The 61,061-nt window shown below is 38.1% G+C and overlaps 3 protein-coding genes and 1 non-coding gene across 12 annotated transcripts; 2 read left to right on the top strand and 2 right to left on the bottom strand.

Moving 5' to 3' along the window:
- The first annotated feature begins 1,743 nt into the window (after positions 1–1,743).
- Positions 1,744–11,077, top strand: LOC105057230 (putative zinc transporter At3g08650). Of its 9 annotated transcripts, none has more exons than XM_019854890.3 (7): positions 1,744–1,954; positions 2,760–2,867; positions 2,964–3,511; positions 6,848–7,132; positions 9,286–9,414; positions 9,628–9,725; positions 9,886–11,077. In XM_019854890.3, the coding sequence occupies exons 3-7, from the start codon at positions 3,044–3,046 to the stop codon at positions 10,694–10,696; spliced, it is 1,791 nt and encodes a 596-aa protein (XP_019710449.1). In that variant the 5' UTR covers positions 1,744–1,954; positions 2,760–2,867; positions 2,964–3,043; the 3' UTR covers positions 10,697–11,077. The 9 variants fall into 9 exon arrangements, with proteins under 9 accessions (XP_019710449.1, XP_073104479.1, XP_029123995.1 ...); XM_073248378.1 differs by having other exon boundaries at positions 2,575–2,867; XM_029268162.2 differs by having other exon boundaries at positions 1,745–1,954; positions 3,117–3,511.
- A 4,350-nt stretch (positions 11,078–15,427) lies between these two features.
- LOC105057233 (uncharacterized) lies at positions 15,428–31,959 on the top strand. Its single transcript, XM_010939760.4, has 8 exons — positions 15,428–16,449; positions 17,746–17,822; positions 20,448–20,616; positions 25,079–25,167; positions 27,387–27,551; positions 27,730–27,807; positions 30,191–30,294; positions 31,466–31,959. Exons 1-8 carry the CDS (start codon positions 15,765–15,767, stop codon positions 31,569–31,571), a joined length of 1,473 nt encoding a protein of 490 aa, XP_010938062.1. The 5' UTR covers positions 15,428–15,764; the 3' UTR covers positions 31,572–31,959.
- A 981-nt stretch (positions 31,960–32,940) lies between these two features.
- LOC105057373 (uncharacterized) lies at positions 32,941–40,068 on the bottom strand. Its single transcript, XR_012136905.1, has 5 exons — positions 39,583–40,068; positions 38,907–39,083; positions 38,070–38,248; positions 37,344–37,508; positions 32,941–33,622 (listed from the first exon to the last, which is right to left on the bottom strand). It is a non-coding gene; the product is annotated as an uncharacterized protein (transcript).
- Positions 40,069–45,666: 5,598 nt separating this feature from the next.
- Positions 45,667–54,004, bottom strand: LOC105057234 (uncharacterized). Its single transcript, XM_010939762.4, has 6 exons — positions 53,549–54,004; positions 53,208–53,316; positions 51,721–51,812; positions 51,361–51,619; positions 50,923–51,066; positions 45,667–46,036 (listed from the first exon to the last, which is right to left on the bottom strand). The coding sequence occupies exons 1-6, from the start codon at positions 53,893–53,895 to the stop codon at positions 45,941–45,943; spliced, it is 1,047 nt and encodes a 348-aa protein (XP_010938064.1). The 5' UTR covers positions 53,896–54,004; the 3' UTR covers positions 45,667–45,940.
- Between the last annotated feature and the right edge of the window lie 7,057 nt (positions 54,005–61,061).

The following is a 61,061-nucleotide window of genomic DNA, read 5'->3' as shown; positions in this document are numbered from 1 at the left end:
CTTTTCTCACCACCTTTCTCCTTTTGTGACCCCCTCTCTTCCTAACAATTAAAGGCCAAATGGGCCTAGGCCCGCTTGTCATAGATCTTTTATCTCCTGAGCTTTCGGCTACAGTACGTTGGCTAAATTGATCCCATGTCCAGCTCAAATTGGCATTGCCAACCACCTGGTAGATCTCATTATGTTCAAACTTGAGCATTGTCTGTGTGTGGATTGCGTTAGAACTCAAATCAGACCTAACCTTCACTAACTACCATCTCATATATAAAGGTACAAACGAGTTGAGCCACTGATGAGCTACTCGAGCTCAACTTAACTCGATTATCATCGAGTTCGAATAGCTCAAATAATTTTTTGAGTCAAACTCAAATAGCAAGATACTTAACTCGAAAATTCATAAACCTACTCAAATTTATAAATATTTTTAATAATATTATTTTTATTTATAATATATATTATTATTATTATTATTATTATTAGATTAAGATTTGATTTCGGATTCGAGTATGGCTTGGTTGATATTCGAGTCGATATTGAATTTTACTTATTTTTCATCAAGTCGAGCTTGAGTCTAAGATATTAAGACTTGATCAATCTCGAGTCGAATTTCGAGTCTGAATATTTTGAGTCGAGTTGAGCTCGAATTTTTTTCGATTTGACTCGACTAGACTCGATTGTATCTTTAATCTTAAATGATATAAATCATATTATCATATCATTTGAGATAGTAACTCTCTATTTAGTATAGAGGATAAATTGAAGGAAGGATGAATGGAAAAGGAAGGATGGATGAGGAAGAGAATGGATGGAAGATTTATTCATTATTTTATATATTTGGTGAAACATAGAAGGATGGATAGAAATAATTTTTTCCTCTTTTTGATATAAAAAGAATGAAAAAGAGGATGCATGATATTTATATAATATGTTTACTAAACTATCTTTTGATAAAAATATTACTATTATAAATTTATAATACTTATTTATACTAAAGAAGTAAACAATATATAAACGTATAATTATTATAATCTATAATTATATAAAAATTATATAAATATTTAATTTTATAAATTAATTATTAATAAATTAATTATATAAGTAACTAATTAATTTTAAATTTATTTAAAATAGTTCATTAATAATATAAAATAGCTAATTAAAAATAATAAATAAAAATAGAGAAATATAAGATAATTTTAATTATTTAATTATAATTATTGATATTATGTATTAAAATTAAAATAATTAGTAATAAAATTTAATAATATATGATTAATAATGTATATAAAAATATATGAATGAAAAAATAAAAAAATATTATAATTTTATCAAAAAAAATTAATGAGAGATAATTTTTTTAATGTAAAAATTTATCTATCAATATTTTATCTATTTTTTTATATTATTTTAATTCAAGAAGATGCAAATCGATAAATCAAGATGGATGGATTTTTTTTTTTTTTTTTTCATTCATCTTCTCATTCCAGCCAAATACAAGACAACAGTTAATATTCCGCATAGCACATTGATGAGTGGCCGAAATAGATATAATACCATATAATGATGTTATATCGTATTATAAACATATCGTGTTATAACACGCTATAACACGATATATTGGACGAGATCTCGGATGAAGATGATAACCACCTCTTCTAATGCACGAACCGAACTGCTTACCGCTATTCCGTTGAAAACCGCGTGCCGCCGTAAGTATTTTATAGTTTAAATTGACATTTTCCCTTCTTTCCAACGAATTAGGGTTTATTCATCTCCAATATTTCTCTTCCTCCCCTTGTACGTGAAGTCGTCTCCTGGGTCCCGGCTTTCTTCGCTATCTTATTTGTTTTCCGAACGATTTGGGGGGATCGCGTCGGTGGTTCTATCTGCAGCCCTAATTCCGCCAATGGGTTGGATGTCATTGGATTTTTGGGAATCTGGGAGCCACTTGGAGGTAATTTGCCAGATTAGGGTTCTGGAATGAAATTTATCTTTTTTTCACGGTTAAATAGTTGGATAGTAGCTTTTGACAGATCTTTCTTTGGGTAGAAAAAGTAATAGAGGGTTTTTCCCTTCCTTTCTTTTCTTTTTGTTGTCGAATGTGTGATCAGAATCCCTTTGTTGGCATTCTGTTAGGCAGCTTGAATTTGAATGGGTAAGGCATGTTAATGAATGGTGTACAGGGAGAAAAAGGGATTTTAATGAGATTTTTTTTTAAAAAAATATTTTAATCAATATATCACGCATTCAACAAACCCTCATTTGCTATTCCTGATAATTATCAAGTGTGGGAGTTTTATTAGGTAAAATCTACAGATCTATATATAGTTGCATTTCAATCCTTCATTAGATTGGAACTTTGGTCTTATGCCACTTAATTTAGCTGTGGCAATGTTTTCGACTTTCCTGGTTCTGAATATCTGTTATTCTGTTCATAGTAGTTGCTAATCTTTTAAATAGATTTTTTTCCCATGTAATTCTATTAAGTTCTTAATTTTGCTTCATTTTATCTTAAATATATTGTAATTCAATGAGTCCATGGAAGGATAATCTGATCTCTGTATATTTTGATAGTGTAGTGTTGATTCATCTGAGATGCTACACTTGATGTGACACTAAAATATGTCGCTGGACATGGTCTGTCCTTTTGAATGGAAGGATCAGTTGCACCACATTGGACAAGTTCTTATGGACCATTGTTTTAGAATATCTGATTTTGTGTATATCGATGTATAATCTGTTGTTAATATGGGAAACAGTCAATCAGAGGAGGGACTTGCTGATGCCAACACTACATCTTTGATTTGCAACGTTACCAAGTTAAAGACTTCTTAATGATTCATATCCAACCTGGTGCATTCCTAAAGGTTAGTTGCTAAAAAATTTTGTTTGTTTGATTTCTTTCTTTTTAGCATTATGTGAATCAGAGTTGGATACTAGAACAAGCATTTTCTGTTTTCTAGCTGCATATGGACTGGTAGATCTAACCTGTTTCAGGCAAAAGCAGGATTGGATGCATTGATGTTGAAAATTATTTGAATATATGGCCTCAGGGTTGAGAATTCTCCTACCATTCTTGCTAGTATTTGTTTTACTGCATGGTTTTACCATTGCAGAATCTGAGAAAGAATTCATCCGGAGGTCTCTGAAACCTCCTCATAGGAACTTGGAAAGTGCAGCTATAGATGGAACTGGTAGAGAAGCTGGATTTGGTACCTCCGAGGATAGTTTTCATGGGTTTGGTGAGAAGAATGCTGCTAATACGAGAGTTTCAGCTTCTACGGTTGCATGGCTTACTCTTGCCATGGCTGCAGCAACAGCCTTGGGCGCAATTCCCTTTTTCTTTGTGGAGTTAGGGCAACAATGGGCAGGTATATGCAATGGTTTGGCTGCTGGAGTGATGTTGGCTGCAAGCTTTGACCTAGTGCAAGAAGGACAGATCCATGGCAGTGGAAACTGGGTTGTTATTGGAATTTTGAGTGGTGGGATTTTCATTTGGCTTTGTAAGAAGGTATATGATCTTTCTCTTCCTTCATGCCTTTCGTCCTGCATAATAAATGATGTTGCATAATGTTCCTCATTTGAACAAATGTACATGCATTAGTTTTTCTTTTTTTGCTTACAAAATCTTTCCAGAGCATGTTACTTGTGCGTTTTTATTGCTTTTGACTGGTTTGACTTCCCCACATCTTAGCATCCATGTTTTCCTTGTGCCATTTTTGATATGGTCACTTGTACTTTTCCGAATCTGGTCAGTATCTTTATTCCTCTTCTGTCTTATCTTAGTCAATTCACAAGTTTCTTTCCTTATTAGTTAACCTAGATCATCGTAAGCTGCGCACTTAGCTCAACCAGCTTTTATGTATATTGTTTCAAATCTATTTTAAAGACTTCCATGTTATTTTTTAGAATCATTGACTTTAATTTTTCCCTTAATCACCTTTTTGTGCTCAATTTTCCATCACCAGCCTTCTTTATTTGTGTGTTGCTTTTATCTAGATTTCTCAGGAATTCAAATTGAAGCAATTTTAATGCTACCCAACTTCGAAATAATGTCATGCTTCCCCTTCTAACCTTCTACCTTATCCTTAGGCATCTCAATCTCATCTGTTTTTCCATCTCGCCCCTTTTGCAGGTATCACTTTACAATCTTTGCATTGTAGCTCTCTTTGCTTAGTAGAAGTAATATTTTGGTGACAGATTAAATCCACTCTTCTAAGTCAATGAATGTGTTCCTTTCTGCTTTGCTATTATGAGATCATGTATTGCTGCAAACTCAAAGGTTGAATTCCCATTTTCTTCTGTCATTCATACATTTGTCCACCATGTATCTGCGCACATCTTTTACTGTTACTTTCTTTACCATATTCACCTCACTAAGCATCTAATTTACTTTATTGTATATTTGATTTAGTACATCTATTTTCTTTGAATGGCGTTATCATTTTGCTCCTGCCTCATGTGGTTTATCCATGTTGTAGTGTTTATTATCTCTTTTCTTCTTCAACTTGATAGTAACTAGCCTATGATTTGTACATGTCATATGAATCTTCACCTTGCAAACTTCATTTCTAAAATTATCCTTCTTGCTCACACATTCTTTTTCCATTGGATGTGGCAAGCATTGTTTTTCATGCCCTACAATTTGGTGTTGCCATGTAACATCATTTCGAGGGTACAGTGAGTTATTTCTTGCATATTTTCAACCTTCTTTAGGCTAAGTCATGCATGTCAATTAAATGGAAACAACATAAGTTACCCTTGCCCACTAACAGCGAGTCTTTAGGCAAACCTTGCTCTCATGACAATGGAATCATGCAATATGGCAATTCCTCCATAGAATGCCTTGATTTTAGCCAAAATTAAATGCAACAATTAAGATTTATACATTGTCTGAGAGGCTTCTTCGTGATTGGGTTTTAGCATGAAATTAAACCTTTCAATTTTTCTTGTTCAAGCTTGACATCAGCATGGTAATATGGAATATAATATGCATGAATGGATAAAATTGATAAATAAACAAAAAAGATTTTAAGAATATCTGCTCATCATTATCAAAAGGCCTGATTATAATTATCCATATTAAGGATTGTCAAATTGTACTGAACCAATCAGTTTGGAGCCTACCGACTCGATCGTTTTGGGGTGTGCTGACCTGGCCAATTTGAAGTGTACCGAATCGAACCAATCAATTATCGACATGGTTCAGGACCTCTTTTTGAAACAATAAGTGCCCCCTTGTGGATCCTTTGAAACCCTCACCTTTCCTCTCGCCTCCTCCCCCTCCCTACCTCCCTTTCTCTCCAATCTCCCACCATTCTCTTCCCGAAATGCGATCTCTTCCCTCTCTTATTCAATCGCCTCCCAATTTGAGCCTTAATTGCTCATTCCAATGGGATTCTAGGGTTTCTGGGGTGCCAGTGCTGGATGACGGCCTTGATCCTCCCTCGATGATGATTCTACAGTGGGGAGACAATGATGGGCAGCGACAATGGCAATGCCGAATCAGACCTCTCTTTGGCCTTTCTCCCTTGTCAAGAAGCCCGGCCAAGGGAGTCCTCCCTCTCCTTCCTTTCTGGCCCTATCTTTCTCCCTCCCCATGGTTCCGGTACGCCATGGTTTGGTACAATATGGACCAATACTATACCATACCAGTCATTGGCTGGCACACCTATTGGTACCAGATTTGCGTGCCTTGATCATGTTATTGGATTAGATGGTCTCCACATTCACTTCCGCTAAGAAATGTGTTTGCTACTCAATTTTGATAACTATTAAGTTTGATCTTCTTTATCTCATGGTCATTAGTTGCCTTGCATCTTGTTAACAAGACTTGACAACCTTCATGTTAAATATGCCTCGTGAAACTCCTGACTAGTATGGGAATTATGATCTCTTCAAGTAAAGAAAACCGTGTTACTGCATTTTGCCTGTGTTAAGCAAACAGAAATTCTTTGTGGACTGATGGATTAGCTATTCCCCTTCATCTATGCAACCCTCTTTTTTTATTTGTTGTGACACAAGGATGTATGCCTATTTTCTTGTTAGAAGATGAAGGAGAAGTATATGTTTTTGCTACTTCCACGTTATGTGACCTTTCAAGTCTCAACCAGTGAAGTGTGGGTTTAAAATTTTTCCCAGCATGCTCCATGGTGATATTTTGCTCAGAAGATTCAGAAATGACAGATGCCAAAGAAGGATTAACTGGTTGTGGAGACTATATATCATTTAAGTACATAAATAGAGGGACGGGTATAAGAATAATTTGCTCTCTTTCCATTTAAAAGGATTTCCATCAAGTTCATCATTAAGTGGAGAACAAACTCATAAATTCAGAAGGGTTACATCAACTCTTAAATCTATTATGTAATTGAGGACTGTATCACTTGTAAAAGACTCTATGGTGACATGACTACCCATGGAAGGCACACTTAATGGAAAGAGCATGGTTAATCTATACTAGGACTCTGATATCACAAATTCAACTGATTTAAAAAATTACATACATTCTTGGTAAGCACTAGTGTTTGTAAGGGGCATGGAATGTGAAATAAAATTCTACATCTTTAGGGCACCTTTAGCAAGCATCGTTAAGCTTCTACCTTAGTAAGTTGTCTGTTATCTTTGCTGTACGATTTAGATAGAGTTGTATTTAAATTTTCTTTTTCAAAGTGCCTGTTTTTGGTGATCATGTTTCCAAGACAATATTACCTGCATTATGTTTGTTAGTATGTGATCCTCTTTTCATTATATTACAACAGTTTCTAAATTCAAACTTTCTTCTGTCATTATTTTTGGATTGTTTATCAATATATGTGCTAAAACAATGATTTTCCTTTCCGTACAGTTTCTTGAGCAGTATGGTGAAGTAAGCATGCTGGACATAAAAGGTGCTGATGCAAATAAAGTTATACTTGTAGTCGGAATAATGACTCTTCATTCCTTTGGGGAGGGTTCGGGTGTCGGGGTATCTTTTGCTGGCTCAAAAGGGCTTTCTCAAGGTCTTCTGGTTACTCTGGCAATAGCTGTGCACAACATACCTGAAGGTTTAGCTGTGAGCATGGTTCTATCATCACGCGGGGTCTCTCCTCAGAATGCAATGCTGTGGAGCTTCATTACATCGTTGCCCCAGGTAAATTGTTTACATAATTTTGCTTATAACTGGACCTCCATCAATGCATAATGAGATGTATTGATTGGAAATCTGACATATGGTGTTTATGCTATTGTAGTTTTCATTTGTTTTCTCAGATAAAGGGGAATGTGATTTTTATAATTTTTTCAATTTGACATTTACATTGTCACTCACCAAATTTTTTCCTTCATTGTCTTCTCAAGTGTTGGACAGGTCTTCTGTGCTTTCTGTGATGATCGTTACATCTTCATTCTTTTTATTTATTCTTCACTTGTCTTATAATAAGCCTTTTGCTGTATGTTAGTGCTTGCCCCTGAAAATGGAATTAAATTTGCATGAAGAATTCCAAAATCAGAAAAGCCTAGGCATCATATATTTGTCATCATAGCCAAGTAAACCTGAAAGCCTCATCCTCTTTGTCAACACCCTGTTATTCACAAAATGACCATTCCCCAAGGTGTTATGGAGACGTATAACAGTCAGAAAGGATGACTATGAAGTGATAAAAGAATTTAAAATAATGTTATTTTGTGGAATTTAAAGTATTACCTTGTTTTAATGGACATTCTTAGCGATTATTAACAGATATATTGGCATCATATCTGCATAATAAATAGTTTCTACTCATGAGAATATCCACATTTTTATTATATATGCATGTGAGTATATGTTATGGATATTTGAGAAAATAAGTTGGGGATGCCACCTCCTGGGTTCAATCCGAACACTTCTACAAGAGGCTGCTATGGAAAGGAATGCCAAATGGCCGAAGTATGTCTGGTTATAAAACAGCTGCAATGCCAGATAACAGCCAATCCCAATATGACCATGACAACATAGTTATGACAGTAACATATAAGTCAGGGTTGTTACTGATAATGATGTTACAAAAATAAGATGCCTTGAAACCATTACGAAGGCCATTAATTAAAACCATAATTTGGGGTTAAAGTAAATAATTCCTTCTGTACTATTTATTGCTTTGGAAAAATATATTTAATGTATATCTCTTCATCTTGGTAGATTGTTATCCTTGACATAACTTCTTTATTGTTGACCTCATGTCTAGCTTTCACTGCCCATAAAAAAGCAAGCTCAATCAGTTTTGGCTATGTTTTATTCTATCATAGTCCAAATTCTTAGCTGAGAGAAAGTTAAAAGTAGTTTCATGTACATTTTAACGGTTCATTGTCATACAATAATAATTCCTTGTCCTTCAAGATCTCAAATCATTCATATTACAGTTAGCAATACAGACCCTATCAGAAGGAAAACCTTTAAAAAAAAAAAAAAGACACTTCTCTAGATCCAGGTTGCTCCTCTTTTCTAACATCAGTATCCATATCTAGTTTTGTTTTGTTATGATATCATTGTGAGCTTTTATTGCAGAAGACATAACCGTATTATTGGTTGTGCATGTCTCTTACTTTTTATCTCTTACTTTTGTTTTGATTTTCTCATTTATCTCTTTTTTTTGTTGCGCCACAAGTTCATCTCGGCTCCTTCATCCTCCTCCTATATTTTTGTGATTACTGAATATTAGCCAATGCTCCACTTCACAACATTTTGGAAAATAACAAAATCTTACATGCTTCTAGGATAAAAATCTCCATTAATTGCAGAATTTATGATCTTTTCCATCTGCTATCTGTGAACCACCTATCTATATGCCTGGCGAGCAACTATTTTGCTTATGTCAATTAGAATTTTGCTTTTTTTTAGTTGTCAGAAAATCCTGTTACACCTGCCTCTTTTGTTGCTTTAGATATATATATTTCTTTCTGATTCGCAATCCTGCTGGCATATTTGAGGAACTCTATCAACATATGACAAAGGCCTCCAAATTGTAATTATCACTCTTATAGATGATAGCTTATTCACTAAATTTACAACTTTTTTAATTAAATCATATTTTTTTCCTGGGTATTGAATATTGTCTGGGCTATTTTTTCAATTTTGAATTATTAATATATTTGAAGATGTGTTTAATATTCCAACTTGCATTACATCTATTCTGCTTCCTAGTGGAAGGAAAAATAGATGTGTGGACGTGCAATGACTAAAGATTTGAAACTCTTTTTTGTGTTTTTGTTTCTATGGTTTTTGCAATATTCTTGTTAATGGCCATTGGACTTCTTGCTCTATTTTAGCCCATTGTAGCTGTCCCTTCGTTCCTTTGTGCTGATGCATTCCACAAGGTACTTCCTTTTTGTACGGGCTTTGCTGCTGGGTGCATGATCTGGATGGTGATAGCAGAGGTTCTTCCCGATGCTTTTAAGGTAATTATTTAACTGATCAGTACATTTATTGTTATGCGCAGTGTAAAGAGTAAATAGATGTGCATGTAAAATTTTGTTCAAAGTTGCAGGAACAGCTGTGTTTCATGATCATTGATAACTATTATGTGCTACTTATCTTGCTATGAATTCCTTGTTCATTATTCTTCATCACTTGGTTACATGTGTCATGATGGTTTGCCTTCTCTTTTTCAGGGAGCAACACCTCCTCAAGTTGCTTCTGCAGGCACGCTATCTGTAGCATTTATGGAAACCCTGAGCACAATGCTCCAAAGTTTTAACGATGGCTACAAGTAAGTTCCTATTATTTTTCTATGCCATTTTTTTTAAAGATTGCCGCTAAATCCAAATTAGAGAAACTTGAAAACTTATCCTTTTTTGAATATATGTTAGTGTTTTCTTGCACAAGCCTTTGATTAGTTCTATCCAAAATTTGTTTGATTTGTGTTGCAGCTCAGAGGATGCCTCTGGATTTTTGGTATCACTACTTTTTGGTCTTGGCCCATTGCTTGGTGGAATTATTCTCGTCACTTTTTCTCTCACCTTTTTTCTACAACATTCTTTTCTCACGGGCATGGCCTCTGGCATTGCATTTCTTCTTGCTGCATGGAGGCCCCTCCAGCTTCTTTTGTCTGCAAAGATGGGGTTCTTTACCCTAACAATTTTGCTTATCGCTGGTTCTGCCTTATACCACATGTTCACATCTAGCATGTTAAGGGTTGCTCCTCGCAGGAAGACTTCTGTCGATAACCTTGCATCTTCTGGTCTTTCTGTGAGTGCCCTTACTCTCCAATCATTCTTTGCATGTATGGCCATCATTCTTCATGCCCTAGCCGAGGGGCTTGCTCTAGGTGTGGCGGCCCCAAAGGCTTATGGGCTTGGCAGACACATGGTTCTACCAGTTTCACTACACGGGCTGCCACGAGGTGCAGCTGTTGCAGGCTGCATCTTTGGTGCCACCGACAGCTGGCGGGGAGCCTTAGCAGCTGCTGCCTTGACTGGATTTGCGGGCCCTATCTCTGCCATTGGAGCTATACTTGCAGGCATCGACTACAATGGACTTGATTATTGGATGGTTCTTGCATGTGGAACGTTGCTTCCTAGCTTTAGCACTGTTTTCCAGCGAGCGCTGAAGTTGGACATAAGGAAGAGCACCTGTGGGCTTTTGATGGGTCTTGGATTTGCCTGTGTGTGTTTAATATCCACCAGGTTGGTTTGCCTGCATACACCTTACTGCAATTCAGCGCCGGAGGCTGTCACATAGATGTCGACTGAATTCTTTTTGTCCTTGTACTATGGGTGCACTTGTGCACAGCTTTGTATCGGCCACCTGATTGCTTTGGAAGCCTACAGTCTGGAGGGTGGAACAAAGGCCTAGAAAGGCTGAAAATATTAAGAAGAGAGAGCCATCATTAAGTTGATCATGAAGGTAAATATAGTAGTTACAGCAGTGGCCATTAATCTCTGTAGTTTCTTGGATCAATATAATGGAAATTTAGGATGGATTTGGATGGAGTGCAGCATATACTGAGGCTTGTGTAATGATAGTGACAGGACATCAAACACAAAACAAGCTAGTTTGATCCTATTGTCTTCAGTAAATTTAATTGAATGTAAAGAGTGAATTTCTCTTGTTTGGTGGAAATCGCATTCTGGCGTGTTATGCTTGTTGTGCTTATGGCGAGATTGTGGCAATGATCTTAGTCTGACAGGCTGTGCATCTTTTGTTTGGTTGTGGAATAATAAAACACAAAACAATGAGTTGGGATTATACTACCCTTGCCCTTTAAATGGAATAGCCTTATTCCGCACTGTTTAATTGGAATAAGGGGCTGCCAGCCTGAAAAAAACTTGTCTGCAAATATAAACTTGATGGAATGGTTATAGAACCGAGTTATTCTGTTTCCCTGGCTTATGTGGTTTATATACCAAGGAAACAAGCTATGAACTTTGTCTCCTTTGATTGGGAGGTCCTCCAGCAAATCTTTTAATTTTTTGGGATCAAGATTCTTTGGACAACTTCAGCTGGAGAAGAGAGTTACAAATGTGGTCTTTGTGACATGAAACATCGGCTTCCTGACCTTAGTTTCCAGGTCCCACATAGCAATACTACAGTAAAGATCGCTCAAAAAAATCACTCAGCTGCCTTGCACCATTCCATGTGCTTCATTGTGTCGTGCACTTCATGATGCCAATTCAAAAGGAACAATGAGGATGCTGGAAGACTTTTAGTTACTAAAGCATCTTTTAGTTACTAAAGCATCTTTAAAGTAAAATGAGAAGACGAAAAGGAAATAGGGTTCGGGAAATCTCCACAAACATGTGGACGCAATTGGCTGCCTTCCCCACCAAAAAAAAAAAAAGAAAAAAAAAAAAAAAGGGATTCTCTGACCATGCCAGGTGATCTCTTAATTACTGTAACTCCATTACACTAAGTTCAACTTGTCAAAATTATCAAATCATGTTGGTTGACTTTATATATTTTAATTCATTGATCATCTTAAATAAAGAATGCTTCAACATACATAAATTTATATTTAGGTATATTTTATAGTTTGATATGTTTTTTATTTGTTTAATATCAATATTCTAACTTTTCATTGTGTCTCATGAAAGTGCTTGCAATATGCGCACGAAAAGTCTATCAAAATCATGATTACGAAATTAGAAACTTTATAACCAATTTATCTTTGCATTTGCCAATAAATCTCATAAGGTTATGCCAATACATCTCTTCCACTTTCCTTCTTTGCCTATAACTCGCCACCAATGGGGACAAACAAAGCCTCCAAAACCAATCCCACAAAGCCTCCTATCACTGCTCCGATAAATCTTTTTAGGGAATTTCAGTAAATAAGACAATTGAATAATTCGAATCTTACAAATTGGAAGTAAGTCTCACGTACTCCATATATACCGCCGCCCAGTAGAATTTCAAAACTTCTTTACTGGGGAAGGAGAGGGGTAAAAAAAAAAAAAAAATCAAGGAAAACAGTTTAGAGCTCAAAATTCTTGCTTGTTCCAAGAGGAAAATAGGACCATCCACCCTTCTTCCATGCGTAAATGTAGGGTTTTTGGGTCCTTTCATGTGAGCATCGAGACCATCGACATGTTGCTTGTCTCGACCACCCTCAGCTTAGAAAAATCCATGCTCAATCACAACCTCATGAACCATGTAATCCTGAGAGCTACCTCTTAATATATTACATGCGATGGTCCCAAGAGATAATTAAATCATGCGATATATACTCAAACAATTTTTTTTTTTAATGTTGCTTTGTTGATAAATATCATGCCGGCATTTAACCGTTCATTGCAAAATAATGAAGCATGCAGCAAGATTCCATCAGTACTGGTCGGATCCATTAGCATTATTGAATTGGATCTATTAACGACACCCAAGCAGATAAAATAAAGCCTTTGTCTGTCATTATTTTCCCTTTCATCCCCGTGAGTCTCAGCTAAATCTAATATGTCCAGCAAGCATGGTGGGCCTGTCAAGGAGTTGTGGTCGAGATATTATTTATGGGACATGGATCCTCTGCGGTATGCACGACTATAAAATATTATATTATATATGACGTGCATTGTTTGATGGCCACCTATCTTTTGACAATGGCCATCGAGAGATGCATAACATTATATGCGTACGCTACATCATAAAGAATCTTGATTTTAATTTGTTACTAAACAGTACTCATTCTTCGATAATAAAAGATTTTGCATTTAAACCTTTAATGATGCATCTCGAACTATTTAGTCTTGAGAATTTATAATGAGGAAAGTAATCATATGACAGATATGTAAGCTATAGGGTAATTACAACACAGATGGATCTCCATCATTTTTTACTTATCTTTCTTTTATCACTATACAATAAATTAAAATATATCTCAACAAAGTGTGAAAAATATAAAATAGTTAATATTGAATGACATATGTTTGAGTGCCTTGTATTAGAAAATTTAGATGCTTGGAAAATTTAATAGGATTATTCAAAAGATGCATGCCGGGCTCAAAAACATCCATTTTTTCTTGGTCTTTATTTTTCTAAATTTTAGAGATTTTTATAATTTTGAATTTTTCTACTGACCTTAAAAAGGGATCCAAGGATTGGAGCAACATAGACACATATAGAATTATAAACTTATTTTAAATATGTATGCTACAAAATCAATGAAGAGGGAGCTCAAAGCTAGTTGATTATTAGAATTATAAGCTTCTTACATGCATGCAATAGCTTTCATATATCAACAAGCTTGAATACCAAAAATATAATCGATAGTTTAAAATAAAAAAGATTCAAATGCCATCTGTCTAGTGATGCATATCCCCTTTATAAAAAATAAAAAGAGAAGAAAAATATTTCTACTAGCAAATAGCACAAACACATTAAACAAAATAAAAGGCATAATGGCAAAAACACAAATCCAAATGTACATAAGATGCCTTAAAATTCTATTGCCATAATATGTAATTAGAGAAAACTTTTCATCGTTGCTAGTTGAATTTCTTGATCTATTGTTGTATGACTTGTATCTGACACCAAATTAATAGTATACATAGAGAGTAGGGATGGTAATGGATTAGATATAGATCGGATAGATTATTATATATACCTACTCATTTACCTTAAGGCCGGATGGGTAGGATGTATAGAGTTAAATAAGATAGGTTGAATGGATCAAATCAAATAAAACTATAAAAATCATTTTTTAATATAATCAAATTTTTTTGTTTTGAAAAAAAGATTTGTAAAGAGATAGATAATATCCAAATTAGACTTGGAGCGAATTTTACCATTATACGTATCCATCTTGAATCTATTATGGGTCAAATAGAAACCATTCCTTATAGATAGAGCTGGCAAAATATGATCCGACCCGTCAATCCGACTCATATTCGACTCGCTATAAACAAGTTTTGATTTAGGCTAAATGGGTTGGAGCTATAAACGGATCGATCCGTTTAATTCGTTTAATAATTGGGTCGGATATAGATTTTAGATATCTGATCCGTTTAATCTATTTAATCCATTTAATATTTAGGTTGGATTGAGTCAGATAATCCATTTAACCTGTTTAACATATTTCTGATCCATTTAATCCGATCTGTTTAACCCATTTAACCCATTTAAGACCCGTTTAATCTGTTTAAAACCTGTTTAACCTGTTTCTGACATATTTAACTTGATCCATTTAATCTGTTTAATCCATTTAATCTGTTTAATTTAATTTGATCTATTTAATAAATGAGTTAAATGGATCGGGTCGGATTACTTGTTTAATAAATAGGTTGAATTTAAATTTGAATTTTTGATCTGTTTAACAAATAGATCGAATTTAGGTTGATTATTTTCTGACTCGATCCGACCTGACTCATTTACGATCGATCCAACCCATTTGTCACTCTTACTTATTGGTCGAGTTGAATCAAAGTGAATAGCCATCTCTGATAAAGATTCAGTTTTACGGGAGGGTTCGCATGTAATTAAAAATAGGGTAAGATATGACACTCCAACCCACCCACTCTCTCCAACATTCTAAGAGTCCCACAAGCAAGTGGGTATCGCAATATTGCATACTGGTAGGAGCGTGCAAAATTTGGTGTTCTTACAACCGTTGCATTTTAGGCATAACAATAACAATAGAAAGATACAGACATCCACAATACCGTCTTCACTCCCTCCGCCTTCTGTTTCGAGGGGGTGCAGGGGAAAAGAAATGGTCAGCCGCACCGTAGAAAAGGAGGGTACGGGTTATATCTTTCGCGCAATAGAATGACTCGTCTTCCTTCGCGCGAATCCACCGATGGATCGCGCGACCGTCGCTTTGAGATGCGTGCAGTCTGACGAATGTGAGACATAGGAGTGCTTTGAGAGCTGTGTGGGCCGCGATCCAACGGACGACGTCGCCAAAGATACGACCCGAACCAAGAAAGGGAAACCCCACCGTTTTCTTCACCATCAAGAGAGGGAGAAAAGAGAGGATATCTAGAGAAACAAAAGCAAAACCGCGGTGAGAGATATCGAGGACAAGATCACAGCGCATGAGCAAGAGATCTCGAATCTTGCTATTTCCTCCACCTGTTTAACCCCAAGAACTACTCGTTCCTCGGAATAAATTTATCCTTCCCCTCCATCTCCTCTTCTCCTCCTTAAATCTCGCCTTCCGGCCTCGCAGGGGAAAAAGATACGATCCCTTCTAGGGTTAGGGTTTCCGCATGATCTATCCTGTTTTTTGATCTTTATCCTGATCGATTCCGCCAATCGGACGGATCTGGTGTCGTTCCGTTCAGATTCTTGCCGGTTTCTTGGGCGGATTTGGTCTCAGATGATGGAATCGTCCGGCGGGAACTCGGATTCCTATAGGAGCCAGAGCGCCGGCAGTGGCGGTGGCAGCGGAGGTTCTTCGAGGCGGTACGGGGTTCACTTCTCGACCTCTAACTTCATCCAGGCGCCGCTGTCCGCGCTTTTGGAGTACTCTGGGATCTTGCGTCCGAGATTGAGTCACCAGGAGAACGAGAGCTTGATAAGTGGAGCTGCAGGTAGTGGCTTGCGAGACCATGTCTCCGGCCGGCTTGATGATTCTGCCGTCGCTGGGGCTGGCGGCGATGGGGAGGTGACGATAAGGATCATCGGCGTTGGGGATCAGGAGAATTTGAGAGTGGGTTCCGGCCAGCCGCAAGCACTGGATGTTCGTTCGGGGAGAGAGGGGAGTTCCAGTGGTAATGGTCTTGCTGCTGAGACGATTCCGGCTATATCTGAGAGGCAGGGAGGTGATGGAGGGAACGATGGTGGGGTTGGAGAGGTCGCTTCTTCATCGTCCTCTTCTCTTCCATCATCGATTTCTGCAGTTGGTCCCCAGAGCACGGAGGGTGAGGCGAATGCTACGGGAGGCAACAATAGGGATTCTTCCTACCAGAGATACGATATACAGCAGGTTGCGAAGTGGATCGAGCAGATCCTGCCATTCTCGTTGCTTCTGTTGGTGGTGTTCATCAGACAGCATTTGCAAGGTATATGTTTCTGAATCTCAACTTTGAATTCCTAGCAGCGTGTCATTTGTGTTTCTGACAATCTTTGGGAAATATCATATGAAGATTAGACTTACTTATGGCATAATGATGATTAATTGTGCGCAAACTTAGAAGTTCATTCTGTAAAGGTATTGCCCTCTAAGTCTCCCTTGGCCATTAGTTATCATTGGTATAAATTTCTTGATAATTTATAGTCTTATCATAGTTTGCAGTTATATACTCTGAACATTTTATCTTTCATGTCAATAGACAGTTATGGAGGCATTTGCACCAGTCACCTGACATTTTGTTTGTATGATGGATATCATCTATAAATATGACCCACTTCTTGATGATTCTGGAACTTAAGTCTTGATGAAATCTAACGCCACTTTGTAAAGATAAATTAGTTCCAGTAATTTGTCTTTTGATTTTGGTTATTATCATTCTAAGCAACAAAGATTATGGTGTTATACCTAATGCTTGTCAATGGATTTAGAAACTGAATAATGCTGGGCATACTGAAAAAGATAGAGGCCTTGGATAACCACATTTGGCTTACTTATAAACAAAGTTAAAATTGTTTCCCAGCATGTGACTACTATATGCCATTGGTTCCACAAAAGAATCCTCGATCAGGGAGTTTGCATCAAGCAAATCATGATGGTGTGCTATACAGCTGCTGAGAAAATTCTCCAGGATCGTTGGTCTGGGTAATGTTGGTTCCATGGTCGAATTTCTAAAAAGCTGCTGCACTTTCTGTCAAAGTATTATCGCTGGTTAACAGCGATGCTTGATATGAGACGAGGGGCTACTTCTCTCTGAAATCTTTCCCCCTTCTCTTCTCATATATTTGCTATTTCTCTGCTCCCCGGTTTTAAATTCTCCTCTGCACCTGCTTCTGCTTCAAACTACTAAGATTTTGACACAACTTTGAAATAGTAAATCTGTTTTACGATTCTGTATTGTTTCAAATCCACTATTGTTTTAATAAATGATATTTTACAATAGAGATGGGATGTTTCATATGCTTAACTTTGAGCTGACTGTAGCCCTTTTTATTGCCTAGATGCTATAATAGCACTTTCTTATATGTGTGAGGATGTTGTGAATAACATGAATGGACAACCATCTGTTGTCCTGCTGTGCTTTTCTCAGGCTAAAGTGGTTGCTTTTCATGCAATCTGATATCTTTTCACATTCAAATCATCATATGATGGAGATATCCATGTAATTATAGTTTTTTTTTTCTTGCTACTATTTTTAAGTTTATAATCTTTGTTGGTGGACCTACAGGTTTCTTTGTCACGATTTGGATTGCTGCTGTGATGTTCAAGTCTAATGATATTTTACGGAAACAGACTGCTCTAAAGGTTCGTTATCTTCTATTGTAAATGTCCCTTTTTTCAAAGATATGCACCAGTTCCACTCTTCTGCGACCTTATATAAGCTCTATGCTATTATTTGTATCAGAGTGCTTGTATCCTAGAGAAATTTATGATTTGTTTTCTGGTTGCACTTATCTTTTACTCCTTTATACATTTGAGAATACAGCAGTGATTTGCCACCACTCAGATTTGGACATCAGTCCTCCCACTTGGGGAGATGGTGCCAATTAGCTGAGGTACTAGCTGTTGGCACCTTTTTACCCCCTATTAAAGTTACATTCAGTGTGATGCAGCAGTTTGTTATCATATTTGCTAATGTGTTTGAAAATTGCTTTCAACACCTTAATGATGCAAATGCGATAGTTGCTTTTCTTTTCTTTTTTTTTCTTTCTTTATTTTTTTGTAATGCTTTTATCACTGTTTTGAAACTTGTCTGCATACTGGTGAGAAAGAATTAGGGACCTTAATAATGTTAAGAGCTTCTTCAGATTTATTTTTTGGTGATTAGATGGGAACATAAGTTTTCTTATAACCTAATCTAGTTATTTTAGCTCCTGATTATATTGGACCTATTTGATAGTTCAACTGGATTCCAGTACTTGGCAGAGGGATGAATTTCCTACATTACTGCTGTTCTAATATTTATTTTTTTGTACTCTCCATTTTGTGTTAATCATTATCGATTTTGCAATTTATGCATTTTGCTCTATCCTTTCAAAGGAAGTGGCAATGCTCATACAAAGAGTCAGCCAATTTTCTTACCAAAAGAATCTTGTCTAATATGAAGTTATTGTACAAGGGTCTCTTTGCCTATGTTACAACAACTAACAATTATAAAAGGGTGCCAGGTCAAGCCTTACCACGTGCAAACTAGCTTAGAACAAACCTAAAAATTGAACAACTCTAGTCCCATCAACATAGCATCAAACTTATCACCTTTTTCTAGATGCCCAATTCTCTTTTCCTAGGCAATCAAACAGCAAAATAATATAAGATCGCCCTTCCTCGCTCCCCCCTCCTCTCTTCCCTCTTTCCCTCCATCCTCCCATTGCAGCAACATCACAAATTAGGATCATTGCAAAATGTTTCTTTGGTATTACACTCTTGATCCTCTTCAGTAGCATTTGGCCATCATTTAAGGATGGCAACTATCTCCCACCCATCATTTGATTTTTGAATGTTTTCATGTCATGAAGATTATTTTAAAGCAATGAATCAAGTGAAGTCTTGGGCTTATTAGGAAGCCCTTGTATTTTGAATCAGTACTTAAACACAACTGGAACTGCTTTTCATTTGCTCTTTGGCTTATTTGAGCCCTTTAGTTGAACACATCTCTTGCTTCATTGTAAAGATTCTTTCCAAGTTTAGGGGAATTTTGTGATTGCATTGGTTTGAACTGTATCCAATAAGGTAGACCTTCCTATTTGCCAATTGGCAAAATAGGTGCCTTGGCAAGTCCATTTGCCTTAATTTGCTCTGGCCCAAAATATGGCACCAATGACTAGAGCATCCATGTCAGTTCAAAACCTGTCGTAGAACCTGTTCAATATATGGAGCCTTTCCAACTCTCAGTCATGCTCTTTTGCTGATCTGATATTTGATGGGAAAAAGGCTTTGGTGGCGTTGGTGATGATGATTGATGATATTTAAACCTCATGCCACAGGCATGGCTGTGAAGTTAGGAAAGATATAAAGAAACAAATTTACAAATATCTGTTTAACATCTCGTCTTCCTTGGTAAAGGAAGGTTTGAAAGTGTTGATATGGTGAACATAATTTATGATTCTAAGATTTCATATGTACTATGCTAAACTAAGTTTCTATGAAGCATATCAAGGCAAGTGGAGAATTAGGTATTGAAATGGGAAGATAGTGATTCCAAAAATTTTAGGAAGCACAAGCCCCTAGGGAGATTTAATTCATAAGTTACTGCAGTACTCGCAAGTTGAACAGGCTTATCATTGACTATTTTCAAATGGAGAAAGAAATAAACATTGAGTTGAGAATGGCTAATACTGGAGTCATGATAGCAATAGCTAGTGGAAGAGAATGGAAGTATGGCCAAATGTTGGTTGTAGGTCTTGGAGCATAAACCCATGGAAATGGTATTCAGCAATCCTGAATAATCGCCTCTCCTTAAGAGGCTAGAGGAAGGGTTGGGGAGGCTGTTTGAAAGTGACAGTTCTGTATTCCATCTCTCGGTGGACTGCACAATCTCACTGCTGATAGTCTCTTTAACACGCACTTCGGTCACCAACGTTTTGCCAAATTTCTGCAGCTGTTGCTGTATAGAACACCTAGTCATGCCCTTCAGTCTTGACTTGTGTTCATATTATTCTCGCTTTCCTGTTATGACTCAAAGGCTGATGCTTTTACAAATCACTTAAATGTATTTTAAGTGGAAAGAAATCATCATTATGGTGTTATTGAGTGTCTGTTGTGTAGGCTCTTATTAGAAGGTAGAACATGTTTTAGAGACATTGATATGCCTTGTTTTTACTGGGGCCCATCTGCTTCTAGTTTTAGGATGATGCACTAATGAAATTATGCTAAACAAATGATCCTATGTGGATTATATCTGACATTATTATTTTTTGTTGGTTTCTGCAGGGGGAGAGAAAAATCTCTGTGCTTATTGGGATTACATTAGTTTTCATGATTCATGTGTTTGCAGTCTATTGGTGGTACAGGAATGATGACCTTCTGTACCCACTGGTCATGCTTCCTCCAAAGGAAATACCACCTTTTTGGCATGCAGTCTTCATCATTATGGTGAATGGTATGTACTTTACTGATACAAATGAGTATTTGATTATGCATGAAACTTTCTTCCTGAATTTATATATGATCTTGTGGTATGGATTTCTGAAGACATTTAATGAATAAAATTGGTCGGGAAAAAAATTCATGTTTTGGATATTTTCATTCATAATGTTTTTGTTACAGCAGTAAATTAAAAAAAAAAAAAAAACTCTACTCTCACTTTATCTCACATTTGCTATTTTTCTTGCTTTATAGTCATGGAAAATCTCTTGGATGATGCAATTACATTTGACCATATGTTTACTTCCAACCACTGACACATAGAGTGCTGTGTTAATTTGGACTTATTGGAACTACTTTTTCTAGAGGTATCTCATTTAGTGGAACGTCTGGAATCTTTTATGTGCAACAATTTTTTCTTTATATATCATTTTGTTGTTGCTTATTTTATTCCTTTACTCATTTGTCCTTTATCCTATCTCCCATGTGACATGGTATATGTTCAGTCAAGATGGTTATCTTAGGTGCACTAGATTGGAAAAGTGTCTGAAATTTGCTTCAAAGTTGATATTTGCTTTTTCTTGTATATCTCGTGCTTGGATGTGTCCTCTTCTCTCCCATTCTGGAGGCTCACCTGCACACCACTTACCATATTCATATGGTTTCTCATCACTTTTTTGTTCTGCACTTGGTCCCATTAACTTGTCCGTTCCACAAGTTTTGACAATTGTTTCATTGACAGTACTCTAGGGGTTGGGATATGTGTTTGCATGTTTTAGAGCCAAATGGATGCACGATTGAATTCAAAACAGATGGCTTCAACTCATTTAAATACAAAAATACCTGTCTGGTCAAGCATGATTTAGTCTGACAAATAGATGGTTCTTACCCAATTATGTAACTTCATCTAAAATAATAGGTGATGTAGTTGGAATGGAATCCCAAGTTAAAAACTGATCCAGGTGGGATGGACCATCGGGAATGCTGAATCAATTTGTAACTATTTATTACTGGAAGCAATTAATTGCCCTTGTTCTCTTCCATTTGGGTTGTTGAACAACATTTTAAGATCTTCTATAAGGTTCAAAGGCATTCTATTGTTTGGTTTGTATGACCTTTGGTTACTTCGTGTAATATTTGAATTAGATGAACAGCAAAATGCTCTGTGAGAATAAATGAGGCTGTCATTCCGGGAGTATATTGAAGTGGTATGATGTGATCACAATGTGCAATACATGTAAATCTTCTGGACATTTGTAGGTGTAGTTCCTGCAATGCTGGTCTTGATTGTGAAGGATGGTAAATCCTTGAGCAAGTGTAGAAGAAAGAGGGATCAAGGAGCGTCTTCCTCTCCTCTATTAAATATTTGCCTTGAGTCACCAAAGCCTTAACTAATTTAAAAGGGCTTAGCTGGTCCTTTGCCTTACGCTACCATCACTTTCCAAGGAACTGTCTTTGGCTTAATATAATGGATTTGCATGCTTGGAGAAATTTTATCTGAAAACTTGAATTTGGGTGTCTTGACATGTTGGACAACTTGGATAATAAGACACAATGTTGCACTGTGTGACCCCTCCACATTTTATTTTGATGACATTTTTGACATTGACACTCATCTCCGTAGCAGTTGGTGTCAATTTTGATATCACTTAATGGTGTTAGCTGTTTTATATGACAAATTAATTAATATTGCATAATATGTGATAACATGCAAACTTGCATATTGCATCTTGCCATGGTAGATTCTTTTGGGTCACTTTATACTGAGCATTTGCATCATGACATTGCTCAGAAGCTTTAAGGATCTTGCCTTCCTAGTCATGTTAAAAGGATGTGTAGGGGTGGCAATTGTGTCGGGTCGGGTCAGATCCCGGTCGGCTTAGAAAATTCTAAGCCTGAACTTGACCTATACATTTCAGGATTTGAAACTTGAATTTGTTATCTTTAATAAGGGGTAACCTAATCGGTTGGGTTGAATAGCAAACTTATTTAGCTATATAACCTATTTAGCACACTATTAAAACTAGTTAATAGTTAACCTGTTTGGCACAACAAAGGTGGAGTCCACAAAAATCTAATGCTCAGCAACTTCGAGCTTCTTGTTATATCTAATATAAAATAGAATCCAAGATCACCATTCTCAGCCATGACACAAAATCACAACTATTAACTTAAAAAACACAGATGGTGGTAGTAAGTGCATTGCAGTAAGATAGTTTTACTAACTTAGGTATCCAATAAGATAATCTTGAGCTCAACGAAACAGCAAGAAACAAATGCTTGGATCTTGATTTTACAAGCTTAGGGGTGATAAGTTGTAGAAAATCAATACTAGCACCACCAGGACCCGATCTTTCCTCAAGGAAAGAACCCAAAGAAACAAATTTCACAGACCTCCAAAAAAGATTGAACCATCAGATCATGATGCAGTAACAATTAGCAATGGAAACAATATTACAAACACTCAAGTTCATTAGGTCCCATGGGAGAGGGGGAAAAGAAAAAAAAATATCTGCCTTGGAAGTTGGAGAATGAGGCTTGGAAGAGGCGGCAGTGGCTCCTAGGGTGTTGTCCTCCACACTGCCATCAGTGTTGGCATAGCACTTGAGTGGCGCCCTCTCACATTCCTTGTTGTTAAGAAGATCCTAGAATGGAAGAGGCACTAGATCTCTCCCTCAAATGCTGGGGGCGAGTGGAGAAACGAGCTTGTGAGCATTGGCCATCTTGATAGGCAATAGGAGAAAGGGATACAGAGATCGAAGATGGGATGTATCACCTCAAGATCTCAGAAGAGGAGAAGCGGAGGAGTAGGGGAATAAAGGAGGGAATTGGAGTACATGGCTGCGAGATTAATAGTGTGGAGAAGGGGGTGTGGTCTCTGTGTGTGTGTGTGTGTGTGTCTCCACAGTTGGGGGAGCTCCATCAAGGGGCAATGAGGTTGAAGTGAGGAGAGAAGCACAGGAAGAGTCGAGGTGGACCAGAGGATGACAAGGACAGTGGAGGGTGCTTTTTTCTTCGAGAAACCCTAGCCCTATTGTGGAAGATAGAAGAAGTCTCCAGAAGCCAAAATTTGAAGAAGTATAATTGGGTTTAGAGCAAAGGCAGTTGGGTTTGGGCATGGGCCTGAACCCGACCCAACTTGATTAATATTAAACAAGTTAAACAGGTTATGATCCTAGAACTTGGACCCGGCCCATTCGATAAACAGGTCAAGATGGGTGACTTGTTTACGATAGCTTGTTTATAGCCCAAACCAGTACCTGTTTATTGCAGGTTGGATATGGGTCGGGTCATAATTTGCCAATCCTGGATATATGCCATGCTGTCAAACTTTGTTATTTTCCCCTTGCTTAGTTACTTCTGTGAATGACCTTTTCTCCTCTGTGCACTTAACTGGCTTTTCAAATATTTTATAGGTTGTACATATCGTTGATTTGTAAATTTGAAATCATTAGATAGTATTGTTAATTATGCAATCTGCAAATCATGCTGCTATGTTGCCGTAGAGTTTAGCATGTATTAAATGTGCAGATTTATGTATAGACACCAGATTGGTAACTCAAATGCATTAACTTTCTAGTTAATACACAAAAAAAAGGTAAAAATAATTAAAATATTAAAACTATAAATGGAGAAAAAAATGAAAATAATGCTCATATCAATACTTCTAAATGCACGTGTAGTTTTACATTTTACAAATAAAGTATGATGGCGATTTGTATTGGAACTATTTGATCGCTATTTTCAAAACTCACAAAGATTGTTGTAGAAAGTGAGATGACCTTCAATCTTTGTTTAGTCATGTCCACGAGCCTTCTGCAGAAGCAAGGGGTGGCAAATAAACCTGCTTCTATTTTAGTGCTCATAGAAGTCCAGGATAAACAAAGCAGCGGAGAAGAAAAAGGAATAACAGAAAATCTTCATTTGTGAACGGTAAGAGAGATGGATTGGACTTAAACTGGTTGGTATTTTCGATGTATGGTATAGGTTAGATGTTAAATCTGGAGTGGATTTAGATATTTCCCTTCAAGTTGCTTCCCAGTTAAATCACCTATCCATTGAAAATCGTGACTGATCCTTCTGTGATAAATCAGGGATATCTGATTTGAATCCTGTTCTGTGGAATGCTGATTCCTTTTCTGTTCTGACTAGGATCTTTTACCGATCCTGTCTAGATCGGGAGAACTATGGTTTGAAACAGCAAGTTTTTAAACCCTTTATGAATCATTTGGAAGTGCACAAGTGGTCTCTTTTCATAGATATTTTTGGCAATGATGTGCTATCTATTCTTTGTAAACATCATTATAATTGAGCGCATCCTTTTATCATTTTAATTTAGATTTTTTTGTCTAAAGGTTGTTGCTTGATTCTTAGTCACAGTTTTAGGATTACTGTCTTTGGATCAAGTTGCTGTCTTTTCGACAACTGCACTTTGTAATGTTTTAGCTACATTATTGTGATTTCCCATGACTTCCCAGATACTATGGTGCGGCAGGCGGCTATGGTTGTCAAGTGTGTGCTGCTGATGTACTACAAAAATGGCAGGGGCCGTAACTACCGTAAGCAGGTAATCTGGTTGTTCTTATGTGTCTCTAGGATTGAGTGTTTTTTTAAAAATGAAAATTTAGATGTTGAACTGGAAACTTAAGAAGCAAAATTAAAACAAAAAAAAATTACTGAGTGGAGCCAATGATAACTGACATACTTTGCTTCCGCGGACATCAGAATGGACTATCATGAGCTGCTTATTTAATTGAGAATAATAAATGTGCTTAGGGTTGCAGGATGCTGTCATACTTAACTTTTCAGCCAACATTAATACAGTCAGTTTAGATTGCTTGGTTTGTTAAAGGGGCTAAGAGGATAGTCTAACTCATCAGTTCAGTCTGGTATCGTATCTGGGGCCAAATATGCCAGTGTGATGGTTTAATTGAAGAGATGAAGTCTCAAAGTGGTATTGGTGTTTCACATTGGAACCTAATGAGAAGGTTTTTAACAATGGTTGCTATAACTTGGATTGGGTTATAATGTTCAATATAAGCCTATAAGGTAGAACATGGCTGCAACTTGTGAATGACTTGGACTATACTTGTTTAGAAGGCAGTGTTGAAATGTGGTGATAGTGGACATTAGCATTGTACGATGAATTGAAAGCTTGTTAGGTGATAACTGGTGGAGCAGATCTCTTATTCTTGTGATAAAATAAGTATCAGGTTGAGTAGTGTTGAAATGTGGTGATAGTGGACATTAATGTTGTACGATGAATTGAAAGCTTGTTAGGTGATAACTGGTGGAGCAGACCTATTATTCTTGTGATAAAATAAGTATTAGGTTGAGTATCTGCAATCACCATTGATGTGAAAATGAGTAATGGTAATTAGTTTATCTGAGTGAAAAACATTAACAACCTCATGTTGTGCGAGGCTATTACATGCTTCTGCTGAAGTTGTATTACAGTTTCCAGATTGGACTACTCATCCTCATTTAAAAATCATTTTCCTCCACATGTGGAATTTGTCATAATTGTTTTTCTCCTTTCTGAGCATAAGAAATCCAATGAAATGTAACTTGTTATTTAGAAATTCTTGTTGTTATTGCTTGTGAAATGTTAAATATTAGATTCTTTCCCTTCAACAGCTTCAAGAAATATGTTGGTCATTTATTTTCTGCAAATATACATCACATTTGTTTAGGCATCTGGAGCGCATCCATTATGGGTAAAATCCATAACACAGAGCATCTATTTCTTGGATGCCTCATATATCTTCCTAACTAGGCTGTCTCCAAAACTTGGTTCTAAGAATATAATTTGCAGTTCTTTGATGTTCAGACTAGGTAGGTTGTTTACTTGCAAGAGTACTCAATTATGACACAATGATTATAATAGGGATATGCAAGAATATGGAGAATAACTTTTTTTGTTCAGGCGGAATTGATAGAAGTATTTTCACTTGACAAGACTCAAAATCATATTGGAATGGTATAGCTTATTCAATTTCATTGTTTATCAACTTTCAGACAAGACAGACTAGAAAAGGCAGGCATGCTAGACAAATCCCACCTCTTATATGACTATCTTCACCCTCGAAAACATAAAACAAAAATAAAAGATTGCTTGAATCTGTCTATTTTTTACATAATAATTTGGAGTCAAGTCCACATAAAAGAGCACTATATTTGGTCTCGCCTACTTGACAGTCAACTGTTGATCCATTGGCAAGGTGCTATTGGCATCTAGGAAAGCTAGAAAAATGAAATAGGCATGGCATAATGCTTCACTTCAAAATATTTAATAAATTATCATGACCTCTTTAGATAAACAAAATAATAATAACCGTTCTTTATACCATTTACTTTTTTTATTGAATAAAATTGGTCCAGTAAAAAGAAATACAGACTACTAAGGTAAATCCTGTGAAAGGATTCATAGTCTTCATGTTTACTGTAATACATGAATAACAGGGTCCAGCTTGCTATATTCTCTTTGTTTCCAATTTTCGAGTCCTTTTTGTCTCATTTGGAAATTTTCTTATCTGCATGACATGGTCTGAGCTTATATAGTTTTCTGCCAGTCTAGTATAAAAGTGTACGAAGTGAAAACTTATAAATATTTATAGCATAGGATACCCTGTAAACTGTGATTTTTTTAAAAAAAAAAATTTTAAGTTTGTTTGCATTATTATTTTATTCAAAAGCTTGATCCAAATATGATTTAGGTTTCATTTTTGAAACTTGCTGATGGTCGATGGTAAGCAAAATCGTTGAGTTACTTCCAATTTCTTCCAGGGTCAAATGCTAACTCTTGTGGAATATCTTTTACTTCTGTACCGTGCGTTGTTGCCAACTCCTGTTTGGTACCGATTCTTCCTTAACAAAGAATATGGTAGCCTCTTTTCATCTCTCACTACAGGGCTCTACCTTACATTCAAGTTGACATCAGTTGTTGAGAAGGTAGAATTTTTTCTGGTTTTATTTTTTTTCCTGTTTAGATGTAAGGACCGTTTTATACTTTGTAATTATCAAAACTTTTGAGCCAAATTTCTAGGCTGGCACAACAGTTTTGTTTCAGAGTTAATAGCGAAATGAGGCGGAAACTTCTTCGTACATTCATTTAGCCTGTGACTTGCAGGTTCAATCATTTTTTGCAGCACTGAAGGCACTATCACGTAAAGAAGTGCATTATGGGTCTTATGCAACAACAGAACAGGTAAGCTGTTGACTTTTATATGTACTCTACCTTAACAGCAACTAAAAAGCCTGTATAATCTATATGTGATGGCTTGGGCTCGCTTTGAGAATCATTCTTTTTCTTGATGGCTGCATTGGTTTGGAGTGAAAGGAGGGTTCAATGGAATAAATGCCCCATTGCCCCTTCAACCTATTTATTCCACTCTAATCTACCAAATGCTAGAAAATTAACTAATTATTCGGGGAGCAAAGTTGATATTATAAAAGTTGGTAAAGCTAGTTTTCCACCTAAGAAAATGGGAACTATTCCACCCTATATGGTGGACTACTTATTCTGGAGTAAAGTGAATGAGGAGTTGGCCCATTTTTCTGGGTTAAATTATTCTGCAACCAATAACAGCTTAAGGGTATGTTTGGTTGTTTGGAGAGCTTTGGATATGGAAAAGATTTTTCCAAGGAAGAATCTGGTGAAATTTAGACAGCCAATATCTGTGCTATTTTAGTTTTCCCATCATCAAAACAGATGGAAAACTTAACTTCTCCAAAAATTTCGGTTTTCCAAAGCCTTTTCCAAGCAATCATGCATACCCTAAATGCAACATCTTGAGTTAAGGATATGCCAATCCATTTACTTACCCTTCATTCAAGTTTTCATGGTCTTATATCTCATATGACTAAGACTAGTTTATCATGATGTGGAACCCATTTTTCGGTCAAAGCTTCCTCTAGTTGTCATTACAAAGGAAAACCTTTTATGACATTATATCGCCACTTTGTCCTCTTGTTGGTGCAACCGAAATCATATTTCAGTGCACTTATCCTTTATCTTACCACATCTACCCCAACACTATCTATGCTATTCTCACTGGATGTGCTTGTATCCTTCCTATGTAAATGACCAACTTCAGTTATGTAAATGAGAAGGTGATTTCCCTTTTGGAAGTTTCCAAGTATGTCCCTCTGCATTTATGAAAAGAAAGCTTGTATGCATAGAACATGAAGGTTGAGAAAAACAAACTCACCACATTTGTGGACAATCAGATAGAGGTGGGGGGGACTTCAATTGCTTTTTTATTGCTTAATGTACCCGTACTGTCTCCATTCTACTTGGCATTGGTGTTTTCTTAATCTTACCCAAACAAAAACAATGGTTGCAGACATGCACCTAAATCATTTATTTCCTTCTTAGCTGGCATTTCAAAATCTCATTTTTGGTTATTGTGTTGTTGCTTATGTTTTTTCTCACTTAGAAACATTATGAAATTATAGAATAAATAAATCAAAGTGTTTAACATGTTCTAGGATTTCTTTTAAAAAGCATCTGCAATACATTAAAGGATGTTGAGGAATTTTTACCGTCTTCAAAGAGTGAGGTGGGTACCTTCAAAGGTGAACTTACCAGGCCTTTAGCCCATTGTGAACAAATCACTTTCGAAGATAAGCTGTAGTTTGATTATTTTTATTATTTGCCACCTATGAAGGGCCAGCACTGTTCCCCAATCAGGTGTCATTCTTTTGATTAAAATATTTTAAGCATGGATCAAGTTATTGTGTTGAACTTATTGGAACTGTACATACCATGCATGTCATGTTGTTGTATCACTGTTTGGCATGCTCTGGCACAACTGCATTCCAAGCACTAGCATGGTACCTGTCACGGCTTTAAGTTTGCCATAAATCATGTTTGGATGTCAAGAAAAAGGTCCAAATAAAGATGTTGATGACTATCAAAATCGTGCTAAAAATATGCCCTAAAAACTTTGTAAATGTTTGAGATTAGTTCTGTTTTTTGACAAAATCGGCAAATCAAGAGTTTTGAACAGGAGAATTTTTTTTTTTAAATTAATTTATTTTTATACTTGAGATCATGTTTGTATGTATAGCTGATTGCATTCAAGGGGAAAGAAAAAGGTTAGCCAGAATATGAAAGTTGAGTAGGTCAAGTTTGAGGTGATTGGTGCATATAAAGCTAATCACCTTAAGAAAAAGGTGAACTGAAAAATTCAAGTGTGGGGTAGGATGAACACCTGATCTGCTTACAGAATACGTAGTTTCCTCTGTGTCTGCTTGCTGTCACTTAGAGAACACAGACTTTTTGTAATGCCGTTTAATGGCTACTGTGATTTTTGTAGGACAAATGGCATGTTTCTTGCAAAGAGTGTGGAAATTCAGATATATCACTAAATTTTGTTCACTGATTGGCAATTTAACCATTCTTGTTGTCATGAAGGAGAAGGATTTTTTTTACTTGTTTATTTATTTATTTTGGGGGGAGGGAGGTTGCGGTGTGGGTGGGGTGGGATTTGAATTTAAGAACTGGCGATACCTTAAAGTTCTATTGGCATCTCTTGTAGTTTTATGCGTATTCTGCCATGCATTCACATGTGATGGAATCAATGCAGGTTATTGCAGCTGGTGATCTGTGCGCTATCTGCCAGGAGAAGATGCATGCTCCCATTCTGCTGCGCTGTAAACACATATTCTGTGAAGACTGTGTTTCTGAATGGTAGCGTACCTGATCTCTGTCATTTCATTTCCACTTGTCCAGATCTCTCTCTCTCTCTCTCTCTCTCTCTCTCTCTCTCTATATATATATATATATATATATATATATATATATATATCTACACGCACACACCCATCCAGGCACTTCATTCTCTGTATGCATTTTGTTTCTAGTTCTCCTACAAAATCCAAATAAAAATCCCCTGATTTCCGTTGAACTAAAAACACTGCAAACTGTTACTGCACCGAAATTCATATTCAGCTCCGTTACAAGATATCCGTCACTATGCCAAAATGTAGCATGATGTGCCTTGCTTAATTATGCTTAAAATAGGGCTAGAGAACATGAAGAAAACGTATAGAAAGCAGCTAGTCCTTAATTGCAAGTATGACCAACTGTGCCTATCAGTTTCTTTAAGAATAATTGAAAAGCTATGGTAATCTCATTGGGTTAAGACATGCATGCACACTTATTTGGGCATGGCTATTTTTTCCCAGGGAACAACCAAGCTGGTTGTTCTCTGGGAACTAATTAACCATGCCTTGTTTATACCTATGTCTATATGTGTATATATACATATATGCATGAGTCGAGTGAATCTCCACTTAGATGTGGTTAGACCAGTATTGAATGATGGGTTCTAACATTGATGATCTGAGCTATTAGATATGATGTGCTACCTTAAAGATGCTTACATTACCAAACTCATATGATTTGAGACCACTAGCCTATGTATCAATTGGTCAAAAAATATGCATTGTTTCATTTAATTTAAACTATCCATTCTTTGACCAGCTGACGTATAAGCCGGTGGTCTCCATGATTTTTGGTATGTTAGCAGTTTATTCACTCGACTAGATCCCAGTCTACCTCTATATACATATATGCATATATGTGTATGTATAAGGGGTTGGACCACAAACTTGCATTATCTTCTGAAAAAGGAATCTATGATTCAAAAATTGATGATGGATTATCCAAATTCAAGATCCAAATGGTTGAACATGATGTGTACTACAAAAAATGCAGAGAAGTTTATAATATACTCCTACCTACCTAGATGATACTTTGTGAAAAATTTTAGTTGCTTTCAGAATGTCACTTTTCTTTCATCTATTCTCGTAAAAACATCGCATCGGATGCTTTTCATCAACTATTTAGTCTCTTGCAGGTTTGAGAGAGAACGCACATGCCCACTGTGCAGGGCGTTGGTTAAACCTGCAGACCTTCGCTCGTTTGGTGATGGTTCCACAAGCCTGTTTTTCCAATTATTCTAGGTTGCACTGGCAGCAAACCAGCAGACCTTCGCTCGTTTGGTGATGGTTCCGCGAGCCTGTTTTTCCAGTTATTCTAGGTTACACTGGCAGCAAACTCCACTGATCACCAAAATGTCAAACTCTGGTCTGAAATGAGCAGGATGACCACATTCCCTGCTTTGCCATGCGGCCGAACCAGTGTTTTTGCTGGAAGCGTTACCTATGAATGCCACAAAATTTGTTTCGACAGCTGTTGTGTCCATATTCCTGTACCCAATCTATATAGGCCCTTTTTGGGAAAATTTTAACAGAAGGAGAAGTCCAATGTCATGTATATGAATAAACATGTAATTTTTATCATGGTATTGTTGAGTGAAAAGTTCTTAATATCTAACCCCCTTTGAAATTACATGCTTAGAGTCAATTTGTACAGATCTGGTGGTGCCTGATGGTGGTCATGGAAATTTGCAGATTCTGTCGAGTAGTCTAGTTCTTAAAATTTTACCGTACGTGACTCAAGCAGATGAGACTTGAGTCATGTCTAAGTGGAGTTGAATGTACACTATTTTTTCAGCGCGAACACGTATTTGATCTAAAATGCATGTATCTTGTCTTCGGTTGAATCGCAACCGATCAGACAAACATCAGCAGGAAATTGGATTCCACAAGCCAGGTTGGCAAACAGGTGCGTGTCCATAACACCATAGCAATTCAGCTGTTGACGGTCCTTGAATTACTATTGAGCCAAATAGAGGAAGTATTGAGGTGCTGCAATGTGTAGAGGCCGAATCAGGCAGCTAGCAAAGAGTTCAGCCAGCGGAATGATGCTCGTACAAAGAGGAATGCTACCAACACCATTCTTGATTTAGTAGGCCCCGGTTCCATAACGGTGAGCACCCTGATAAGAAACCATACGGGCCTGTTAAACTGGTCCACTCGCGCCACCGAAAGCTACCTCCATCAGCGAAGGAACTCACATCAATCCCCAAGCGAACACCGAGCATTCAACCTATCCATGACCAGGCCAAGTTGAAACCAATTTCATCAAGTAACGTCTATCATAGGCATAATAACTTAAAAATTGTCCCAGACAAACATACAATGGCAATATTTAACACTACCCTTTTTTTCCTTAATGTTGCAATGATAGAATCAGAAACAATATCTGCAGAAAATCCAAAATAAAAAGCAATGATAAGGACCAAACACTGGAAAATTACATCTATTAGAATAATCATGATAATGTGATATGCATGTGACACCATTTTTTTTTTAAAGCATTGATACATTGTATGGATGAGACGTTTAATACTGGTACAAACTGCTGCTGCATAAAGCTATCTACAGCATTGGAATGATCACAAGCAAATGACCAAAAAAAAAAAATCTGGGAACCAAACATTAATTTATCTATAAATGCTGATAAATAACAATGACAACAAATAGACTGATTTACAAATACAAAAGCACAAACATGAAAGAATTTTTATTTTTATTTTTTATTTTGAGAAGGGAGGTAAAGAGTACCACCCAGAACATGAAAGAATGTAATTTTATTTGTGTCGCCAAACCAGCACACACCAAAGACGAGCAAAAGCCGACTAGCCCTGATTCTAGGTAGTAGGCCCTGAAGCACATTGTTGCTGCTTAGCAACTCAATTGCTGAAACTATATGAAGGGTTAGCCCTTGTGTTTGGAGGAACAGCCTGTGGAGAGTGCGTGGAAGGGGTTGTGATAATGGGGCAAGCTTCTGGTACAACAAAAGATGGGGAGGCTGGAGGAGGTGGCTGGGTATCTGCAGTACTTCGGGGAGCATCGTGGCTGGTGGGGGTGGTTGGCAAGAGGGAGGAAGGTGCTTTCAGTACCCCACTAGCTGGGGACACAGATGGGATTTGGATGGAGTAAACCTCCGTGACCTCTTCAATGCCCTCATCCATATAAATGACATCTTGCATGGTGAGTTGGTGGTACTCCACAATCTCCCTCAGGAATCTGTTCTCCTGTGCACATACGGAGTTCTCATGTGCCAACCTTGCCTTCTCAACTAACAACGTCTCCAGCTGAAGGCGGATCTGCATGACACAAATAAGAAACAGATAAACCAAGAAAAAAGGGGGAAAGATAAAATGAATGTGGGATAACGGAACCACATCAGAATTTTTATGACATGGACCGTAAATCTGCAAATGATTCTAAGATTTTGAAAACTGCGATTGTTTGCCTTCAACTTTACAGAACAAGTAGTATGCTGCAGAGCATGCAGACCTAATATAGATCATGAGACACTGGATGCCTGAGTTGTTCATCTGTCAACCATCAAGAATGAAAACTAACCTGTTGATAGCTCCAAGGGTGGAACAGAGTACCGACAGCAATGCGAAACTTTTAATATATATAATGATGTTTCATGGTTGAAGTTTCATAGATACGTATATATACATGCATTTATGTGTGCGCGTGCGCGCACAAACACCTCTAAGCACATACACATTCATTAAGAATAATATATCAAGCATGAAAAATATATTCACATGGTTCAAGAACAAACATGCAAAATATATAAGCAATGTAGCAATATGCAATCACAAGCAGAAATGAGAAGATACACAAAGCCCAAATAGATAGCACATGAATACAAATAACAGTGCATGAAAGGATGCTAATGTATATGAAAACCAGCAATACATACACAATAACATATTTTTAGCATGCATGCATGCATTAGTATAAACAGCTAAAATCCTGTGATTCAGAGTCTTGGTGGGCAATCATGAAAACCCTTTCTTTGTGGTGACTCCCTAGACCATGTTCATGCCTTCGAGTACTAGTGCACACCCATCCACATTGGCTGTTTCTTAAGGTTGCATTTGGTAGCTGGCAATCTATCCAGATTGTTGGCAATTTAAAGTGGGCCCATCAGATTACTGTGTTTGGTATGCTTTTTGGATGGCAATTTAGATTGTCTTGACAATCCAGAGTACCTCTGAGGAGGTAATCTAAATTGCCTTGGAGAGAAGTGGCTATCCAGATTATCATTTGTTTGACAATATTGCAAAAAATTTTTTGAACAAAATTATCCCTAAAAAAAAAATCATATAAAATCCATACCTCCACCCCCTCCCCCAGTGGTTCTCACCCTCCCCTTATTATATACAATAATATAATATAATATATTATAATATAATATAATATTATTATATGATTATTATATTTTTATAGTAACTATAATATATTACAATAAAATAGTATATGATAATATATGATAGTATATATTATATAAATCCTATTATATATAACAATAAATTATATTATTAATATTATATTGTTATATAATATTATACTATTATTATAATATAATATTACAATATATATTATATTATATTAATATCTTATATTAATGTAATATCGTATATAATATAATATTATTATATATAGTAATATAATATATTATATTATAATAATTTATTATTATATTACCATATAATATTATGTATTATATTAATATATTGTAATATATATTATATATATATTGTTCTATATAACAATATCTTTTATTAATATAACATAATATGTAATATAATTTTATTATATATAATAATATAGTATAATATATTATATTATTGTATTATTAAAATAATATAATATATTATATTATAATAATTTATTATAATATCATAATATAATATTATAATATATTATATTAAAATATATTATATTATATTATATTAATTATATAAATATCATTAATATTTTATGACTATATATTATTATATTATTGTAATATATTATAATAATATCTTATAATATATTATATTATATTATAGTATAGTATATAATATATAATATAGTATATAATTATATTATATTATATAGTATAATATATATAATAATATTATATATAATAATATAGTATATTATATTATAATAATTTATTATTATATTATCATATAATATTATGTATTATATTAATATATTGTAATATATATTATATAAATATTATTCTATATAACAATATATTAATTATATTATTATATTATTATATATTGTAATATATTAATATATGAATATTATAATATATGATAATAATATCTTTTATTAATATAACATAATATATAACATAATATTATTATATATAATAATATAGTACAATATATTATATTATTAAAATAAAATAAAATAATATCATCTATTATATTATAATAGTTTATTATAATATCATAATATAATATTATAATATAGTATATTAAAATAGATTATATTATATTATAATAATTATATAAATATTATTATATATTATAATATAATATAATTATTATTATAAGGTTAAGGTGTATTTTAGGAATTTGATTTCATATTATTGATAATTTGACTGTCATACCAAACATGTCAATCAAAATTTTCACTAATTTTACTGCAATATTATCTGCATGTATCAAATACAGTAATCAATATTACTAGCAATTTAATGATGGCAATCTAGATTACCTTCCAAGATTATCTGACGATGCACCAAACACAAGCTAAAGGTTAAGGTACTTTCTGTACTGATACATGGTACATTACCCCATTAGTGCTGCACTAGCACCAAGAGATGCACTGTGTTTGTGATACTGTAGTGCACTGAAAAGGTACCAACCCAGGAGACCACTAGCAGTATTTCAACCTTGCTCATATTACGTCTGATCAAATAAGATATGTCTTATGAATATTTGCTTTGTGCTTTGTCATGTCACTTGTCAGGATACTAATGTCCGGTGCAAGTTCAAGTACAACAAACTCACGCAATTTTTCATACAGTCAATACAACTATACTAACAAGTCACAAACATTAAATAATAAACTAAATTAAGACAAGCATGAAAATAAAGAAAGAGCTTCATCACATCAAACCAGATCAAATACATAAAACATTTGACCATCTCCAGATAAGTCTCAATTGTTGTGCACCTTCTGACCCTTCAATCAATACTGCCCAAACTAAAGCCACGACTCCTATATTACATATACTTGAACCATCTCAAGCAGTTCCTCTTGCATCATTTTGTATCAATATTGTTCCTCTTCTTCCTTTAGTCTATTCATGTAAATCCTGCACTCCTAATTTTGCCATATCTACATCTCAACTGATGATCCTTCAGCTCGTCCTATACCACTGGTCCATTTAACTATTCAGCTAACTAATCCACACATAAATTGTTCTTATAAACTTTTTTAATGTAATTACTAAAGTACAAATGGTCTTTGACAATCATGACATTCATGATTCCTATCTCTCTTGACCTTAATGCACCATAATCAGTTATACATTATTGACCCTTTCCACCTTCCTACTTAAGTTTCACGATGCAGTCTATGGTCTCCACAGATTTTAACCCTCTGCTTGTTAAAACTCAGTTTCATAGTTCCAGTTCAGAGTCCCCCATTTCTGAATCTTGCTTGCTTTATATTACATCTTGGACCTACATATGCCGCACATTTAGTGGACTCCATGTACCAATATTAGTTTGGGCTAAACTTTGTGTTCTCTATAACTTCGATATATATTAGCAGCTTATTCACTTCTTAGAAGCCAATTAAACAGTCATGCAAAATCAGCAAAATAACATACGCTACAGAATGCCTCTAGGATTTCAACAGGTAAATTATGTAAAACAAGTAGGAGCTCAGAAGAAACACCTGGTGGAGGTCTCTTTCCATTTTTAACATCACGGACTTTCCATGAGAGGTTCAAAGGGTGAAAAAAATATTTTAAAATTTAATCGAACCTTTGATTCATAGAAAGAAAATGAATACCAGATCATCATCTTCAGGACTAGATCCCTTCTCATGACCCTCCCTCAACATTTTGTTTTCTTCTTCAAGCTAAGCACATCGTTCCTTTGTGAAAGCCAGATCTGCTTTGATAGTCTCTAGTTCCTGCAGAAGAAGCTTGGCCTTTGCAGCCATTGCATTAGCAACCTGCAAAAACAAAATACAGGGCCATTAATTCGGTCCATCAGAAGGGTAGAACAATAAGAGGTATATAACATAGCTAACTGCAGACATTGTAATGTACTGAAAGAAAACCTTCTTATTTTAAGATACATGTTTTGCATTTAAGCACACTGCTATGTAAAATCTACAGAAAGTCTTTGATGGATGGCTCCAAGCTAAACTAGTCATCTCTGCCTGGCTGGGCTCTGAGTACCGGCAAAATGAATGATTACAAAAAGTGGCAAATTTCCTACTATCATACGATCCAGCTTCATGAATTAGGAGATAACCGGAGCATCCAAGCATCAACCTCTTTGGTGTTGATATAAAAGATGAATCTTTTTCTTTTTTTTTCCAAAGATTCTACTACCTCATAGCCATTAGCAATACAAGATGAATGTGCCCAGAATCAGGCAGTTGAGAATCAAGCAAAGTCCACTGTGTCAGAAAATTCAAATGATTTAAGGGATCAGTTTTACTCAATAAAGCTGACAAGCATATTTAGAGCAGTAATTTCAATCCAGTGATACACAATTGCCACCTTACGTCACGAGATGCCTTCAGCTGTATTTCATAATCAGTTTGTATCAGAGGAAAATGTGTTGAACTGATTTCTCTGTGGCCTGATTCTGTGCATTTTGATCACTTCCTTTTCTCCTGATATGCAGCTTATGTGTTTCATGGTTGATGTCAGCAGTCTTATTTTCCATAATTGTCAGATCCTCCTGGAAAAAATAAAGAACCATATAATTACCCAAACTAAATATTAAGATATCTACAAGATTCCAATTGTGAAGAAAAACTTGTCATCTCCTAACAGAACATATCATATGATCAAACTTATGGAACAAAAGAACTTCATTGTTGCGTTACCTGTGACCAACTCCAAAAATTCATGTTGGATACATATTCAAGTTGGATATTATCCAAATTGAATATGCATCAGACATTTAGATACTTGCAGTGCAGATCCTACTAAAGGCCCAAAATTATACTACAAAACCCTCCAAAAAGCAATCAACAAAACCACTGGATATGTTAACATGGAGAAGGTTTTTGCCAAATTTAAAGGTTTTACCTCACTTTCTTGCATATGCTTGATTACAACATTTCATTCTCATCCTCTGTAACATTCTAAAATATACACAGGACAAAACAGCTTCCGTGATTCAGATATTCCAGAAAATGTTGTTCTAACAGGAAAAAAAAAAAAAAAAGAATGATCCAATCCTTTAGTAGAATGTTTCAGAATCTGTCCAACAACAACCACTTGTAAAATGCATATTCTTAACTAAGCATCAACAAGTAAACATGAGATGCATAAGACAAAAGAAAAGGAAAAAAAAAACGAGGATAAAAAAGAGGAAAATGGTTTGATGCTACCTGACTGCCAGTTGACGTGTCAACTGCTTGGAATTGGTGTCTTCCATGGTTTTCAAATTTCTTGGTTGTATCATCATCCTCAAAAATTGCTTTAGCTTTTCTCGCTAAAATCCCCCAGAATCCATATTTGGACTCATTCAAGTTTTTCACAGATGTGTATTCACAGGCAGTAGAATCCTGCATTAAAACAAGTGATTATACAATTAATAGAATACGTCAATGAGCAGAAAGCTCGATAGCAAATAATGTCACTGTTATAATATAGGTCACTGTTATAGCAGAATGCTCAATGATAAACAACTGCATTTTTTTTTTCCCGATTACATTTACCAAAACCCAGTCCTGGATCAAATCAAAAACATCTTTACCGGATCCACTTATTCTCAACCAAAGAACTAAGAAATTTTTTTTTCCACAAGAAAGAAACGAGATTGTGAAAACAACACTTGTTTCTGCTAAACTCGATCATCTAGTGAGTTTCCTCTCCAAAATAACCCAACACATCCAAATCATTTCATAAATCAATCCAGGTGCACAAAAAAAAAAAAAAAAGGCCGAAACCCTACAACAAATGACACCAATTCAAGAAGTAGGCCGCCATCCGCTAGAACGCAGCTCTCTGAAGCAAAGAAGATGTTGAAGAGAACGAATAAAAGGCGAAGGGAGAAGAACTGACCCTCCACGTGGGGGAAGACGTCTCGCGATTGGAATCCCGGTAGGAGGAGGCGGCGATGGTGGACTCGCCATAGGCGGAGGCAAGGGAGGAGTCGCGGTAGGCGGCGGAGGCCCGGATCGCCCGGGCAGCGAGCGACGGCAACTCGGCGGCGGCGTATCGGAAGTCCTCGAAGCTGGCAGAAGCCCTGGAGGAGACCCCCCGCTCCCGCCCGTACGCCATGTCCTCCACGCGCGGCCAGCCGCCAGCGAAATAAAAGAGCGAGCGAGCGGGCGAGCGCGAGGGCCCGTCACTCGCGCCCCAGGTCCGAACGAGGGACCGCTTTATGGAGAGGCGAGAGATTTCGTCGAACCCGTCGGAGTTCCGTCACCGTCGCTCCCTCGCGCTTTTTGTTCTTACGGAGAAGGCAACATCATTTTTCGAACTCCATCCGGGGGAAGGTCCGGTGAGTTTCGGAGATCCGCATCGAAGTGGCGGGCTGCAGCGGTAGGAGTTTGGAATGGGTTGATCGACGGCTCAGATTTGCCTAGCATTCTACGGCGCTTACGCTGCAACTTTGTGGTATACCAACGCTATCAATTTGAGTTTAGGTTCAGGTCGAAGTCATTGGTAAGATTGATCCCGAAACCTGCTTCCATCACAATAATTTCAAGAATTGAGATAATCGAATTTAGTTTAGACCCTGATCAAGTCGAGTCAGTGATGCTTGGAGTTGAAAGATCATGTTGGAAGGGTGTTTTGTTAGGTCCCTTGAACTCGACGTCGAGCAAATGGTCTTTGCTTTTGCATGTCATGAATTGTGACTTGTGTCTCGCAATTTGCATTTGGCAAAGCAATTCATGACTCGACTACTGACCCATGCAGGAGCTAATTAGTCATTGATTTCGTATGATATTAGTGCACTTGATTCTTGAGATGCTATAGTTTGATGTTTTGATGCTTGGAATGGAATCTAATCATTGCACTTGGGTTTTGTTGATTCAATCTTAGTTTGATCACCATTTATATCCTGTTCTTCTTTCCAGTTTCTACAGATGCAGCTTTGACCTGGTGAATGGTGGGGAGATGTTGCAGAAGGAATGTGTCTGGTTTTTGAAGGCCGACAAACACCAGCCAAGACCAGCCTCATCCTGAGATTATGGAACAGTCTCGTATCAAATGTCACTGCATGCAAATGTCAGACTTGATCTTGCTCTCTATATGTACATATCTGTCCACTTCATGCATAAATTCTATAGAAGAAGCTAAAGTAGGAGATGTCTGGGTAAATTGCAATCCTAGTTCTCCTATTCATTATAGAAAAACTTTTGGCTTATAAAGAGTGCTTTATAGATATAACGATCTAAAATTTTCTATTTTATTGCATTTTAACCATTCCTGCATTAGTGAAACTAATGCATGATGGGCTTATCCAAATTGATCCTATCAGGGTTATTTTTGACTATGGTGTAGACCAAGCTCACCATTATAATGGTCGTTGAAGCATGGCCTCTGGTGACCGAGAGGATCTAGCATGCTGCTGATTTAGATCCTTTATCAAAATAACTAACACAAAGGCAATGTAAATCCTGGAAAACTCCCTCTACTTCATCGTCTCATAGTATCATTTTCCAACATTGTGAATGGTTCACCTTCTGAAGCGATTCCGAGCTAGGAGTAAATAATAGTTTCTGTGTATCTGGGACAACGGGCAATTGCACATATTTGTTCGCGTCCTTTGATTTGGTCATCACTTGTCATTCCGGCTGCTTCACAGAGCCTTTGAATGAATACACCCATTCGCATTTGCCATCAGCATTTTTCAGAGATAACCTAGTAATATAGAGTAGGTATCCCAAAAATCAGAGCCACTATGATTAGTGATATAGAAAGCCATCCAATCAGCTGCTGTCTGATTAGCCTCTTTGAAATAATCATGCTCAATGATGCATACAGTGATGCTCGATTCAGTCTCTAAATATCCATCATCAGTGAATGATTAAGCTCTTCATGCTGAGCTTATGTGGAGATCCATAAGATAACTATTCTCAAATCCCCTTCTCATATGATGCTACCCACCATTAGAATAGTAATGCTCTCCTACCGTCCATTGAGTCTTGCAAATATTTGCAAGTCTGATGTGCTGAAAAGTAGGAAATTAGTTATGGAGATACAAATTGCATCCTTATGGCTTGGGTCAACTTATTCATTGGGAGGTTTGCAGATTAAGCCAACGTAGTCACAGAAAGATTGTCAGATCCCGATCGCAAGATTGATCGAATGTCTTCTCTTCCTTGTAGTCATAATAACTGTCCCACTGAAGCTCTCTTGACCTAAGGCTATCCTTCTCTTCAGCCAACAAGGGGATTGAAGTCATCATCCAGTGATGTACCAAGTCAGGAATGGACTGAAGTGCGAGCGAGGTTTGTTCTAATTTATTTGGTACCCAATCGGACACAACCCATTTTCTGGGTTTTTTTTTTGTGGCTTTCGAATGAATCCATGAAGTAGATTGTTAAAAAATTAGAGGGTGGGTTCCCAAGTGAAATAAACCATGTGGGAAGCAAAATCTATGAAAGAGGAACTCTAGATTTCTCTAACACCCATCAACCCTCCAATGACTTGATCCGCATAAAGTCCAATGAATGGTGTAGAGCTCCCAACACAGCAAGTCAGCAACTCAAGGGCTTTTGTTGGTATTCTTGAAGTCTGGCTAACCATATATAATACAAAGTATAGTAAAGGGAGACATACCTCTGATCAGTATCTCTTTTGAGATTGCCATCCTTAATAGACCGGATAAAAATTTTCCAAATTCCAAGTGTGGAAGGATAATGACAGACAAGCTAGAGCCTGGTCTTAAATTCGTACCGCTACGGGACAGTGGAAAGCACATGGTCGATGGATTCTTCTGTTTCTATACACTGATCACAATAAAGTGGCATGGAACTATATCTATGATGAAGAGTCCTGCATCGTAGTCAATCCCAAACTAGTTTCCAATGAGAGAAAAGCAACTTTCAGGTGAGCACCTACCTTCTAGACCTATATTGCATCCCTCCATGAACCTCTTAGAGGTGTATAGAGCTCTAACTTCCTGTCCACTTGTGCCATTACATCTAATTCTATCAACTGGTCCCCCCATGAGGATCCTAGAAGGAGTACACCGGGAACTATACTCGTTTTCTAGAAAAATTATTGATTAGAATGATTCTATCATGTATATTTTGCACTATCCAATAATAAGCCGACATACCATCCGAAAAAGTTAATTTTTTTTTATTCAAAACAGCAAAGCTGTGAGCTCGACAATCCTAATTAATATTGAAATATTTTTTATTTAAAATTTTTAATTAAGCTTGGATAATTGTACATCTTTTTTTAATAATAGATGATGTGCTGGATTGTCATTAGACGGTGCAAGATATATATGATAGGATCATTCTAACAAATAATTTTTTCATCTATAAAGTACCGCTCTAGAAATATTCTATCTATGCCTTTTCTCCGGCCATTTTCAAATCTTGAACCACTTTAGGGGCTCATAATCAATGGCATAAGGACAACATACCAGTGGAACTATAGAAATCGATGGGTCATCAATTGCGTTAATAGTCTTAATTTCCATTACCAACCATCAACCTAAATTTAAAAGCAAGTATAGGCACATACGAGTATATTATTTTCCAAATAAATAAACTATTACGGCATTGTAAGTTGTTGGCTGGGCTTTAGCTTTTTTTATTTTTGACAGTGTATTTATTCATTTGACATGAGCATGAGCAATCCAAGTTGTCAAACAGTGGTGGTCCCATAAAAGCTAAGATGGCTCCGAAGAGTTTATACGGATATATCATTATTATTGGTGGGAATTCTGCTCTTTAGTGACCACATTTTAAGACGTTAAGGAGGGTTGGGGATCAAATACCATGCTGAAGTGATACAATGGAACTGTTGATTGGCATCCCCCTCCACTAAAGAAATAGATAAGTTTGAGAGTATAGAAATTTGTAGGACTAGATGGACTAGCATCTATGGTGGCAGTTAGGATACCTAATCTTCCAACCCAATATGAATTCAACAGGTTTCGATTGAGCAAAGTTTTATTTGGGTTGTAAACATGTTGACATGACTAATCCATTTACCGCTAATTGAATATAGTTATTGTGGAAGTAATGTTTAAAAATTTATGTATGGTGTTATGTTTGTTAAATATGAAATTTGTTTTCAGTATTCATTTCTAACTATGATAAATCTTAGATTATATTTGATGCATCACTAGACAATTTTGAAAGATAATATGATTATTATCATTACATTATCAATAATTTTGTTCATTTTATGTGCATACTACGTGCACCGTGTTCGCCTTAGCCCTCAACCAAACTCCCGCTTTCTGACATTATTCCCCTCCCATTCTCTCCAAGCGAAACATCGCAACTTCTCCCTCCTCCCTCTCTTCCCATTGTAACACATGCTATTATCTACTCGTGCCCGTAACCCAATATATATCTTCCACTCCTCTTGTCTCTCCCCCTTCCCTGTATGACATTTATTCCTCCCTGGGCAACGAGAATAAAACCCTAGCCATAGAACGTGTGACTTATACCACCCCCACTCGTCATCCATCCCTCTATTATTTAATCTAATGTAAACCCTATACCTATCAGCCCTTTGTCTTTATCTTCCTGGAGAAAGAGCCCGATCGTTGCAGAGGAACAGCAACAAAAGATATTAGAAGGAAGAATATGAGGAAGAAAAAGAGAATAAAATGATTAGAAGAATAATAAAAGAACAGGGGGAGAGAGAGAGGAGGTGGTGGTATAATAGCTTTGAAAATGTTAGGCTGGTGCTTGGGGAGCGATGGGTCCACTAGATCCAACGCACCCTCGGGGGGGAAGCTCACCCTCCTATATCTCTTCCTCCTCCTCATCATCCTCCGCGGCACAATCGGAGCTAGCAAATTTGACACCCCAGAGCACAACTTCAATGAGATCCACCAGTGCCTCCGCCACCATCGCTCCCTCCCCCATCGCACCCTCGTTAAACATCGAGCTGGCCATTTCTACACTGCCACCGCCAGAAAAACCTTTGCCACCAATGAGGGAGACAACAACTCGCCGCGATGGGAGGAGATGGAGGAGCCATGAGTGGAAGCGCACGTAGAAAAGCCATGAGTGGCACTGGAGGAGGAAGAATGAGGGGTGGGGGTGGGAGGGTTCGGCGGTAGTTTTGCATGATTTTTTTTAAAGATAATTTTATCTAAAATTTCTATTCCAACATTACCGAGAAGTAGTAGTTTGATAGCCACCTCTTTTCAAAACTATCTAAATTGTCGCATGCAAACCAATATACATTATCGAAGTAATTTGGATTGTCACTCAAAAAGCATACTAAATACAACAATCTACTAGGACCATTTTAAATTATCGACAATTTAGATAGATTACCTACCAAATGCAACATTAAATCAATCCATTGCAACATTAAATCAATCCATCACTGCATCAGTTGGTTGAACAAGCTAGCTGAGTGATTAACCTTCAAAAGTCAGCCAGCTAAGTGATTAACCTTCAAAACTTGCTTTAAAACTTTTTTTGTAGTAACAGTAACAGGAGCAATGGTAGTAGCAGTAATAGCACCAATAATGATTGTAATAGCGGTGATGATGACGATAATCGTAACAGTAATCGTATTATTAGTATTATTATTATTAAGAACAACATTAACAGTAAAAATAGCAATAGTAGCAGTAGGAATATGAGCAGCAGCAACAACAGCATCGTCGTCGTCGTCGTCATTATTATTATTATTTGCTTCATTTTTGAGAGAGGCCGTGGAAGCTCCAATATGTATGTAACCAACAAGGCTACCACCAAAACTATCAGCGATGACCAAATCCAAAAGTCAAAAGCTGATACGTCACAGAATCTCATGCACTACATATTATTTCTTGGAGGTCCCAAACCATTTTATAAAAATCGATCACAAAAGCCCCCAAATAAAAAAGCATCTCTAGGCCAGAAGCATAGGTAATAATAGAAGTATTAGAAAATAGTTCATAACATAATCGAAGCAAAAATGAACAAATACGAAGACACCATCCCATCAAAGATAAAAAATGCTTCTTATTCAAATTAATTTTTTTCCTGGGGACAAGGGAGGGAAGCCCACCATGTCACCAACTCTTATTTGTAGATTCCTAGCCATGGAGGTCCATTTCTCACTGGTGGCTTCTGCTTCTCCCATAATGTCTTAAGCCACCATCTTGAGTACTGATTCACATTTATATTACTAATTATCAGTTGAACAAATATAATTATAAGCATGGTTCCAACCAAGAAATCTTCATGACCACTGCCTATGATTCATGAAGTGGGCATCAAAGTTTTGATCTTCCTGCAGAGGAGTTCCCGATGACGACCATCACTTTACCAATGGCCTTTCTTTCTTTGATAGCAGTGAAAGCAAGATTAGCCTACCAAAAACCGGGGCAAAAGAAAATGAGGTGAGTAGCTACAATGATTATAAGAAAGATTTATCACAAGCAAACATATAGGGATAAAAAATATTATTGTAGCTATTCTACCAAAATCAGAAAAGGGTTATCTACAGCAGTACTCCATCACAATTTGAAATCATTTTGCATACTGTTTTTTTCCTTTTAATGAATGCGGCAAACTAGTAATGGCTTTTAGTGGGAAGTGGGAAAAAAACAAAATCACCTTTCAACTTTGAAACATATTCTCATAATCAGCTAGTTAGCAAAACAATTGTTGGTGCAAAAATCTGCTTGCGTCGGAGAAGCTGGAGTCGGAGAAGCTGCGGTCACCGTCGGGACCTGCAAAGGAAGTCTAAACCGGAGGTGGGGTTGCTCCGGCAAGACCCTCCGACGCTCAAGTCAGTTCTCTGCCTCAACAAGAATGGAGTGCTCGAACGGAGAATTTAGCAGAGTTTTGAGATAAGAAATGAGCTTAGAGAATAACGTATCTGGGTCCCCCTTTTATAGGCGGGGGAGGTAACGGATTGATGGCGACGTTTGTAACCGCCAGGTAGTGGGCCGCCCTTAGTCAGGAGGAATCTACTGCGAAGAGTAGTGGAGCGGAGCCGTGGCCATCACTGGAGCGTGCCACGTGGAATCTGCCGTGGGAAGTGGGATGCAGATGCTGCGGCGTCTTGCCAGCGGATGGGAGAATCGTGCGATATCTGCTGCAGGAGGTGGAGCAGGATCGCGGCCGTTTATCGTGGCCTGTCAGGCAGTAATGGAGCCGCGTGGGCGCGGGATCCACCGCAGAGAGTGGAGCAGTGTTGCGACCGTTACTGCGGCCTGTCAGGGAGTGATGGAGCTGCGCGGAGTTCGCCGCAGGAAGTGGAGCAGGATCGTGGCCGTGATTGTGGCCTGGGAGTGCAGATCTGCCGGCTGAAGCTCGGCAGCGGTTGGAGTTCGGCCCTCGTATGGATCCGGACGGAGTCCTCCTTGCGATTGGGGTCGTGGGTGGAGCCCGGCTCCCGTGGGGGTCCGGACGGAGTCCGGACATAGTCTGTCTGTAGCCGTCGAAGTTGAGGACGGAGTCCGACTCTCGTAGGAGTCCGGACGAAGTCCTCTTGTGATTAGAGTCGAAGGAGAGGTCCGGCTCCCGTAGTAGTCCGCTTGCAGTTGACGTTGTTGGTAGAGTCCAGCTCCTGTTGGAGCTGAGGACGAAGCTCGACTCCCGTAGGAGTCCGGGCGGAGTCTTCCTGCAATTAAAGTCAAAGGCGAAGTCCGGCTCCCGTAGGAGTCCGGACGAGACTTACCAGCGGTCGACGCTGAGGACGGAGCCCGGCTCCCGTAGGAGTCCGAGCGGAGCTGTCCTGTAGTCGATGTCGGCGGCGGAGCCCGGCTCCCGTAGGAGTCCGGGCGAAGCTGTCATGTAGTCGATGTCGGCGGCGGAGCCCGGCTCCCGTAGGAGTCCGGGCGGAGCCTGCTCGTAACTGTTGGAGTTGTCGGTGACGGAGCCCGGCTCCCGTAGGAGTCCGGGCGAAGCTGTCATGTAGTCGATGTCGGCGGCGGAGCCCGGCTCCCGTAGGAGTCCGAGCGGAGCTATCCTGCAGTCGATGTCGGCGGCGGAGCCCGGCTCCCGTAGGAGTCCGGGCGGAGCTGTTCTGTAATCGATGTCGGCGGCGGAGCCCGACTCCCGTAGGAGTCCGGGCGGAGCTGTCCTGTAGTCAATTCCGCTGAGGGTTTCGGCTGTGGGTATTTTATACCCAACACCATCCTTCATCGCTATCGAGAGTTGACCGTTCACAAATTCCCGTGGCACGACGCTTGGAATCGCGTTTCGACGGGGGTTCCGAAAAGACTCTTCAGGTCACCTTCACCGGAAAGCGGGCTTTGACGTGCACACATTAAATGCCAAAATATCTGAAGGCGGCAGTGCGCAGGATTCGAAGGGACGGTTCCGACTGTGCCCATCTCTCTCTCTGTACTTCCTTCGTTTGAAATTCAAACTCGGAAGTAGGGGGACTGGTGTTGGGTATAAAATACCCACAGCCGAAACCCTCAGCGGAATCGACTACAGGACAGCTCCGCCCGGACTCCTACGGGAGCCGGGCTCCACCGCCGACATCGATTACAGGACAGCTCCGCCCGAACTCCTACGGGAGCCGGGCTCCGCCGCCGACATCGACTGCAGGATAGCTCTGCCCAGACTCCTACGGGAGCCGGGCTCCGCCGCCGACATCGACTACATGACAGCTTCGCCCGGACTCCTACGGGAGCCGGGCTCCGTCACCGACAACTCCAACAGTTACGAGCAGGCTCCGCCCGGACTCCTACGGGAGCCGGGCTCCGCCGCCGACATCGACTACATGACAGCTTCGCCCGGACTCCTACGGGAGCCGAGCTCCGTCACCGACAACTCCAACAGTTACGAGCAGGCTCCGCCCGGACTCCTACGGGAGCCGGGCTCCGCCGCCGACATCGACTACAGGACAGCTCCGCTCGGACTCCTACGGGAGCCGGGCTCTGTCCTCAGCGTCGACCGCTGGTAAGTCTCGTCCTTCGCCTTTGACTTTAATTGCAGGAAGACTCCGCCCGGACTCCTACGGGAGTCGAGCTTCGTCCTCAGCTCCAACAACTGCCAGTAGCCTCCGTCCGGACTCCTACAGGAGCCGGACTCTGCCAACAACGTCAACTGCAAGCGGACTCCTACGGGAGCCGGACCTCTCCTTCGACTCTAATCACAGGAGGACTTCGTCCGGACTCCTACGAGAGCCGGACTCCGTCCTCAACTTCGACGGCTACAGACAGACTATGTCCGGACTCCGTCCGGACCCCCACGGGAGCCGGGCTCCACCCACGACCCCAATCGCAAGGAGGACTTCGCCCGGATCCATACGAGGGCCGAACTCCAATCGCTGCCGAGCTTCAGCCGGCAGATCTGCACTCCCAGGCCACAATCACGACCACGATCCTGCTCCACTTCCTGCGGCGAACTCCGCGCAGCTCCATCACTCCCTGACAGGCCGCAGTAACGGTCGCAACACTGCTCCACTCTCTGCGGCGGATCCCACGCCCACGCGACTCCATTACTGCCTGACAGGCCACGATAAACGGCCGCGATCCTGCTCCACCTCCTGCAGCAGATATCGCACGATTCTCCCATCCGCTGGCAAGACGCCGCAGCATCTGCATCCCACTTCCCACGACAGATTCCACGTGGCACGCCCCAGTGATGGCCACGGCTCCGCTCCACTACTCTTCGCAGTAGATTCCTCCTGACTAAGGGCGGCCCACTACCTGGCGGTTACAAACGTCGTCATCAATCCGTTACCTCCCCCGCCTATAAAAGGGGACCCAGATACGTTATTCTCTAAGCTCATTTCTTATCTCAAAACTCTGCTAAATTCTCCGTTCGAGCACTCCATTCTTGTTGAGGCAGAGAACTGACTTGAGCGTCGGAGGGTCTTGCCGGAGCAACCCCACCTCCGGTTTAGACTTCCTTTGCAGGTCCCGGCGGCGACCGCGGCTTCTCCGACTCCAGCTTCTCCGGCGCAAGCAGATTTTTGCACCAACAATAATTAACATTCTCTACAATTGATTTGTATATCAAAAACTTTTAGATGGTTGATAGAAACCAAAATGTTTGTTTTGAATCTGCACTTTTTTAAGAACAACACCCTTCAGATACGACGACATGAGGAAAAGTGGGGTAAGATCCAGACTCATATGTTTACTTATTGGTGACAGTTTGGCTAGGCAAAAAATTTGTGGTTTTTTTTTATTTAATGACGAACTTGCCTAAGTTCATAAAGAGTGACTGATATTTTAAAAATGAAAAAAAGAAATACGGAAATATGAAATAAAATTGTTGATAAATTTGTATGTTTATACATGACAAAAGGTCATGACCAAGGCTTCAAATGCCAGCCCATGCTGGTTCATGCCAGTCTGATGCACACTGTACCCGCAATACCAGCACTAACCACTTTGGTAAGGAACACATTAATTCTTCTTTTTACTGTTTTGTGATAAAAAGGTGTATAAAGTCCTTCTATTCTTCATTTTTCTTATTTTACCAGCTTGGTCACGACAATAAACTATAGCAACAGATTTCATTAATATTTGGCAACCAATAAGTACTCCTTGAGTTGGTCATGATTTATGAATACTCACATAAAACTTGATTAATTTGATCCATTGTTGCTTTTTCTGAGATGAAGGCACTAGCCAAAGAACCAACACCAACAATGATTCCTTCTTGGTGACTAGAAGTCACACTTATATGCAAAAAGAAAAATAGATTCTACAGTCATAAAAGAAGGCTTCAAATTAATGATTGGATGGATTCAAGCTCAAGTCCAATTTGAGGATGAGGATTAGCATCATACTATATGGTATACTACTGTTATGTTGCCAAGATTTGAAGTATGTGATCACAATCAAGTTTTAATTCCATATTTTCTTGTTCAAAAAAAATTATCCAGTGGATTTATTCTCAGTCCAGCAGTATCACAGGACACGGATACTGTTATAATGATGATCCATATAGATAACATCACTCATACCATGCCATCAAGATTTAAAGCAAACATTAAGGAATACGCTATATAATCATGAATATAAATCTGGAAAGTATGACATTCAAAGGGTAAATGATATTAAACAGACTAACATAAGCACATCAAACTGCAAGCACACTTCTTCTAAAAGACTATTTAGTCATATTAGTCAGACATTGTGCTTGAAATGGATGTACAGCTGACTTAGAAGTAAAAACTGAGTTTACACTAAGCATCTTACAGATGCAGAAACAATATTAGATTAGTAAAAATCTTAGAAGTTCTTTGCTATATACAAGACTAGGTTTAAAATAAGTTCCTGACCTCTGACAGACTATAGGTATGAGAGATCTGGATCGTTATCAGGCCCTTCGATAGCCAGGAGAGCAGTTGCATGAGAGAGTCTTTAAGAACATGGGGTTGATGTATGTTGTAGCTACCCCAATAGAGTCCATGAACCGTCCAGTTCTAGCACATTTACATATCATTAAGTTAGAATCAATCAAATAAAATATTATAGGCAAACTTTCGTCTAAATTTTATAAATATGACATAAGTTAGTTTGTATGAGCACAAGAACAAGAATCACTGCATAATATATTGCAAAGCTTAGAGATGAGTAAAATAGTGGACCATGCAAAACCCTCCAGCTCCCTACCCGCTTGGCCAAAAAAGAGGAGCACAAAAAAAAAAAAAAGCAGCTTTATTCAAACATGCGCCACACCTTGTATCCAATATTTGTGATTGGTTTATAGGGACTACCTTAACAAGAGCAATATTAGCTGGGATAACTGGAACTTCACCACTTGCAAATCCAATGACCAGAATTTGTGCTCCCCAGTTTAGAAGCTTCATGCTTTCCTTTGTAAGTTTGCCCCCAACTGGGTCATATAGGACATCAACACCCTTTAGACCTCTTGCCTTGAGGAAATGCTTTACACTTTCTATAACATTACCCTTGCCCAAGTCAACAACATGATCAACACCCATTGATTGGAGAAAACGAACCTTTGGTTCTCCCCTGAAAATTAAAAGTATTCCAAGTCATAATTTCTCTTGATGTGAGAGAAACAAATAATTTTCTGAAAGCATTTTTCATAAATGAATGCATTAGTCAAATACCTAGCAACAGCAATAACCACTGCACCACAAACTTTTCCTATCTGTACAGCTGAGAGTCCAACACCACCAGCTGCACCAAGAACAAGCAATACCTGCAGTGTTGTCATGACCATTAATATTAACTGCCTAATTATGAGGATCTTCAAAGTTGTTAAACAAATGCAACTTATTCAGAATTTATCTATGCAGGAAAAAATAAGATAGCAGTTTCTTGTTTGTCTGGAATGTAAGAGTTGATCCCTTTATCCTAAAGTTGCAAATATACTTGTGAACCACTGAGCTATAGGATCAAATAATATAATTGCAGAAGCTAAACATCAGCAAACTGAATATATATTTTTTTGAGAAAAGATTGGACTAGATCAAATCCAATTCATTAAGATAATGAACGATAAAAAAACTACGGCAGGGTCAAAGCACCCAACGAAAAGGTCCACAAAATGAAGTTAGGGGGTGTTTGGTTGGTGACCAGAATCAGAATGGATGAAAATAGGAAGCAGAATCGCCATATCCCCCGAAGCAATTGGTTCATGATCAGAATCAGAATTGGAATCAGAATGGAGATTTGAATCCTTAGGAAAGAATCGGCATTGGAGTCTAGGGGGATTAGGCCATTCCTATTCCACCTCAGAATCAGAATTGGAATGAGACCCCCCCTCCCCAACCAAACGGTTGGAATGGGAGTCACCCATTCCCATTTCCAACCCCAACTCCCCCCAACCAAACACCCCTACATAATTGCATAAATCCTTGGACACACATCAAAAACTAAAGTGAAGGAAAGCAAAGATCAACAATTCATAATAAGCTGAGGTGTTAACAAGAATCCAATACTCTTAGCTTACGAGATTGAAAACACATAATGCACGCGCTCAAAAGGCAAGGTGATCTGAATAACCGATGAAGCAAGTACCTTATGGCTGAAGCACGAATATTAACATCTTTTTTAATTCTTGAAATTCCAGTTTTATCCTATTAATCCACATTAAGGGGTTCTTCTTTTCTAGTGACTTGTCAATTTTCTGTGAAAAAAACATCCTCTGGAACTAATTAGATTTGAAGGCTGCACCAGCTTCACAATCTTGCATGAAACTTTGGTCCATGGTGCCATATTCTAGATAGATATTCCTTCTTTGCATCTGGTGGTTGTGTATAATTAAGTCCAGGAGCATGAGAAATTCTCACCAAAACAAACTTATCACAACAAAGAAAACATCATTCTTAAAGCATCCAAGCATGCTATGGAGCAAGCAAAATATGTTCATCCCACTCTACAATGTTCTTACAAAATATTAACTACAGTCAAAAATACCAACAAAAACATGCCCCCAGCATAAGTGAAGGTTAAGAAGGAGAATTGAAACTAAATTTGACCATGTTTTGGTTCAGGAAGATGAAAAAGTAACCAACTTCGATAGCTCGACTATCAAGATATTACATTGAATTAGTAAAAGAATGTTTAAAAGCGAAAGATTTGGAGGACATACCTGACCAGGTTTCAGTTGTGCCCTATGCACAAGAGCTACATGTGAAGTACCAAAAGCAACAGGTAGAGCACCGGCCGCAACCAGGTCACATCCATCAGGCACTAACAATCTTTTTCAGCGATGGACAATAAACGAATAAGTATATTAGAATTAGATCCATCACTAGTCATCAAACTTCAAATTGACAAAGTGATTTTATCCATTGTATATTGAAAAACAAAAAAAAGGAATTTGACCAAACTATGGAAAAGAAAAGGGCTAAAAACCAAATTTTTATGCATCCCAATGTAGTCCATAGGCATTTTCATCATCAGAAAAATACTCAACACACAGAAACTCACAAATCCTTCTCCTCGGCCACAATGAACTCGGCGAAAGACCCGAGGGAGGCAAAGGAACAAACTTTATCGCCAACCTTGAACCTGGAGACGCGATCTCCGACGGAATCGACGACACCGGAGTAGTCGGATCCTGGGATGAAGGGGAGTGGGGGTTTCTCCTGGTACTTCCCGAGGATCTGGAGGTAGTTGGCGTAGTTGAGGCTCGTCGCCCGGACCCGAATCCTCACGGCGGTCGGGGAGGTGAGCTCGGGGACAGGGTGGGATCTCGAGACGGAGATCGGGGTGGCATCGGAGAGCGGGACGGTCGGGTCTCCGAGCTTCCGGCAGACAAGAGCCTCCATGACCATGGGAGCGAGGAGTAGAGGGTCTTAGGGAGTCGTCGGGACCAGAAGAGGCCTCGAGGAGAAATTTATCCTGGCGGAGGAACATGGCAATACCTATAAAAGGATTAATAACGCAAAAAAGGTATGAATCATCTGATGGGTTTTAATTTCCTCCGTAACCCCAATTGAATGCGGTTGCGGTGTCATAAATAATTTTTAGGTCCACTGAATTCAGACTTTGCCGATAAATTTTGCCTCAACGACGCCATGGTGTCACATCCTATAATATCCTTATACTACGTAATATCTATCCGAATCGCTTTCTATATCCAAATTTATTTAAATATAAATAAAAATTAAAATATTTAATATATATATATATATATATATATATATATATATATATATATATATATATATATATATATATATATATATATATATATATATCTTAAACGAATATAGATATGGATAAATAATTATCTGATTTATATCTAAATAATAAATACCTATTTTATTTATAATTTTTTTTGATTTTATACAACACTCATAACATTTTAAGAAAATAAATTATCATATTAATATATTATTAATCTAATTTATCATTTATTTAATAATATTTTTAATTTTATAATTATAAAATTTAATTATTTAATTTATATTCATATTTTTGATACCTAATTATATCTATATTTATTTAAAATAAATATAAATATAAATTATTTTTTAATTCAATTAATATCTATATTTATTAAATAAAATATATATATATATATATATATATATATATATATATATATTAATATTCAATATATATTCGACCTATTTTTAGCCTTAACATAAACATATCGCATGACATCGTTTGCGAATTCCATTGTATCAATCAAATGGGCTTCATAGTTAGCTCCAAACAGATTTAAAAGTTGAATTGTCTGATTGCACTAAATTAAATTAACAAAAAAAAAATTATCAAATATTTCAAAAGCTTTTATATAATTAACCCTGTGAGGATCCGCAGTTGGGTTGCCGGCTTATTTTAACTCATTAAACAATCACGTGTGTCTCACGTGCCTACAACTGGTATAAAACGTCGGATGAAGGGGTTTAATGTAAATACATCGGATCTAATAAAATCCCCAAAGAAGGTCCTTCTTAATTTAGCCAAGAAATTTTTCCCTCCTTTCGTCAGTTTGCTGTTTGTTTCTTTCAGGGGATATTCTATATTTATCCTAAAATTATCTCTTGAGTTGGTATGAAATCCTTTGATCTAATTCATTGGTGCACCTGAGTAAATATTATGATCCATGATGCCTCTGGTTTGGTAGACTTGGATCCAATTTTTTTTATAATTTTTTTATGTAATTGGATCAGGGTCGATTCTTTGATGCTTTGAGAAGCCCTTTTTTTTTTTTTTTGTACTTAGAAATCTATTTTCCAAAAATTAGAAAAAGAAAAATGATAAGAATGAGCCAAGTTATTTGCGCTGCAGAACGCGAAGCATCAAAAGCTGATGCTTTGATTTATTATGATTTCTTAAACGTTTCTTAAAGGGCGTTTGTTTTAGTATGATTTCTTTAACTGTTTTTCTACATAAGCATTTTAGCTTACCCAACGATGCTTCTTTAACATATCTATCTTATATTGGGGATTTTTTTTTTTTTTCTACAGTTGTCATGATTCGTATGTTGGGTCTGCCAATTTATCATAAATCTAGTTCTCTTGGCATTTCTATGCGGACATGTTGATGTAGTTACTGTAGTCATGTTCCTAGAATTAAGATTTTTGTAAATTAGATATTGGATCCTTTGTTGTCCATGTTTTTCCTCCCTCTATGTTACCTTGAACTGCAAATGCTGTGGAATCTATTCCTTGATTTCATTCCCACTATCAGACCTGTTCCAGCTCTGGCTTCTGAGGTCATCGTATATTATTTAGGTTAATTCTTTTGATTAACGATGCTCTAGAGTCTAGAAAGTTCGATGACATAGTAATGATTATCAAGCCAAGTATTTCCATAAGATAGCACAGAAGTGATTCTTGAGGGAAATCATTGCTAGGAGTTTATGCACAATATCCAGTTCTCTCGTATTTTGGAAGTATATGAACATATGCTAAATCTCAAATGTCATCTGTATCCTCACATGACTGACACAAGCAACATGATAAATGATAATTAGATGATCATTATTACTTGGCTAACAAACATGAGACTGAAAAAACTGTTCATAAGGAGATGTTGAACCCTTACACAAAAAGACATGGAGCAACAGAAAAGCTTGTTTTATCTGCAAACGGGTTTGAAATCAAACCCTCAAACTTGAAACACAAATAAATTTAGATCTACTTGTATGTTTATCTTTGTTCTTCTGTTGAAGGATTAGAACATTTGACAGACTCTGCAGACTCTGTTGAAGGATAACCAAAAAGCTAATTGAATGAGACTTCATATAGCCTCTTTAAGATTTTAATGACTAAACTCTGAGTTTGTATATGCATATAGATTAGGAACAGAAACAGCTAAAGCTTATGCTGTTTTAGTATTGGTACATGGACACACATGCATATATATGAATAGAAAAACATATGCATCCTCAGCATGGGTCTTGTGCAAACAGAAATCTGATAAAATTCTTCTTCTTACATGCCAACCCTATGCCAATGAACTTCCCATTACCTTTTTATATAGCAAGGCCTTGAAGTAGCCCTTGTTTGAGTTCTTGCAACGATTGGGTTCTGATTCAAGAATAGGATTCTTCCACTTGCTGCAACATTATTTCAGCCACTCCGATTCATGTTACCATGAATCCTAGGATGTGAGTTCCCTTGTGGACCATGTGGTTGGGCTTCGTTACACAATGTCTGGACATTGCCATCCTTTCCTACTTCCCCCTTTGTAGTATTGAAATATGTTTGGCTCTATTGGAAGGATTGGATCTAATTAGAAAGGTATCTAATTAAGGATCCTTGGATATTATTCCTTGACATATTCTTGTTATTCTTTGTCTATATTTGGATCTACATACCTGTATTTATAGACCTCTTGTATACCTTCTTATATATGGAAAAAAAAAATCTTTTCCTCATATTCATCATGGTATCAGAGCTCTCAGGTTCTGATCCATAATTTTTTTTTCTTTCTCTTACTGTCTCCCCTTTCCGATCTACCAACCCATTCTCATTCCTGATTTCCTAACACTGCAGATCTGCCCCTCCTCCTTTATCGCTGCTCCTAACCTGTCCGCCATCACCTCTGTGCCGTCCGTGCCCCGCCGTCCTTCCCTCCTCTTCCTCGGCTCTGGGCACCCCACACGATCGCCCACCGCAACCCACACCCCCACTATCCCTGCTCCGCACCTCATGCTTCGCCGCCATGCCTGCTCCTTTCACCAAGCTCCGGGCACCCCGCGCGACCTCCTCCTGCACCCCGCATGACCGTCCGCCGCTGTTCACAGGCAAGGTAACTTCTAGTTAACTTCCTTTCTTTTTTTTTCAAAAAAAAAAAAAACCTCCAAGTACCTCCTGTGCCTTCAAACCTCCACTCCTATTCCCCGATTCCGGTGCCACCCTCCCTAGTACCACCCCGTTCCTCCCGATCATAATTTTTTTTCCTTTCCCTTTCCTTCTTATCTCTCTTTTTCTGATCTCCTAACCCGCTGCCCCACCGAGCGCCTCGCACACAGCCTCCCGCATCTCCCATCTTCCCGCGTGCCCCTCCGGCATCCCGTGCGCCCCTTCTCTGGCAACTCGCACATTTGCGCCCGCCGTCCGATCTCCGCCTGTCTTCCCACCTCTGCGCCCGTCGATCGCCTCTCTGCACCCCTCCGACGACTCACACGCCACCCATCTTGCACGCCACACGAACGCCCCTCTGCACCCTCCGCCGCATCCTCTGAGAGCCATGGCATCACGGAAGGGATGGGTTAGCCCCTTCCTTTGATTTATTTTTCTTCTTCCTTTTCAAAAAAAGAAAAGGATGGAGAGATTTTATGGCTGGATGCTTAGAAGTCTGTAGTTAAAGAGTATCCGGTGATTGATTGATAGTATGTCGGTGAGATTATCATACTTTGAGATGGCCAATCCAATTACTATGCAAGATCTTGAAAGTTTACTGGATCGACTTATTACAATTGCCACTCAATCTGATGGTTCATCAAGAGATAGTGGATTGCTGAATGCTCTTCAGATAGCTGTAAAACTTGATGGCCCAGCGACATATCTGCAATGGTAGAGGAGCACTCGTCTGCTTGTTCAAGGATAAGGTTTGGAAGGATATCTCACCGGCACAAAGAGGAAACCTGCTAATGATGAGCAGGATATTGCTCAATGGAGAATGGAGAACTCTGTTGTTCTAGCGTTTCTTCTCGATACCATGACATAGAGTATGGCCAGAAGTGTGCAGCTGCTGGAGACTGCACAGGAGGTCTGGGAGATGGTGGCCCAAATGTTCTCACAGAAGCAGAAATTCGCTCAAGCATTTGAGATCCGTTCTCAATTGCGTCAGCTTTGTCAGGGAGATTTATCTGTCACTGAATATGCCACTGAGTTGAAGCGTCTCTGGTCTAAGGCTGATCATTATAGAACTTTTGTTCCACAATGTCCTATTGATGTTGATGAATTCCAAAAGTATTTAGAGGAAGAACGGGTTCAGAACTTTCTATATGGTTTGAATCCGGAATTTGAGTCTGTCAAAGTTCAGCTTCTCGCTAGAGATATGTTGCATAGTTTGGGTCAACTATTCTCTACTATTTTGAGCGAGAAGACATGACGACGAGTGACCTCCGAATTCAGTAGTCCTATAAGATCTGCTCTTACTGTGAGCCACAGCAGACATGTGAGAATGTGTGTTTTCATTGCAACAAGCCTGGGCACACCAAGGTATTTTGCTGGGATCTCCATGGTCGCCCAAATCAGCCTGGGCGTGGTAGTCGGAGCCATCGTGGTCATCGTAATGGTGGAAGAACTAGAGGTCAGAGTCATGGTCATAGATCTGCCCAAGCCAATCTTTCTGAAGAGACTGAGGGTGCTGCACACAGCTTATTTGCAGAAGAATATCAGACCCTCTGACAAATGATAAAAAAATATGAGTCATCTTCTAGCATCACACCCTCTACTCTGGGAGAGCCTAGCCACCAGGATGGGTATCTTGATTCCTCTTTTTTTGCCCACTCAGGTAATCCATATAGTTTATCACATGCATTTACTTGTGTAAATAGAACATCCAACTCCTGGGTAATAGACTCGGAAGCATCCAGTTACATGACAGGGGTATCTAATAGTTTTATTTTATATTTACCATATTCAGATCAGGACAAGGTCCAAATAGCTGATGGATCCTTTATCTCTATTTCAGAGAAAGGATCCATTGACTGTACCCCTCGTTTGAGATTGTCATCAGTATTGCATGTTCCATTCTTTCTTACAAATTTACTCTCTATTAGCTCTGTTATTAGATATTTGAATTGCTCTGTCACATTTTAGCCTTCTCATTGTCTATTTCAAGAGCTAAAAATAAAGAAGATACTTGAGAGTGGTAGGCTGCACAATAGACTCTATTATCTATCAGCTGATGAGAACAGTATGGAATCTTCTTTGAAAGAGTATGCATTCTCTGTTGGAGGTGCCACTTCAGAACTTATGTTACACCATCGTAGGCTGGGTCATATTTTTTTTCTATTTTTAGTCATTTATTTCCTTCTTTATCAAATAATTGCAGCAAAAATTTATTAGTTTGTGATCATTGTGAGTTGGCTAAACACACCAGGGGAGTATTTCCTATGTCTGGGGTTAAAAGTTCAGAACCTTTTGTTATAATTCACTCTGATGTATGGGGTCCATATAGTACTACTACTCCTATATATGGGCCATAGGTGGTTTGTTACTTTTATTGATTGTTTTAGTCGAGTAACTTGGGTCTATTTATTAAAAAAAAGACTGAAGTTTTAAACTGCTTTAAGGAGTTTCATAAACTTGTGGGTACTCAGTTCGGTGCCAAGATTAAGATTCTATGTTCTGACAATGGCACCGAATATATTAATCAGGAGTTTCGTGCGTATCTTTACACTCATGGAATTTTTCATCAAACCACTTGTGTTAATACTTCTGCTCAAAATGGGATTGTCGAACGAAAAAATAGGCACTTATTGGAAGTAGTCCGATCCTTACTCTTTACCATGCAAGTTTCTAAGTTTTCGTGGGGTGAGACTGTCTTGATCGCTGCATACTTGATCAATCGTATGTCTCTCAGGACACTCGGATTTAAGTCCCCCATATAGTGCTTGAAGGGGTCTACCGATTTTGTGGTCCCTTCTAGAGTCTTTGGATGTATTTGTTTTGCTCGAGATCATAGACCCTCAGTAGGAAAACTAGATCCACGAGCATTAAAGTGTGTCTTTGTCGGTTACCCTACTACTTAGAAGGGGTACAAGTGTTATTACCCCCCCTGAAAGGTGAATGCTTATTACCATGAATGTTACTTTTCGAGAAACTGAAGCCTACTATGAAAGTCATCCATCTGATAGTGGGATACTAGAATTACTTCTACCGGGTGACTCTCTCTGTACTCCTGGATATTCTGGTGTCCAGGGGGAGTGTCATAGTAATGATATCCACGGGGATCCTGCTATTGGGATAGCTGAAGAGTCCAGTGTGCATCCACCAACTGCCCAAGTGCCTCCATCGCTTGAACCTTCTTCTCCAGAATCTTCTTTTTCAGAGTTCTCTAACCATAATGATAACACTATTTCTACTACTCCTTCCAATTCTGATCTTAATATTCCTATTGCAAAGCGAAAGGGTACTCATCCAATTATTCTTCCTACTCGTTATCGTTACGATATTGCTAACTATGTTTCATATAAGAATGTGTCTCTATCTTATCAAAGCTTTGTAACTGCATTAGACTCCATCTGTAATCCTAGTACCAGAAAAAAGGCTATGGCAGAATCTAAGTGGAAGGAAGCAATGTTAGAAGAGATGAATCCTTTATCCAACAATCGGACGTGGGATCTGATCACTCTGCCAGCTGGTAAGCGTCTTGTGGGGTGTAAATGGGTGTACACCGTAAAGCAGACTCTAGAAGGCAAGGTGGAAAGATACAAAACTCGGCTAGTAGCAAAGGGCTACACTCAAACATATGGGGTACACTATGATGAGACCTTTGCTCCAGTGGCCAAGATGAACTCTGTTCGAAT

The sequence above is a fragment of the Elaeis guineensis genome, chromosome 14 (genome assembly GCF_000442705.2).
Source record: "Elaeis guineensis isolate ETL-2024a chromosome 14, EG11, whole genome shotgun sequence".
In the NCBI taxonomy this organism is placed as follows: domain Eukaryota; kingdom Viridiplantae; phylum Streptophyta; class Magnoliopsida; order Arecales; family Arecaceae; genus Elaeis; species Elaeis guineensis.
Note: the sequence above shows the minus strand (reverse complement) of the source record. Positions and strands in the feature narration are given on the sequence as shown.

Bases quoted from the DNA above. Each gene is read 5' to 3' on its own strand.
- LOC105057230 (XM_019854890.3), top strand. From the start codon at position 3,044: ATGGCCTCAGGGTTGAGAATTCTCCTACCATTCTTGCTAGTATTTGTT. The intron at 9,415-9,627 runs GTAATTATTTAA...TCTCTTTTTCAG, and splicing joins TTCTTCCCGATGCTTTTAAG to GGAGCAACACCTCCTCAAGT. The intron at 9,726-9,885 runs GTAAGTTCCTAT...TTTGTGTTGCAG, and splicing joins AGTTTTAACGATGGCTACAA to CTCAGAGGATGCCTCTGGAT.
- LOC105057233 (XM_010939760.4), top strand. From the start codon at position 15,765: ATGATGGAATCGTCCGGCGGGAACTCGGATTCCTATAGGAGCCAGAGC. The intron at 25,168-27,386 runs GTAATCTGGTTG...AATTTCTTCCAG, and splicing joins GCCGTAACTACCGTAAGCAG to GGTCAAATGCTAACTCTTGT. The intron at 27,808-30,190 runs GTAAGCTGTTGA...GAATCAATGCAG, and splicing joins CTTATGCAACAACAGAACAG to GTTATTGCAGCTGGTGATCT.
- LOC105057234 (XM_010939762.4), bottom strand. From the start codon at position 53,895: ATGGTCATGGAGGCTCTTGTCTGCCGGAAGCTCGGAGACCCGACCGTC. The intron at 51,813-53,207 runs GTATGTCCTCCA...ACAACACTGCAG, and splicing joins CACAACTGAAACCTGGTCAG to GTATTGCTTGTTCTTGGTGC. The intron at 51,067-51,360 runs GTAGTCCCTATA...TAAATGTGCTAG, and splicing joins CTAATATTGCTCTTGTTAAG to AACTGGACGGTTCATGGACT.